Source organism: Ipomoea nil, unplaced genomic scaffold (genome assembly GCF_001879475.1).
Source record: "Ipomoea nil cultivar Tokyo-kokei standard unplaced genomic scaffold, Asagao_1.1 scaffold0188, whole genome shotgun sequence".
NCBI classification, from domain to species: Eukaryota; Viridiplantae; Streptophyta; class Magnoliopsida; order Solanales; family Convolvulaceae; genus Ipomoea; species Ipomoea nil.
Window position 1 is genome coordinate 1444803 of NW_017616616.1, and position 53065 is coordinate 1497867.

The 53065-nt window shown below is 34.8% G+C and overlaps 7 protein-coding genes across 9 annotated transcripts; 4 read left to right on the plus strand and 3 right to left on the minus strand.

The window, feature by feature from the left end:
- Positions 1–977: 977 nt before the first annotated feature.
- Positions 978–3293, minus strand: LOC109181294. The gene is made up of 6 exons (XM_019331047.1): positions 2895–3293; positions 2748–2809; positions 2355–2410; positions 1754–2257; positions 1464–1629; positions 978–1242 (listed from the first exon to the last, which is right to left on the minus strand). Exons 1-6 carry the CDS (start codon positions 3043–3045, stop codon positions 1081–1083), a joined length of 1101 nt encoding a protein of 366 aa, XP_019186592.1. The 5' UTR covers positions 3046–3293; the 3' UTR covers positions 978–1080.
- Positions 3294–9066: 5773 nt separating this feature from the next.
- Positions 9067–11192, plus strand: LOC109181307 (extensin-2). Of its 2 annotated transcripts, none has more exons than XM_019331065.1 (2): positions 9067–10660; positions 10691–11192. In XM_019331065.1, the coding sequence occupies exons 1-2, from the start codon at positions 9143–9145 to the stop codon at positions 10748–10750; spliced, it is 1578 nt and encodes a 525-aa protein (XP_019186610.1). In that variant the 5' UTR covers positions 9067–9142; the 3' UTR covers positions 10751–11192. The 2 variants fall into 2 exon arrangements, with proteins under 2 accessions (XP_019186610.1, XP_019186604.1); XM_019331059.1 differs by having other exon boundaries at positions 9072–9262; positions 9293–11192.
- Positions 11193–22877: 11685 nt separating this feature from the next.
- LOC109186025 (zinc finger protein WIP2-like) lies at positions 22878–27115 on the plus strand. The gene is made up of 2 exons (XM_019335943.1): positions 22878–23788; positions 26613–27115. Exons 1-2 carry the CDS (start codon positions 23129–23131, stop codon positions 27081–27083), a joined length of 1131 nt encoding a protein of 376 aa, XP_019191488.1. The 5' UTR covers positions 22878–23128; the 3' UTR covers positions 27084–27115.
- Positions 27116–35194: 8079 nt separating this feature from the next.
- LOC109181332 (thylakoid lumenal 19 kDa protein, chloroplastic) lies at positions 35195–36260 on the minus strand. The gene has a single exon (XM_019331086.1). It carries the CDS (start codon positions 36067–36069, stop codon positions 35347–35349), a length of 723 nt encoding a protein of 240 aa, XP_019186631.1. The 5' UTR covers positions 36070–36260; the 3' UTR covers positions 35195–35346.
- A 165-nt stretch (positions 36261–36425) lies between these two features.
- LOC109181320 (zinc finger CCCH domain-containing protein 69) lies at positions 36426–40407 on the plus strand. The gene is made up of 8 exons (XM_019331076.1): positions 36426–36523; positions 36845–36932; positions 37083–37876; positions 38479–38548; positions 39174–39262; positions 39368–39423; positions 39647–39712; positions 40065–40407. The coding sequence occupies exons 1-6, from the start codon at positions 36513–36515 to the stop codon at positions 39402–39404; spliced, it is 1089 nt and encodes a 362-aa protein (XP_019186621.1). The 5' UTR covers positions 36426–36512; the 3' UTR covers positions 39405–39423; positions 39647–39712; positions 40065–40407.
- Positions 40408–43974: 3567 nt separating this feature from the next.
- Positions 43975–44594, plus strand: LOC109186967 (arabinogalactan peptide 23-like). Its single transcript, XM_019337140.1, has one exon. It carries the CDS (start codon positions 44132–44134, stop codon positions 44363–44365), a length of 234 nt encoding a protein of 77 aa, XP_019192685.1. The 5' UTR covers positions 43975–44131; the 3' UTR covers positions 44366–44594.
- A 637-nt stretch (positions 44595–45231) lies between these two features.
- On the minus strand, positions 45232–51876 carry LOC109181344. 2 transcript variants are annotated; one of them, XM_019331096.1, is made up of 10 exons: positions 51777–51876; positions 51521–51689; positions 49466–49566; positions 49014–49374; positions 47228–48079; positions 47061–47118; positions 46892–46953; positions 46695–46801; positions 46539–46626; positions 45232–45870 (listed from the first exon to the last, which is right to left on the minus strand). In XM_019331096.1, the coding sequence occupies exons 2-10, from the start codon at positions 51644–51646 to the stop codon at positions 45559–45561; spliced, it is 2067 nt and encodes a 688-aa protein (XP_019186641.1). In that variant the 5' UTR covers positions 51647–51689; positions 51777–51876; the 3' UTR covers positions 45232–45558. The 2 variants fall into 2 exon arrangements, with proteins under 2 accessions (XP_019186641.1, XP_019186648.1); XM_019331103.1 differs by having other exon boundaries at positions 47228–48061; positions 51521–51867.
- Between the last annotated feature and the right edge of the window lie 1189 nt (positions 51877–53065).

Sequence of the window (53065 nt, forward strand, 5' to 3'; positions counted from 1 at the left end):
TGTATAGGGAAAGAGTTTTTTGCACTTTTAGTCCCACGACTATAGTGACACTGGCAGAATTGATCCACGACTTTTGAACCTTGCAATTTTAGTCCACGACTATTGTTTTTTTGCAAAAATGGTCCTTTCGGCCACTTTTCCGTCAAAATTTCACCGGAAAAAAAAAATTCTCTATTTTTAGCCGGGTTAAAATTGACATTTTACTTATCTAAAAAAATTAAAAGAAAAAAATTGATATTTGACTACATACAATATTACTGGGCTACATACTACTGCCCCAGGCGGCGAAGTTCCTGGAGTAGGTAGGGCTGTCAGTAAGCGGCTGAGCGGCCGTGGCATTCCCCGGGCTAGTTGGGTTATCCGGCAGCAGCATTGGAGTGGTACATGTACTCCGCTGCCTAGGGCAGTAGTATGTAGCCCAGTAATATTGTATGTAGTCAAATATCAATTTTTTTCTTTTAATTTTTTGAGATAAGTAAAATGTCAATTTTAACCCGACTAAAAATAGAGAATTTTTTTTTCCGGTGAAATTTTGACGGAAAAGTGGCTGGAAGGACCATTTTTGCAAAAAAACAATAGTCGTGGACTAAAATTGCAAGGTTCAAAAGTCGTGGATCAATTCTGCCAGTGTCACTATAGTCGTGGGACTAAAAGTGCAAAAAACTCTATAGGGAAATGGTTAAACGGGGGAGTAATGTACATGTTGGTCGAAGTACTAGTTGATAAGAGGAACGTCACCATTAGACATTTATGGGGTTGTCGTTATGGTCTACTTGTAGATATTTGTATGGTTGAAGTGGCAAAGTTAAATAAGACAAACAAAGCTGTCGCTGTCTTGTTGAGGTTGTTTTCTCTTTTTCCTTAACAAAAGAAACAAGGGTCAACAGAATCTTGATCGTCCGATTAAGAATTTTATTTCATAACAGAGATCTTGAGTACAAAATAATGTTCAAATTACAACTCATATGAGGATCTAATTGCCGACAATTTTAGTAACAGTTGTATAAAACAAGAATTGGGTATTTTTAATACAGAAAAGAATGAAAGAATGAAAAGAATAGATAATATTATTAACACATTTTAGCTTGAGAGTGTGCATGGCTTTAAGAACCAGAGGACATCTAGGCCTCTGCCTTCCCTTTCTGTGAGCATAGAAGAAACATGTCCTCCATGGTTGTTGCTCTTCTTCCCAGATCCATCTTTGCTGCTACCTTGTCTAAGCTCTTGCAGGATTCCTCTTTCCTACAATCATTTTATCGACAAAATTTACTCTGTTTATGTTAGGTAGCAACAACATTCATCTATCGTAGCATCGTAAAGCTTTCTTAAGTGTATACATGTTCATCGATTTATTGGAATCTTGGGAACTGAGGGGGGTGTAAGTTTTTAATTCTGGGTTGCTGCATTTAAGTCTACTTGACAAGTTGATGAAAGAAAGATTTTGATTTGAAATGAATGCATACTTGGGGTTTAGAACGAGGAGCGTTATGAGGAGTGCTGCCCTTGGTAGCTGAAAAACATTGAGGAGTTGGAGGAGAAGTCCGGATCTGCATCAAGCTCTCGTCTAAATTGCGTTTGATGTTCTTCACGTCTACTCTGATTGGGGTGTTTTCTGCATCGGCCTTTCTTCTGCTCAGATGATTAACGACACGTTAGACTTGTACTAAGACCAGAAAAAGTTCGATCATGGTAGCTTTTCAAGAATCAAACCAAAGATGAAACTATGCAGTGAAGAGAAGGGAAAAGAGTTTACAGCTTCTTTGTCTGCTTCTCTTTGCTCAACTCGAGCAATGGTTTCCTCTCCTTTTGTTTCTCATCCAAGCCTTCTATTTCATCACCAAAATGTGGTTTAACCTTCTGTTTATTCACCATTGTAGGAGTCCTTTCCACATTCTCGTTCTCAGCTCTCTCTTTCTCCCTAGCCCTCGAAGCCAATTTCTTCAACTCGTTGCAAAACTCCGAGACCTTGTTCATCAAACCACCACCGCCAAACAGATTTCTTGCAGATAGGGTACTCCTCAACCGCCGTGTTTGTTCCCTATACAAGGAGTTCTCTTCCACCGCCTCCCTCTCCATGCTCGATTTGATTGCCTCTTTGAGGACCTTAGCTTTTAACCGAGGAGGAGGGGTCATGAAGTTAGGGTTCTGATTCTCACTATCCCCAACCACAACCATCCTATTAGATTTCGCATCTTTGTTCAATGACATTACAGGTTGAAGAACTTGCCCTTTATTTTTCAAGCTGGCATCCCTGAAACTGCAAGTGAAATTGCATTTTAGATTCTCTAACTTTTTCTTCTGCTTAAATGTAATAAAATACCCTGCATAAAAATAGGGCATTTGCTATTTATTACCTTCTATTTCTCTCCCTGAGTGGAGGAATCTCAGAAACACTGGCTGTTCTTCGATGCTTTAAAACATAAAATTTGGAGAAAAATGTTAGAATTCATCTCTCAAAAGGGCCAAAAGAAAACAAGTTTGCCTGTATGTCAACATTATGATGAATTCTCTTATAATTGCTAATAAAAAGAAAAAAATGCAGAAAACTAGAGTTAATCTACCCCCAAACCCCAAACCCACACTCCTTGGCATCAAGATGTGATCTTTCACCAATTGAGAAGTGAAAGAGTTCAGATTCTTAAATCTTCTATGGAGTGAAATCAAAACAAGAAATCTAAGTTAAAGTTATTCATTTGGGCATTTCGTCGAAAACCAAAGAGGCAATGAACAGCAAGAAAAATATAAACCTCTAAGGTAGGCGTTACTGCTGCATTGTAAAAGTCTTCTACTGTCTTCGGGTGATTGCAATCTGCACAAGAAATTAAAAGGGGAAGTAAAGAATGAGTATATAATTGCTTAAACAAGTGTATAGAAGTGTTCGCCGGAGAGGTTACCGGGGCGGCAGAACCAAGCTTCGTCGTCGACGGCGGCGGCGTCGTCGGGGGCGGAGAAATCGACCCATTGAGGAGCATTGAAGTTTTCGAAGAGATCGTCTTTCACAAACCTGGAATCTAAGTTCTTCCAGTCGATTACAGCAACCTCCATTGTTGAAACTTTACAGATCAAAACTTCGTTATTTTGTGCAGATTACAGAGTAATATTGTTATATATCAGGGAAATGTTGGAGAGAGAGAGAGAGAGAGAGAGGCGAATCACGTGAGTGGCAACGTTGTATGTTATGGTCGTATGGAGGGAGCTGAGATGACCGTTACCTTCCGACTGGCTTTCTGACCGTTACACAAATTTGTTATTTAATGAATACAGTATTAAGGTTGCATTTTCTTCATATTATAACAATTTTTAATTTATAGGAAAAGTCAGTTACTACTCGATAATGTGTTGTCAGGAATCTAGTGACTACTCGAGAGTGCATTGTAAGGATTCTTATAGAAAATTAAATTTAAAACATTTTGATTACCAAATTAATGTCTGATCAATTTGACTGAAATTGTTCCCATATTATAACAATCTCATTTCACGTTTTTAGGATGTAGTATCACTTTTAATTGTTTGGAAGCAATAATGAGAAATTGAATTATAAAATCACATTATAACAATTTCACGTGTTTTCTTTGAAGAAATAATATCTTCCCTCATACCAAAAAGTTGATAAGAAGAAAAAAAAATATCTTTCTTTTAACTCTCCTTTTTGTTTTTGTTTTTTTTTTTTCTTTGTTTTTCATTGTCCATGTTTGATTGCTTGAAGGAGAATAAGTTTCTACATAAGGCTATTTGTATCTCTAATACTCTCTTACTTTTTTTAAACAGTATTACTATAATATTATTATACTATTTGTAATTCACTATTATTTTTTCTACATTTCTATAACCTCAACTTATTTTAAATTCATCATTGCTTCTGGGGATGAGGATGATAAGAAAAAGGTGATTGTTGTGCTTTAATTTGGGCGATTGGAAAGCCCGTAATGATAAAATATGAAACAACAAGCAATTCAGTGTGAATAATGATGTAAAAGCTTTAGCCTGCAATCTAGTGGAAGGCTAGAATTTGATGGGCGAGACCCTCCATCCCCGGCCCGACCCAACCATTGGAATCAGTCCATTAGGCATATGTTTTTTAGGATGTTGTGTCGGGTTGATGCTGATGTACTGTGTTCATAGACCAAAGGCATGCTTTCTTTGGTGTGGTTTTGCTTTTCTAGTAATGGTGATTTTTTGGCTATCAAAAATGGCCATTTGCAATGTCTTGATGATCCTCACATAGCGGAAGCATTAACAACTAAGGAAGCTTTATAATCGTTTAATGAGGATTACTGGCAACATATTTTGGTTGAAATGGATTGTCTTAACACGTTTGTCACCCTTGAATGCTCCATTCTTAAATTTTTCGTATGCGGGTTGTATTATTGAAATAGTGTCCTTTCAAATCTCTTTATATTTGTATTAAATTTCTGCAATATTAAGTTTTAATATTGCCATCTACCATATAGTGTGATGTCATCCTGATTACCATTTTAATTGGATGGTCATAGATTCAAACCCCGGTGGTGAAAATTTAGATTCTTTAAACTGAAAATGTTTGAGAAAATATAGAACAAATATAAAGAATCATGAATATTTCAAAAAAAGTTTCAATATTAAACTTTTACATTATTATATTTCTCTATTAAATTTCTGAATCTCTCTATTAATTTGGTTTTCGTTGCTCATGACAAATCTTAATTGATCTATAAACTATGAAAAAGACACATGTTGAAGATTATATTATGGCTTTTAGGCATCATGGCACCTTGATACATACATACATACATATATATATATATATATATATATATATATATATATATATATGAATATAGAACATGTTCTCTCTCAAATAATATGTCGTATTTAGGTCATGCTTTGACACAATAATTGAATGTTTTATTCATAGGATGCATGGTTAACCAATGACCCTTCGTTAGTTTGTTTAATTAGGGTGATTATGTCGAGGGTGCATAATATGGGGGTGGATACGATTCATGGAGTGATGTTCCGTAGCAGGGAAAACCGTGCTGGTGGAGTCCGACTTTAGGAAAAACGGTCTAGTGCATAGCAATTTTAAAAAGAATTATCATTACTGGTAGCATACGGTTTCTTTACATATTTTAAGAGTTAATTTAATGTGTATTGTGTATAATACAGTACCCATTCTTGTACAAAAGTAAACCCTAGATTTGACTCCTCCCTAACATTTAGAATATATTCATCTCCTTCCTCTTTCTACCCTATTTTTTTACCTTCAAATAGATTGTTCTATGGTCCCAGCCAAATATAAAAAATAGGAAAAAAATAGATTTGTGGTCTCAAAGCACAAAACAATAACCACCATTGTTGTTGTTTGGTTGTCGGTTACCAAAGCAGCCGGTGAAACCTCCAGGATCTTGCGGCGGCGAGAAATTTTTGCAACCATCTTTTGCACGCTAGTTTTTATTCAAAAACGAGGCAAGAAATCACGGTGGGGACATGCACCCCCACTCCCGACCTGTCCTATTTCATTGTCATCCTTAATTCTTTCTTGTATTTCATATTTCTTAAGTTAATAATATTATGTTTGAAGTTTCAACCAAAAAAAAAAAAAGCTTTAGATTAAATTTAATTTTTAAAAAAGTACAAAATTGTCAAAAAAAAGAGAGCCAAAAGTCTTGCAAACACAGTATAAGTAAAAATAAAACAAAGTATTATTTGGAGATTAGCAACTAAGTAGTTATTACTAGAACCTTATGGTAAAATTACAATTCTATTTTCAAAATTAATATAACAGCTATTCTGTGACTTGTTGTACAATTAAACACTAGAAAACGCCGCCGCCAGAACTTCATTTGATGTCTTCCATCTCCGGCAACAATAATAATGGGTCAATGGCAATAACCTAAACAAATAGTTAGACCATGGAAGACGGCCAATTGGCCACGCCATCGTCGCCGAGGAAGATGACGGGATGTGTATGACCTTTTCCCTCTTCTCTACAGTCTGCGATCATCGAGGATCAGAAGACGAAGTCTCATCGTCGCAAAAAAATAAATTCTGGAAATATGTGCGGCATCTTAAGGTACATCTTACGATGAATTTCCTTCGATTATATGTATTCTCCCTAAATTGGAATTTTTGCTTAGAGTTTGATGTGATTAGCCTGATCGACATTGAAGATGTTCGTCAGATTTCGTTGAGGCAATTCATCGAACACTTAAGGCTCAACAATGAATTTTTAGGCACTACAAGTTTATGATAGGTTAATTGCTTGAACTCAATTCATAGATTTAAGTGCTGATTGAATAAATCACTGCAATGACAAAGCATATATACTCACCAAAGAAATGCAGAAAAGGTCATAGGCTTCCCAGAGAAGAGGTAAAAGAAAGTGATGGTTATGCTGTTATTGCGTGCCGTAACACATCATTATATAAATATTTCCAAGTATTTTTAATGCACATTAAGACCATTTTAAGAAAAGTAAACAAAGATATATGTATGATCTGCACATTGCATTTTAGAAAAGGTCTATAATTAAGTGATGAAGACTTGTATAAACAACAAGGAGAGTTGTTTTAGGTCTTGACTTGGGTTAATCCATCCTCATAAGACCATTTCTTGGTTTTGCTAATGAGAAGGAAAATCAAGCCTGCTTAGTTTCGAGTCTTACTAAACTCTACCCTTTTGCGTACTAGAAGGGGAGTTCAACGTAACCCCAACTCTTACCCCATATCAAATTGATGAATCTCATTTCTAGATTGTTTGTGGTGGGGTACTTTTATGCACACCAGAAGGGTAGTCCAACCCCAACCCCATATCGAATTGGTGGAACTTATTTCTAAATTGTCTATGGTAATTAAGATTCAAATCCTTACCTTATTGTTGGAAGAAAATTTTAAATGCAACTGTTCATTCACTAGACCACTGTCATGTGGGCTACCATTTGCACCATTGAAAAGGATGCAAATGGCCATGTCAAATTATAATATGTATTTATTTATTATTTTATTAAAATAATGATTTATAAGGTTTGCGAATTTTACAAGCTTTGCAAACATTGTTTTTGGCAGCTTTTTATTGGTTTTTGTCAGCTTTGTCTTTTTTTTTTTTTTTTTATTGGTTTTTGTCAGCTTTGTCTTTTTTTTTTTTTTTTTTTTTTTTTTTTTTTTAAAAAAAAGTATTTTATTATTATTAGTTATATTATATTTTGAAAGTGAGTTAGAATTAAGGGATGTAGACACAATAGTGGTGAATTGCAAATAACAATAGGATTTGAAAATGAAAAAGTATGCTAGGAATGCATATAATCTAAGAACCTAACCTCCGAAAGCCATCTAAAGTTTCATTTATTTCAAATCTTAGATTTTTTATTTCTCCAATTTTCCATTCACTATTCTTTGCTTTCAAAAGAGAAATGCATTGTTAAAAACTTGGCATAAAAATGATAGGTGAGATCCATCAACAATTTAAGTTGGATCAAAGTGGATCCAATTCTCATAAGGAGATGGATTTTGCATATTTATGCACATAAAACAATAATGAGTGTGTGAATTGATTCTCAATAAATAAATAAATAAATAAATAAATAAATAAATAAATATATATATATATATATATATATATATATATATATATATATATATATATATATTAACCTCTTAGATTAATTAATTGATTGACATTTAAAAAAAAAAAAACTAAACATTTTCCTTAAAAATTTGGGTATAACTCAGAAAGTCAATGGCTTAGGTATGATAATTGTCAGTAATTTCCTTAGACGAATCAAGTCGAGTTTAAAACTTAAAACTAAGATAATAAATTGAGTTTAAACAATTTTAGGTAAGACACTTGAATCGAATCAATTTGAAAGAAATTTAAGAATAGTCTTGGTGAAAATTTCAATATTTTGTGATAAAAGGTGGAATAGTCCATCCCATGTGGGGTAAATTATGGTAACTTAACTGATCAAAAGAGGTTATATTTTTGCTTATTGTGCCTACGCACAAGGAGCCCCGCACATTTTGAGAGGTTGCTTCCACACTATTACTGACGAGACTTGATAATTGATCTCTTGTGACAAATTTTACCTCTGTACCCAGTTGAGCTACCAAGCAAGCAAAAAAATTTCAATATCTAATTTGGAAAGAAATTGTCTCCAAGCTAGGCTAACTGTAGAAAAAATGGCCTGAATAGAAAATGACACATTTAACATGGTTGTTGGGATATCAAATATGCTACTGTCAACAAGTAATTTTTATTGCAGCATGACAGTGTATGATTGAGCACCCCTAACAATATTTACCTTCTATAAATGATACTATATTGTCACCACTTGCAATTATCAAGTATACTTTATTTGGTAATTAAGTTGAAATTGCTATTAAAAAATTTAACAGCGGTGGAGCATTTGAAGATAGACAAGTGTTAAAACAAAATAATTAAAAAAAAAATGAAATACAATTAGACGTCCTCACATATCTCTAGAATCATGAACTTGGTAAACTTCTTCAAAAACAAAAATGTATTAACCTAACCAACTAAATGCCAAGACTTTATTGTAAACATGCCTCACCAACTACAACTTGTGGATTTGTGTCAAATGCGTTTGATTTGTCTTAAATACAAATCTTGTTGTTGAGCATAATATAATATAAAACATGAATGTGTACTCTAATTATTAGTTTAGTCTTTTTTAATTTAAGACGAAGTATATCATTCAATTTATATGAGTCACACACATGTAAAAAAATTGACTATCTTAAAAGGTAAAGTGTAATTCATGACTTTTAACACTTAACAGGCTCTTCCAACATTTTTTTTTTAAAAAAAAGATTGTCTATATATAATTACTAATTCCACGTATTTCATTGTCAATGCTATTTCATTATTAATGCTTCAGAATAATAAGCCAGTAGACTTTTAACATTCAAGGAATATACATCATCACAAAGAAAAATAAATATTTATATGATTATATTATTTATCACACGGCAAAAAGAGTTAAGAATAGATCAAATGCTGGCTGGCACTTGCATTTGTAAACCAATAGATGATGATGGCAAGTTGAACTCTTCAAAAATAAGTGGCGGTAACCATCTATATAAGGTTTAGAGTTTCTTGTTTTAGTTCCAAATCAAGAAAACCATAACTCATCTTGCCTTTGGTTGCCATGGCAAGGATCATGAAAGCACAGCCATGGGCTGTGATGGCTGCACTGGTTCTTTTGGCAGCTTTGAAAGTTAATGGTGATGAGACCTATTCGCCGCCTTACGAGTACAAGTCCCCCCCTCCGCCATATGTTTACAAATCACCTCCTCCGCCTCCTTACAAGTATGAGTCACCACCGCCGCCTCCTTATAAGTATGAGTCGCCACCACCGCCTCCTTATAAGTATGAGTCACCACCACCGCCGCCTTACAAGTATAAGTCACCACCACCTCCACCATACAAGTATGAGTCACCACCGCCCCCTCCTTACAAGTATGAGTCACCACCACCACCTCCTTACAAATATAAGTCACCACCACCTCCTCCATACAAGTATGAATCACCACCGCCTCCTCCTTACAAGTATGAGTCACCACCGCCTCCACCATACAAGTATGAATCACCACCGCCTCCTCCTTACAAGTATGAGTCACCACCGCCACCTCCTTACAAATATAAGTCACCACCACCTCCACCATACAAGTATGAATCACCACCCCCTCCTCCTTACAAGTATGAGTCACCACCACCTCCACCATACAAGTATAAGTCACCACCACCTCCGCCATACAAGTATGAGTCACCACCGCCACCTCCTTACAAATATGAGTCACCACCACCTCCACCATACAAGTATGAATCACCACCACCACCTCCTTACAAATATAAGTCACCACCACCTCCACCATACAAGTATGAGTCACCACCGCCACCTCCTTACAAATATAAGTCACCACCACCTCCGCCATACAAGTATGAATCACCACCGCCTCCTCCTTACAAGTATGAGTCACCACCACCTCCACCATACAAGTATGAGTCACCACCACCACCTCCTTACAAGTATGAGTCACCACCACCTCCACCATACAAATATGAATCACCACCACCGCCACCTTACAAGTATAAATCACCACCACCCCCTCCTTACAAGTATGAGTCACCACCCCCTCCACCATACAAGTATGAGTCACCACCACCACCTCCTTACAAATACAAGTCACCACCTCCTCCACCATACAAGTATGAGTCACCGCCACCACCTCCTTACAAGTATGAGTCGCCACCGCCACCACCTTATGTCTACAAGTCACCACCCCCTCCACCTTACAAATATGAGTCACCACCTCCACCTCCTTACCTCTACAAGTCACCACCACCTCCACCTTACAAATATGAGTCACCACCACCACCTCCTTACAAGTATGAGTCGCCACCGCCACCACCTTATGTCTACAAGTCACCACCCCCTCCACCTTACAAATACGAGTCACCACCTCCACCTCCTTACCTCTACAAGTCACCACCACCCCCACCTTACAAATATGAGTCACCACCACCACCACCTTACAAGTATGAGTCACCTCCACCTCCTCCTTATGTCTATAAATCACCACCGCCACCTCCTTACAAGTACGAGTCACCACCACCTCCTCCTTATGTCTACAAGTCACCCCCTCCCCCACCTTACAAGTATGAGTCACCACCACCCCCACCTTACGTTTACAAATCACCACCTCCGCCTCCTTACAAATATGAGTCACCACCACCTCCAACATACTACAAGTAAACCATCACATATCACCTCAAAGCAATGCACCATTTCTTGTCTGTGTAAGCCAACATCTTAGACCTCTCTCACCTGAAGAACTCGCATTCGTGCGACCATGCGAGGACGAAGATGGATGAATAAGTTAGAATTAGATGTTTTATTTTGTGATTTCAATCTTCATAAATAATTCCTCATTTCTATTATTGTACTTTAATTTGGATGTCTGTTAAAATAAGATGCTTCTCTTAATGGTGTTTCATACTATACATATCTCTGATCCAGCCTTTGTTGCCTGTAAATTAGAGCGAAATGAACCTATTTTGGTCTGTTGGAACAATCTAGGGAGAAGTAATTTGATTAATTAGTTCCTCTTTATAGGGGTTACTTAGTTCTTCATTGCTTCTGATTATGTTGTAATAAATTGTTTTACATGCTACATGGTACATGTATTGTCTGAATAGCATACATATCTTTCTTAATAAAATCCACACCTCAAAATTAAAGATAAGACTAATCTAATCGAGTTGTATACACATTGGTTTGAACCCTTAATGGCGTAACCACATACTTAAGTGATTCAAACTCTTTTTACTTGAGTTACTACCTTTTAATTAAATACCTCATATTTTACTCATAACTCATGATTAAAGTAAATTATATCGTGGACCATGATCTACATTGTACAGTGAACTATTGATATATGTTATACTGCATGTTCATTTTTAGTGTACTATAGGTGCATTTTGTTTTTACCTAAAAAAATGAATCTACAGTACACTAAAAATGAACTTATATCGAAGTGTAATGAATTGAAACTACTAAAAATGAACCCACAATATATTAAAAATGAACTTGTATGTCAGTGGTCCACCTTGCAATGTGGACCATGCTTGGTTCACGATATAACGTTTGCATGATTATATCAAAGGCCTCACTAGACAGGCCAAAACCATTAATTATATTATTTTCTTCTGCCCGGGCACAACTCAATTGGTTAACCAACTAAAAACAAATTCATAAATTTTGCTTTGCTAGCAGTCACAAAGTGCAAGGTTCGAGTCTTACCGATAATCAAAAAGAAAAGTATAGATTTGACATTGTTATAAGTACTACTTAGTACAAGCATTTGTGGATGGAAATGTTATTCCACCCCCCACCCTCCTCTCACATTGCCCACCTCCAAAGTTTCTCTTAATATTTTTTCTCTATGATATGACTTATATTTATTGGGTATTATGAATTTATTGATATAACATATTGTTAATTAAATACTAAATTAACCAATTAGCTACACCAAGAAAGAAAGTAAGAGGGAAATTTTAGAAAAGGTGAAAAATATCACTTTTTTTAGAATTTACTTTTTCTACCTCTCTCTAAGACAGAAGCGGTTGTAGATCTATTAAGGTACAAATTTATTATATTATTTTTCTAGATGATAAGGCTTGACAAATTGAATTTAATGTGAGAATGTGTGCATGGTTGTTGGTTGAAAGTGGAGTAATACCAATCAGAATACAGTGCAGCTAGAGTATCACTTTCATTGACTTATTCTTGAGTAGTAAAATATTAATTGTCAATAATGAGTCTAACATTAATTATTAATTAATTAATTAAGAAACATTAACGTGACGAGAAGCTTGATGGACCAACAACGAGAGATTCCCTCCTAATATAATGATGATATATGATATTAATTTTAAGAGTTTTACGACGCCTATTTTTATAAGCCTCCCTCCATCATGAAGTTTTAAATCTGGTTTATTAAGGAAATTGTCTATTGACCTTTTTGATTTGAACTAATCAGCTATGGATCCGGACAACTTAAAATGATTTACTTCATTGTAATCATTTGCCGAATGAGATCACAAGTGAATTTCACCTCAAACGCATCTTCAGATAGCAGTTGTGGACTTTCTTGTAAATTAAAAGATTCATGAGAAATTCAATTCTCTCATAATACAATGATGATATAATACTAATTATATATATAAGTTTAAACTCCAAATTTAAGGGTCATTTATTGCTCTTGCCCTAGAGACTGGTGAATGGGGTAAATATTGGAATGTGTCTCAACTAGTCAACATGCCTTTAAATGATTATACACTAGTGTCCACAACAAGACCAAATTCATACTTCTTTTTTTGGTCTTTCATAGAATTTAAACTATACACGTTGTAACTGCTAACAAAACAAAACTTATAACGTTATTTTGATTGATTGATGGATCATTTGAGTTGTCTGGGGCGTTAATACTAATTGTATGACATTTACGATATGAATTTTTCATTTTAATCATTATTTTTTATGTGATGATTTCCAACTAGTGTTAAGGGAAAGTTTATTATTCTTCTTCTTCTTCCCCTTTCACTGAATCAACGAAAGACATGTGATAGGACTATGTATTTTGTGGTAATATGTATTATATCACTTAATTCCATTTAATTATTTTTTAAAGAAAATTTTTATATTTAAAAAAATAAGTAAAATTAAAGACAAAAATTAACACCGTAAAACTAAATGTCCATTAAGACTGTTGGGATAATGGTATTGGGCAATTCCTAGAGGCCCAATCATTTATGAAAAGGCCGATAAGGAGATATCTATGTTTTGTTTGACTCGGCCCATTAATTTTTACCGACCGTGTTGGTTTAGCCCAGTTACGTAAACCCGATCATGTAAAGTTACGAAAATAACCTTGACAAAAATTTCATTAAAGAAAAGATCGTATTTTGACCCCTTAATTGTTCTACCTTGTGCAATTTAGTTTTTATTTTTTTTTATTTTTTATTTTTTTTTATTTTTAAGTGTCAATTTAATAATAATAATAATAATCTATCTATTGTTATAATAGTTGACATTTGGTTGGGAGGAATGAATTAAAGGGGAAATGAATTGTAATTTCGAAGAAAAAAATGAAAAAAAAATAGAAATTCAAATTCTATTGTTTATTAGGGACTAAGGAAGAATAGAATTACTGGGAATTAAAAGAGAAAAAGTGATATAAAGACTAAAATATCATTTTGTAATAATAATAATAACCAACAACAATTTTGTCAATTTACTCATTTTTCATTTCTCTGAATTACAATTCATTAGAGGGGGAATGGAGGGGAGCTATGAATTTCAATTCAATAGTTTGAGGGATTGGAATTGCAATTCCTTCAAACAAAACAATGTAATTTTGTACGAGCTTAAATGTGCCTTCTATAGTTATGGTCTGTTCAGGATACTTCGTGGTCCGACAAATAAAGAATGCAGTTTTGTATGTCAAAGAATTACAATTATGTTCTACTAAACAAGCTGTTGGTCTTTCTACTAACGGAAGTCACAAAAAAACATCTAATACTAAATTAAAGTTTTTAAAGGATTATTTTGAAATTTCACTCATTTTCTATCTAACAATCCCTATAAGCAAGCATTAGCAACTTGGCCTTACAAAAACCTATTACTGAATGCTTTCCGTGACTTAATTCCTTAGCTTCATTTAGCATATGAATCATATTTGCAACTCTATGATGAACAATGTGGAACTATTTTGAGACTTTGTCAATGTATTAGAACGTCACGAGTTCGATTTGATCTTTTTGACACCCTGATGATCAAGCGCGTTGCACAAGTCAAATCTTCATAGTACAATTTACTTCTTCTGTGTAGTTTATGGACGGTTACAAATGAGTAAAGTTTATCCCGTGTACACCATCGAATAATGACAGCGGGTCTCCTTCTTTACCCAAAAACAAAAAAAAAAAAAAAAAACAAAAAAACAAAAAAGAGGTAGGAAAATTACAAAAATGCCCCTGAAAGATCTCTCTCTCTCTCTTAATTAAAGAGATTAAAAATAGTTGTTTAAGATTCAGATGAGAGCAGCTGACACTATTCACACGTACTGTTGATCCGGGTATGTATAGTATATCAGATCAGAGAGCTGCAGCTTAATTACTGCTTAATCTGCTCCTTTATGACTACTTTCTCAACATTAAAGATGATGACAACTTAACTTTGTTGTTCCCACTTTATAGTCCCACCGCCTGCTATCTTAATCTCACACCTACTGTTTAATGCTCTGTATACACAACATAATTATCATTAATCTTCTTACAAAAACAGTACTATACGTACGTACAGCACCTTATATATATATGTGTATGTATATACAAGTTCATGGTTCAGTGGATATGGATAGCAGTGGGATCTTCCCAGGGGCTGCAAACATTTGAAGTTACACATAAATGTGGGTGTAGGCCCGGGAGATTGCTTGGTGGGCATCCAAGGTGCAGCAGGAGATGGAGGTGACATCGCTTTCATGCAGGTTAGATGTATGTATAGGTTTAAACCCTAAATTTGCGGGCCCCTCACTCCCTGTTTCGATGATTCTGAGAGGATGTAAATCATGTAATGTGTCTCAGTGATTCTGAATTTGAGTGTTTGTTTATTGTAATTTGTTTAGGGCTGAAAATCTTTTGAAAGTATTTATTGGGTGGTTATATTCACGCTCAACCTTTCGATCATTGAATTATGTCCCGAGCAGTTTGTAGGGGGAGCAGAGATGGATTGGAGGGGGAAATATGGGTGATAATAAAGATTGGGTGACATCAAGATTATACATGAACAGTGATTCCCAATCATTTGTTGTTAACAAATTTTTTTAACTTTCACATTTAACATCATCATTAACCCTCCATTGTCATGTCCCTTTCATCCCTCCCTGCTTGCCTGCTCCCATACTCAAAGCTTGCCCTACTCTCTCTCTCTCTCTCTCTCACCCCCCCCCCCCACCCCCCTCTCTCTCTCTCTCTCTCTCTCTCTCTTTCTATGGATATCCAGGCAGCAACTCAAGCGAATCTAGCAATTATGAATTATAGCCGACTCGAGACAGCCTTATCTAAGTTGGTGCGTGCATGGTAACTACAAAGTTCAAAGTTCAAAGTTCGAACAGCTCTGATGAGAGTTGTTAATTGATCATCTTAGTTTAAGCTAATTAGCTATAAACAACTTATATGTTGTTTTACCTCTTTGTAGTGGCTTACTTAAATCGCACTTTAAATAGTCGCCGTTGCAAGGTTTTTTTTAAACTAAAAATTATAGCGGACATTAAATTTAGAAAATCGAGGCGAGATATCTAGAGTCAATTTTCATAAGTGATGCTAGATGTCTTTAAAAGTGTTTTCCATCCACCAATTCCTGTTAGCTTCACACAAGTAATACTTACTTTTAAATATGGAAAATTGATATATTTAGTCCTTTAAGTAATAATTATACAAAAACATAGCAAACTTTTTCCTTAAATTATTGTTACATACAATCACTTTTAGTCATTAAGTTATTCTTAAAGTAGCGAAATTGTTCCAAACTTTAATAGAAATATCTTTATAATTTTGTCATGGCAGATTTTTTACAAGACATAATAAAAGGTAACATCTTTGTTATAAATGTTATGGGACAAAATCGTCATTTTAAAAATGACCCTGTAATTAGAATTGCAAGAATAATTTAAAAGTGGAATTCACAATTTGTTTAAGTGACCAAAAAAATTTAGAACCATTACCTAAAGATGTAAATTAGATAAATTCTGCTCCTATCTAACTGTAAACTTGATTAAAAGACTATTAATAAGAATTAAACTTGTAATTTTTATAGTAAAAATGGTAAAAGAGAAACACCCTATTAGCATAGATTGAAGAAGTAGTGGGATTTGGTGTTCCTAGGATTTCCAAAAGGGGAGGCATGTGAAATGGGGTTTTGAGACCACCGGTTGCATGAACACACATAAATAATTATTAAACAAAGAAAGTGGGAAAGAAACTAAGGTTGTCTTGAGCATAGGGGGGGTGATTATTGGAAACCCAAAAATGGCTCAATTCCATATACAAGTACCAACCACTATATATACTATATATACATCACACTCGTGCGTTCTTGAATGAATCAAAAGGCACGAATGAAACTAAACCTGGTCAAAAACAACGACTTCTCCTACCAATTTTTGTTTGATTATTTCGAGTTTAATCGAATCTGAATTCACTTGGGAAATGAGATTATTGCTTATTTTATTATTATAACCAATACAATATTTGAACCGCTCAATTGACTAATTGAGTTATATTTTGTGATTTATCTTTTCTACTAATGCTCAAGATAGAAGTGGTGATATGCCTTTAAGTTAGGGTTCAAACTTATACAAATAATTCCGGCTAACCAAGTTGGTCAGACTGTTTGTTTGGTAACTACAAAGTTACAAGTTCTACTCCTAATGAGAACAGTTTATTGGCCTTCTTGATTTGAGCCGGTCAACTATGAGCAACTTAGGCTGATTTTTCTCCTTATAGTTCTTTGACGGTTAAGGTCACAAGATGAGGTTTACTCAAGTGTGCACCTGAATAATGATTGTGAATTTCTCTTCGAATGTACAGGCCAATTATTAGTTTAGATATTTAATAGAAAGTTAAAGAAAGAACTAACTCATCATCAGGTGAATTTTTATGTAAGTGGTGCCAAACTATATTTCACTAGTACGTGTACATAATAATGATAGTATGGAGCTTGCAAGCTGGGATTTGTGGTGAGGGATGAAAGGAGAATATCTGCAAGGTGGGGTTGGAAATGTCATAATTATATAATTGGAGTAAGTTCTAAATCAGTGTAAGACACACTTTTTCATATTATTAGGATTAGTAATTGAAACCCGCACGGACTTAGATCAATTGTTTAGTGGGCAGTATTTGAGAAAAGAGACTAATGTTCAAATTTTGGTAGTAACAGTGTGGGAATTATGTCTAAAGTGGACAAATTCTTTGTGCCCCTATTAGGGAGAAGGATTAGTAATTGATAGCCGCCCTAAAATTTGGTCATGCTAACACACTGCCTCTTAAAAATGTCTTTCTTTGTGAACTATAACTTTTAGTGTAGTGGTAAGAACTTGATCCTAATAAATGATGGGTACTATCTAGGCCGACATACACTCAAAATTTATTCTTAAGATAGTTATAAATGAAGTTTATAATTGAATTCTTTGTTACCCTAGTTAAGTTGGGGGTCCATCCACTTGAGCAAATGACCCAAAACGTACACTGTTTAGAACACATACAACTACAGTTTGTCACATGTGACCTAAATCTTTAGGATCCAAGTTGTCTCCATAGTTAGCTAGCTTGCAAACCTCCATCTCTTGGCTCATAATAAATCACTCAAACCATGACACTGATTTCACAGCAAACTCCAATCTTCTACCCTACCCTCCACTCCCCTTCCGGGACATTGATAGAAATAGGTGTTTTACAATAAGTCACGATTAAAATAAGAAGCTAAGATTATATTTTACACATTTAAAGGCAAATAAATTTGGTTTGAAAAATGGGTTTGAGTCCAACTTTTCAAAATGCATTTTATTTCATGTTATTTTTAAAATCTCATTTCTGACTTAAAAAAAAAAAAAAAAATGTCAAACGGAAATACGTTTGGTTTAAATTAAATATGAGTTCATCAATGGGAGTATCTCAATTGTTAGAATTAAATAATTACCACTGTGCGAAAAGTTATAATGGGTAGTAAAAGTGTTTCTTAATTTTCTTATATTTGCGATGCTAAACTTGACCCTCCAAAGCTCTCCCAATATACATGATGTCATCCTCTTAGCTTCATACAATAGGCAAAAATGTATTTTTCAAATTAGTTTTGTCTAAAAATATCTCAATTTCTGTATGGAACTATTGAAAAATGTCTACTTCACTTTCTACTATGCAAGTTGTTGGGCAGGGGCCGGTAAAGGGCCACGTTCATCTATTGGTGGTTAGGGGGATTGTTAGGCGGAGGCCAACGAATGACCAAGTCCAGCACCCTACCTTTCGAAAATGTGATGATGGTGTATAAGGAAATAAAGTAGCGACTTCGCTACTAGCTATAGTTTTTGGCGTAATGGTAAGCACTTAATCCTAAAAAGTGGTATCAAAGCAAAGTCACATGAGGTGCTGGGAGGGGGAATTGTTGAGTGGAGATCAGTAAAGGGTCAAGTTCATCAATTGATGACTAAGGGGATTGTTGGGCGGAAGTCGGTGAATGGCCAAGTCTAGCACCATGCCTCTCAAAACTGTGATGGCAGCCTATAAGAAAATAAAATTCTGCCCAACCCTTGCATATAGGAGTCAGCGTCACATTCCAATAAGGGTACAACTGTCAGGCTCACATTGCATGTTGTCATCCTCAACTTCTCAACATCTACGCATTTCTTATACTTGCATAGCAGTTCAGTCATCACCATGTTTTGATGGCAGGATATTAGATTCGACTCTCCATATAGTTACCCATCATACTATTAGTTATAAATTTTGGTATAATGATAAACACTTATATTTATAATTATCTTGTTCACTTTATTTGATCTGAGATGCAGACCGGACATGTGCATGAAAGGTTAGAGGATGGAGAAAACTAGTTTTGTTGCGCCGCTTGCCATCGCTGTCGTTGCAGGCTTCATGGCCTGCATTCATCACATCTACACCATATGTATGTGTATATATATAATTTAGCTTCATCATCCCTTTCCTCTCCTTTTCAAGCTTTACTTTTCAGGTCGCTCCAAGCCTCGAAAGGGTGCTTTGGACCATCCATTAACCACTCTCTTTCTCTCTCTATCCATCCATCTATAATATTATCCAAATATAATGCTAGCATAGCATATATGTATGCTCACAAATAGGCCTAGCTAGCTAGAATCTTCATGAATTCCATCAAGTTGATAGGAAGGATAACTCATTATTGGCTAAAATATCAATTTAGTCATCAAGTTGATAGGAAGGATAACTCATTTTTTGTTAAAATATCAATTTAGCCATTGTTCCGATGGGAGGTCTGAATGGTCAAATTTAACATTTTGTCCCTCAAAATGTAGCCATGCTTGATATTACATAAGTATAAAGAAATAACATTACTTTCTCGTCCCATTTTATTTGTCAACGAGACTTAATATAATTGAAGCTATTTTTTATTTAATTTTTTAAAATATTAAGTTTAGTATTTGATAGGGATTATTCCCGACGGTATCATACTGTAAACATGCTTAGTATAAGACGTACCACCGAGTAGAGCCATCGCCGAGCATTATCGACCTTAGAGTGCGTTGACCCGACCCCGTTCACAAGACCGAGTAAAGGTGCGCTCGGCATGGAGCAATGCCGGGCTCTTATCATTTCACCCCGACCATATTAGGTCGGGACCAACCACCTGACCTACACTACTTAGAGCCTTAGGCTATGCTCATTCAGTGAAACCCAGTAATAGTGGGTCCGAAAGAGTCCAAGAGTTTCGAGGCACGTGGAGGGATAAGCGAAGCCTCAGACCTTCCCATGTGCATGCGTTTCACGTGCCACACATGCTGAGAGACTGGCATGTGTTCCCTCACACCTCCTACAAATACTGAATTAAATGCGTGAAAGGGGACTTTGGACACTTCTAGTTTAGTCTTATTTAGCTTAGAACCCTCTAACCTCACGCCATTACCCGGGCTTATGACTTAAACTAGACTAGAGAAGAATCCACCCGCGATTTGACATTAGTACTTGTACAGTTGTACATATTCATGGGAACCACGTATTTACCACATCAGTATTAGTATATAAAATTTATATATATTTAGAAATTACATTAAAAGTACTATTAAACACAAAAAATCAAATTTAAAAATAATTAAAAATTACTAACGAAAATAAGCAATGAAGATGATGAGTTTGTTTGACCAATAAATAGTAAATAGACAGACAAAATGAGACAGACGGAGTACATTTTTATTACTAGATATGACTTTTGGAGTATTAGTAAGTGCTTGAGCCTAGATCCATGAGAATTGGTATCAGAACCAATCTATCCAAATAGTTGAAATATAGAAAATATAGGTGTGAAGTTGACAAAAAAAAAAAAAAGACAATATAATATTGATCCCCTAATAATAATATAGGTGTTACATTTGACTCATAGCTCTTATCCGAAAGTATACATAGAGATAAATCGCATTAAAAATACATTCAAATACGTATTATGTGTGACGAATTCGATTAAAATAGTGTTGGTAAAAATTAAACATATGATCTTTTAGGACGAAAATGATATTGATTTTAATATTAGTGCTTAATTAAAGCACTTGAACAAATTAACAACGTGGCTAGACATTATAGATTTATATTTTATAGTATCATATACTTCTTATTAGTCTACACTATTGTCACTTAACAACTGAACAAGCACTTAAACTAGTACTTGCAAATTAATTAAAGTTTAATTTTCGATCCTTCCCATGAATACTTTAACAAATTAAATGCGGTGGGCGATGTGAATCTAACCCGATTTGTTGTTTCATTCGACGACATTTTTGTTTTATTTTTACATGGAGATTTGATGGGTTGAGTTTGAAATGTGGCGCGAACAGTTACATAAGTATATGAAAATAAAGTTACGATTTTACTAATAGCTATATCGTTTGGCATAATGGTAAATTTTTTATCCTGACAATGAGTATATGAAGTTATAGTTAGTAATGAAAATGTAATTTTATTTCTTTATACTTACGTAGCAGTCAAACATCATATTTTAATGAGATGATGTTGGACTTGCCCAACAATAGTTTAACTATTATTAGTTATTACTAGTAGTAACACTACGTAGAACAAGGACCACAACATGCATGAAATTACAAAGTTATTTTCCTTAAACATTTTAGATGATTTACCAAATGGGCTAGCTAGCTTAAGTAATTAAGGGAAAGAGAATGTAAAATATTCCTTTGTAAATATTTAAATGTGCTGTTTTGATCGTATATTTTAATTGCAATCAAAAGGTTAAGCTAGTATTCAACAAAAAAAAAAAAAAAAAAAAAAAAAAAAGGTTAATCTACATTATCGGGTGGAAGCTAGCTTGGAAGACCAAGTCTAGTACCATGTCATCAAAACATGGCGCTAACTGTTAAACAAGTATAATAAAATTGAGTCTTCGCTATTAGCTATAACTTTTGGCATAATAGTAAGGACTAAATCTGACCATTGATTTCAAAGCAAGTCACATGTTCAAATCTGGCTAACATGTTGTGCAATTGAGGCTAGCGAGTTCAATCACAAACAGTTATTGTTGGGCGAACATTTAAAGAGTTGAGTCTAGCATCCTACCATATATCAAAATGTGACACAATAAAGTTACGCATTTGTTACTAGTTATAACTTTTAGTGTAGTGGTAAAGTTTGATGATCCTGAGTTAGTTATAAGTATTAATTTAATTTAAAGAAGCCTATAGTGCCAACCAAAATCAAATATACACACGTACAATTTTTTTGCTACACGGGATACTATCAATAAACGTACCAATAATATCCCGTACAATTATATATATTATATCAAATTAAATCCGACATTATTAATACCAATACTGATCAGTACCGTAAAAAAAAAATTCATTAGTCTATATATATGTACTATATTATATATTTATGTATTATTTTAATGGAGTATGTCAAACTAAGAGAGGGGATTGGGGAAATGCACAGTTGCTAGGTTAAATGTGCAAGAGTGCATACAAAAAAGAAACAGTGCACATGCACACTCTTCAAAGCAAATGCTGAGATAGTAGTTCAAACCTTGAAGACTATATTGAATGATTTTTGAGAAAAATTAAAAATATTATTGTATATACTAACAAGCTATTATAACAATGCAGAATTTTCAGTCTCTCTTGGCCTTTGGGGGGAGACAACCAACTGCTATACATATGTGTAGTATCTGACTTTGTTCTTGGCCTTTCTTCTTACCTATACATACATTTTTTTCTTTCCCCTCTGCAGCCTTTAATCCCACAGGTCGTGGTGTTGGTGGTAGTGGTGGTGAATTGCTCTATCAGCTATACATACATACACCCTCTGAAATAGCCTCGAAATGTGGAGTCGATTTCAATAATTGAATAGTGTACAGTATGACAGTTACGTGTCGGTAATACAATAAAGTTAAATGAAATTCTTGACCTACAGTGTCCGACAGAATTCTAATTTTTCGCTTTCACTTCGCTATCATGGGCATTTAACCTACCCTACCTTAACCCACTCCCCGAAACTTTCTTTTTAGAACTTCCCCCCTACCACTATTCTCTTATATACTTTACTTTACACATTATTGCTGATTCATATATGCTAATTATGAAGAGAATATGGAGTTGAGGGAAACTCTCGAACGACTCGAAGAGTGTAGAAAAACTTGAATTTTTCACTTTCAGTTTGACGAAAACCCACCATTAAACCATCCCGCTCGATCCACTCCACCACCACTACCCATCTCCCTCCCCAAACTTCTTTTTAGTTCCATCAATGTATAGCCCTAATAGAAAGAATTGAGAGAGGGAGAAAGATTGTTTTTTTTTTGGTTTCAAGAATGACAGAACCCTACCACAATTTCTTCAATGGATGGCTCAATTTCAGCCCTCTCCATCAATATGAACAAGAAATCTCAACAATTTCTTCCTCCCCACACCTGCAACCCTCCAATAACACATTGTACTACTACCACCACCACCACCACAATACGGCGGCACCACCACCACCACCGCCACCGCCGCCAAGAGAACCCCGCCCTATCCTCCCCAACCTAAACCTCAGGGAAGAAGAAGAAGGAGGAGGAGGAGAAGAAGAGGTGGAAGAAGATGAAGAGGAGACTACCAATACTGAAACCTCACCCCCACCATGCAATGCAGAAACCAGCAAGAAGTCATCATCCTCCATTAAAGAGGAGAGTCTGAGGAGCTTCTCCGCGAGTAGCACTGATGAAGAAGATGTGAGCGTTGCCCTACATATTGGCCTCCCATCTTCTTCATCTTCTTCTTCTTCAATCAGACATGGCAGCACCTCTGATTTCACCACTTATGCTGCGGCAGCTTCTTCTGCTAGTGCCGATAATGTCCTCTCAGGTTTGCCATTGAACAGACTCAACAATGGACAGTATTGGATCCCCACCCCTTCCCAGATTCTCATTGGCCCTACCCAGTTCTCTTGCCATCTTTGCTTCAAAACCTTCAACAGATACAACAATCTCCAGGTATTCTTAATTGCTTCAATCCTCCAACCCCTCAATTTTTCTTCCCATTTCTAATTTTTTGTCTCCAACCATTTTGGGAAAGACAAAATCTAAAATTTGTTAGAATTTCATAAGTATTAACAAACAATTTATTCCTGATTAGTATTATATTTTCCAGCATAAGTATTATATTTCCATCTTGACCCGACCCGTATTAAGGGAGACTTATCCATGGAGAAAAGGGTATGTGAGAATTGAACCCAGAAACTAAGATATGATGATTTGGGAACTCAATGCAATCAATTTCTTAGTCCATTTGGTTGATAATATATAAGTTTAGTTCACTTAGAACTTGAAAATTCACTTACCCTTTTGTTTAATGTGAATCTTTAAGGTAGATAGCTGCAACTAGGTATTTTATACCTCATTCCTCAAATAAAGACCCAAAAAAGAATCATTTTGGAGATTTCTTGCACGAGAACGATGTTAATCTGATCTTCTTTGTATTGTTTCAATTTTTGTAAGATAATGTCTCACTATTGATGACTCTCACCCGGTCACAGAATATTGATGGTTTATTACCATGATATATATGCACAAGTAAGCACAATATTTAGCCATCAAAAGATTAGTCATTGTTAACAGGAAAGCACACATTTTTCCAAGAATTGAACTCCAATGATGTTTGGCTTTCCTCCTAAAACCCCAAAAGAAGTTAGCAATCAAACTGGTTTTAATTTCAAGATTCCTCAATTTTAAATCTCTGCAAGCATTTTATGATGTTTTCTGGTCTGTTAAGTTATCATGTGTTTATCATACACATTGGCTATTAGCCTTTTTGGGAAGGGTAGGGGGCAAGATAGGTTTCTAAATTTCGAATTTTGTGCATGTTTTTAATCTCTCAAAGTATTATTGAATGTAAAAGTGAACAAATTTTCCAGCATTGAACTGACAAAACTCCAGACAAAAGCAAAAAAAGAAAGTGGAATAGTGTTACTTCCAGGAGAATCAGGCCAGATGATATTTTTCATCCCTTCAGAGTCCAGTGTCAGTTAAAACATCATTCAATATGTCTGTCTAGCAGCCTACTTTAATACAAAAACTTCGATTTAATAAAAAAAATTCCACATTTCATACCTAAATATGCGAGATAATAAATTCGCCTAAATTATTTATAGTTGATCTTCTCAAATTGATAAAGTTAATATAGGCACCTCCCACAAAATGTCGAACTTGAAACCTTGTGATTTCTCAAGCAACTGCTAATTAGCCTAATTTAATACTGAGACTTTGAACTATATACGGAGTATTATATTAAATACTTTTTAATAAATCCAAATTAGCTTATAAGTATATACTTGTGTTGTCAATTAGCTATTAGGAAAATGGTATCTCTTTTAAAATGTTCTATTGTTATGTTAGCACTCTAAGTATACTTTGATACAAAGTAAAAGTAGTATTCTTTATTGATTAGAAAATGGAAAAAGATATGTGTACTCTTATAGAGTAAACTTTTTTGTGATTTTATTTTAAAGTTGTGGCTTACTCTTTTTTCTAGATGAATCAGAACATATCACTTAAGTATGAAGTAAAAAATGGAGCATAAATTAAGAATACATACGTGCAATATTAATTACTTTTAGAAAATAGACATTTTTTTCAATGTAGATTGTCACTGGTACTTATAGTATCAGGTACAATTATATATACTATTTTTTATTGTATCATATATTATTAGGACTATGTACAAAGTACATTGCACCACATTGATATTACCCATATTAGGGGTGTAAATGAGTTGTTTGGATACAATTCTACGGGTATTCCAATTTGATTCAATTATTTTTGTACCGATCTTGATCTCAAATAGTTTGAGTAATGAATTCAGTTCAAGTCAAACTTGAGCATTCAGTTTGCATAGCTCACAAGCCTGGCCAATTGAGTTTATATATATATATATATATATATATATATATATATACTATTATAAATGTATTTACTCCCTAATATATGTATATCTTATAAAATGACCATAATCAAGATATAATATTGAATTTTGTGATGATATTTAGTTATAAAATTATATTATTATTGTTGTGGTTATTAGTATTATATAAGAAGTACAAAATTTGAGATTGCTCAAATCAAACTCAAAATATTATTAGAGTTCAATCAGCTCCGACTTTAATTTGCTTTAAGTTTAAACTGGGTCAAAGCTTTGACTGTTCATGGCGGCTTAGTTTGGATTGGTTACACATACACCTATTGCTACAAGCCTACAACCAAGTATATTACATATGATTATATCTAAAGTTGGTAGATTATTCCCGGCATTTGGCCATGTTGCGTCATTGAGTCACTGTGATTTATATCTTTCCAAATACTCTGACGGGTTAAGGTGTGGGGCCTTGGGGTTGAGAATTCAACCTTTTACGAGGAGAATATATCACATATGATTATATCTTACCATTATACCTTATTATACTATTGACACGGAGACAAATGAGAGATGATTGGAAAATAATGTTATATCTAAATAATTTAACGATACTGAATAATAATCTATCAGAAACCTGACCTTGTAGTAGCAAAAACAGAAGCAGTATGTTGATCTCCCGCCATAGTTGACATCTTGTGTGTTGCCTCTTGAACGGGTTAACCATTTTGTGTTCCATACTTAACTCAGAACCACATATGGTGTATTGGTGTCTACTGAGCAGTATGAGTACCATAACTGAATGTGCTATATATATATATATATATATATATATATATATATATATATATATATATATAATGCATGTTTAAGTATAGTTTGTTTGCATTCACCAACAAATTAATGCAGATGCATATGTGGGGGCATGGATCACAATACAGAAAAGGCCCAGAATCACTAAGAGGAACCCAGCCAACCGCCATGCTAAGGCTGCCGTGTTTCTGCTGCGCCCCGGGCTGCAAGCACAACATCGACCACCCCAGCGCCCGCCCATTGAAGGACTTCAGAACTCTCCAAACCCACTACAAGCGGAAGCACGGAGCCAAGCCCTTCATGTGCCGGAAATGCGGCAAGCCCTTCGCCGTCAAGGGCGACTGGCGCACCCACGAGAAGAACTGCGGCAAGATCTGGTTCTGCGTCTGCGGCTCCGACTTCAAGCACAAGAGGTCCCTCAAGGACCACGTCAAGGCCTTCGGCCACGGCCACGCCCACGCCGCCCTGCCGGACGACGCGCCGCCCAACCACCTCGCCGGGGAAGAGGATAATGAATCCACGTCCGACGTGGAGCAAGACTACTACGTGTACACAGGGGATTTTTAATTTATTTCTTGAATGCATGCATATACATACATATATATATATATATATATATATATATATATATATATATGCATGCATGGTTTCGATCTCATCAGCGTTTATAGTAATCAAGGGTTTTGTATCTTCCGATCCCTCTGCAGTTAATTGGCTAGCTTCTTTAATTTCCGATTACTACAGGTTTTCTGTTGGTCGGAAAATGCCAGATTTTTAGCGGTGGTGGTGGCATGGGCTAGAACTTGGAAGAAGCTAGCTAGCAATTAAAGGTGTAACTTGTCAAGGATTGCATGATTATATATATATATATATATATATATGATGCCCTAAAGCTATTTGAAATTGGTGTTGAGAAGGTTTAAAGTTTAAACTTTGCCCAAATTTTATGTGTAATTTCCTATATATGGTTATCCAACCAAAACCTTTGTAATTAATAGAATCTAATAATCACAATTTATTATTTTAAAAAATTGTTGTCATTGATTTAATTAATATTCTTTATTCCTTTCCAGATGATGACCAAAAAAATTCACAATAATTATCTAAGGGTATGATGCATTGGAGTAAACCCCGCTTGTAATAGTCCGTAAATTACACTTGGTCACCCATTTCAATATATAATGTTGCGAAATAATGTATTCATATAAGTATCATTTAATATAAACTTCCGATGCACGAACAAACCAACTTGTAAGGGTGCGCTATATTAAATACGGAATATAACTTTTAGCTAAACCTTTTCTTCTGGAGTAAGAATCAAACTCCACGGGAACAAGTTGGGTGTTACAATCCTACTTTATATGCAAAGGTAGGCATTCATAGTGTGATGAGTGAATTAGGGTTCTCACCAACGGCAGTTTGAGAGCAACCTCTCAAATTGAGGGAGTTTCTTGTGCGCAATAAGCAAAGGTCTAGCCTCTGTGGTTTATGTTCAGTTGAGTTACCATGATTTACATCCTTCCAAATGCTCCGTCGAGACAGAGTGTGGGAGACCCTTAGGGTTGGGGTTCAACCTTTTGGAAAGAATGAGTAAATTAGGGTTTGCAATGGATCGGTCAATTGCAAGAAGAGAATGAAGTTTAGTGTGTAAGTTAATTAATGATAGTTCAAGGCAGAACTTTTGTGTATATTTATTTATATGTTATAAATGAATGAGTTTGAACAAAATTTTAATGCTCGTTGAGTAAACAAGTGATGAGGTGCTAGTGGGACATGAAGGCCCTACATGTATATAGATAGAGAGTATAATTGAATTTTTTTATTTTTGCACAAAAATCCATCGTCCAATTTGAGAGAGGTTTATGATTGGTTGATAGCCCGCCTTAGACTAGATTCTTATAGAAGATATTATTAGTATCCTCGAAATATAGATTTTTTTTAATGGGATTTTCCATTACACCGAATTTATTTTTATTAAAAAAAAAAAAAAAAAAAAAAAAAAAAAAGGGCCTTTGTCCCTTTTGTTTGGCTTGTCCGCTAATTTGCTTGTATACGTTCATTAGAGCATCCCTGAGAGTTATTTCTGAGTATTTAATTTAGGCCAAAATGTTGACATGGAAGAGGGGGGGAGGGGATCAAACCATTTAGGTTTCCTCTTAAAGAAGCTTGTTTAAATCCTCTTGTAATATTTATCAGTGTTGTAAAAATCACGCATAGGCAGTCGGCCTCTTAGGCGTCTTAGGCGCCCGCCTAGGCGCTCTAGGCGGTCCCTAGGCGCCTAGAGGGTGCCTAGCGATTTTTTCAACATTGAAATTTATAGCTAATTATTTATGCTATTACAATTTTATAAAGGGAAAATGGCAGTTTTAGTCGATTAGTTATATTTAAATTGTAGACTCAGTCCATGAACTATTACCCTATACAAATCTTTCCTTTTAATTATGTTGAAAGTGACATTTTCAATCAATTACTTGTAGATCTTGTTACCATTATTAACAACTAATAATTCACCCGCGCGATGCACGAAAAAAATTATGTTATTATAAATATAAATAAAAAAACTAAAATATTTTAAATTATTTAATACAATAATATTTTTGAGCTTGCTTCCATTGGTCAAGTATTTATTATTTTTATAGAATACAAAATTATAATTAAAATTAAAATTAAAATTAAATTTTTATATGGTTAATATAATCTCTAATTATGTGCATATTCAAATAAACTTATAGAGATAATTTACATAATTACATTGATTTATTCTTAATTGTATTTCATCTATATTATAATTTTCACAATACAAATAATAACTAAGATAATTACATTTGGAAAGCAAATTTTAAATTTTGTATGTGTAAATTTAAACTCTAATTGAACACATTTTTTATATGATTATATAATATATAACTATTTTATTTTTCAAAAGTATATTTTTTATATAATTATATAATATATAGCTATTTTATTTTTTAAATGTTGTGCTTTTTTTTTTTTATATAATAAAGGATGTTGTGGCATTAATTGTAACATTAATTATTTCTCAAACCATATAGCTTTATTATATAAAGGATTTATTTTGAATTTTCAAATTATTAAAGGAGACATTGGTTATTTTGTAAAATTTTCTCAAATTTCCTCCCCCCATGAACCTTCATATATACTCGACTCTTACGGCAAAACCATTTTTTTTTTTTTGGGTACATTTGAAGCCCTCAAAAGAGAGCATTATCTAACCCTTATGTAGGGTGTATTACGAGCGTCGGCATTAAGAAGATCGTTTAGCTCAGCTGGGACCAATGTTGAAAAAATCGTTAGGCGCTTGGGGACCGCTTAGGGCGCCTAGGAGGTCGACCGCCTAGGCACGATTTTTGCAACACTGGCTGGGGCATTGTCCAGAAAGAGCATTCCCCAATCAATATTCTGACCCAAATTCGCCAGCCACTCTGCGCACTTATTTCCCTCTCACTCAATGTGAGTGACCTGGAGATTCCTAAACTTTTTTGTCAGGTCTAAGCAATCTTTAACCAAAGTCACAACAGTGCATCCCCCATTCGCAAAACTATTTCTAAATACTTGTTTGTTTTGATTGAGGAGGAATCTGAGAAACAAAAATGACAAGTATGAGATTACTTATGATTAAAGATACATCAATTATTAGCCAGTACACCCTCAAGAAGATTTAGTGCAATCTCCAACATTTGTTTTTAGTCAGGCACCTCAAAAAATGATACTAACAAAAAAACAGCAAATCATTCTAAATTTAATAAGCAAAAATGCAAAATAATTGAAAGTATGTGTCATATATTTAGATAATAAACATTGTTTTTTGCATGTTAAATCATGTAACTCAGGTTATCATTTTATTGTTTTGGTGTCTATTAAACTATTTGCAAATTAGATTGTACTTTGTGCATCACATGGATATTTTTAGTTGTTTTTGTGTCTGTTAAACAAGTGCAACTTATACTATTATTTGTGTAACGTATGATATTATTTTGCAGTAAAGGTAGCATATATATAAAGATTCATGGAGGGAATTTGAGAAAATTTTACAAAATAATCAATATGTCATTTAATAATTTAAAAATTCAAAATAAATTAATAATATTAACAAAATCTATAAATAATGGATTGGAGCTGTCACTTTCAACATAATTAAAAGTGAAAATTTGTATACAATTTTAGTATAATTATGGACTAAACTCGTCATTTTTCGTTTTATAAATTATTATTTAAAAGTATTCTCTCGACTACTTCATTATTTCTACTTTTAATTATCGATTAAAAAAGATATTTTTAGTCGTCCTAAATGTCTTCAAATATAGTATGATGCAATTTTGTAATCCTTTCAGATACAAATTAAGGGCACATTTAACAAAAATAAAACATTTTTTTAAAGTTGAAAACTAAAAATAAAATATATCAAAATTATAATCAAAATAAAAAATGTTATTATAGTTTATGAACTAAAAGTGAAATAAATTCTTATAATTTTAAATTTTGAAATAAAATTATATCTATTTTCTATATATATAAAAATCATTTGTCTTGAAATAGTTACACCACACGTTTCAAAATTATATTGGTTTGATCTTTAGTATGCATATCAACAATTATTGGTTATTAACTTCTAAAGGGGTGACCGAGTAGGTGGATCATAATTCTCGTATTAGAAAATTATGAGTTTGATTCACCACCTTAATTGAACTTGTTTTTGCTAATATAATATTTACCTGGTTATTATACAAGAGCGAATTTATTTTTTTTTCCTCCACCCAACCAGTGTGAAGAGTTGTGAGGTAAAAATATTTTTTATTTTATTTTATATTTCTTAGCATTTTTCACCTTAAAAATGATTATAGTTTTTATATATTGTTATTTCTACTTTTGGGCTTAGTCTCCAATCAATATGAACAAATAATTATGGGGTATCTCCTTTCACCTTTTCCTTTTCATGGGAAGCCCAAACCCCACTAATTCAATAGTTATGCTGTGCAACCGATGAACCGAATGTACCATGCACATGATGCATACGATGCAAAACGATGTCGTTTTGACTAAAAACACGCGTCTCACTTAAAAAAAAAATCAGGTTTGATTCTCGGCAATAGCATTATTGTGGATATATAGTTATGAATTTCTGGATATATAGTTATAAATTTGTGGATATATAGTTATGAATTTATGGATATTTAGTTCATTCATTGTGGATATTTAGTTCATTCATTGTAGATATTTACTTCATTCATTCACTGTGAATATATAGTTATGAATTTATGGATATATAGTTATGAATTTCTGGATATATAGTTATGAATTTATGGATATTTAGTTCATTCATTGTGGATATTTAGTTCAATCATTGTGGATATTTAGTTCATTCATTCATTCATTGTGGACTTTTACTTCATTCATTCATTGTGAATTTTTACTTCATTCATTCACTGTGGATATATAGTTATGAATTTGTGGATATATAGTTATGAATTTCTGGATATATAAAAATGCTATTGCCGGGAATCGAACCTGATTTCTTCTTTAAGTGGGACGCGCGTTTTTTTAACCAAAACGGCACCGTTTTGCAACCGTATGCACCTTGCAAGGTGCATTCGGTTGCACAGCATAATTTGCGCCACTAATTGATAAATTATTGTGTGAACTATGGTCTATATAGTTTTGTGGGTCATGAATAGAATATACATTGTTAATATACTAAAAGTATATTATTTACCAGGACTATGTGGTCTAATGGTACCCGGGTTGGACTTACACTTGGAAGGTTGTGAGTTCGAGCCTCAGTGGAGGCGTTACTAGCTCTTTGTGTTTTAGTAGGTTGAGAAAGTATATGAACAGATACTACAATGTAATAGAGCTAGTAGCATTCAAAAAAAAATTATGTATTTTCACATAATATACTTTATGTATACAAATAATGTACTTTTAGTATATTAAAAATGTATTTTTATGTATATTTCGTGCAAATGTGTGGACCATGGCCCATGGAATAATGATTGTGGCTTATTGCCAATCGTTATATCCTACACCACGGCGCACATAGCACTGTGCGCCGCGCACCTCCCAAAACGACGTCGTTTTGGGGTAGTGTTGGGAGGCGCGGTAGGAAGTTGCTGAGACTATGTGTATTTGTTCACAACGTTATGTGTATTTGTTCACAACGTTATGTGTATTGGTTCATACAGTTATGTGTATTTTTTATACAATTATGTACATTCTTTTTATACAATTATGTACATCCGAATCAGAAAATTTGTGTGTATTATGTTAAGAGTTGATGTGTATTATGTTAAAAGTTTATGTTTATTATGTATTATGTTAGATTATGTGTATTATCTTTTAAAAAGAGTATGTATATTTTGTTATATAATTATGTACATTCATGTATAACATTATGTGTATTCTAGTATAACATTATGTACATTCTTGAACATCGGGTTTTTTAAAAAAAAAAAAAAACTACTGCCATTCACTGGGGCGGAAAATTTAAAAAAAAAAAAAGGGAAAAGGGTCAAATAGACCCTTAAACTATAGGCAAAAGAGCAATTAGGCCCTTCAACTTTGACAAGGTGCAATTAGGCCCTTCAACTTGTTATTTTGAGTCAAATAAACCCAATAGCAGGTTTTTCACCTGGAATAACCGGTTAAAAAATTCCGACGAAATTCCCGACCTTGTTTCCGGCGACCAAAAAAAAAAAAAAACTTGCCGGAGAAGACAACCGTTCGGTTGTCTTCTCCGGTGGAGAAGGCGACCAGATCAGGTCGCCTTCTCCACTTGAGAGGGCGGCCAGATCTGGTCGTCCTCTCCACAGTCCTCTCCCTTGGAAAGGAGTGGAGAGGACGACCAGATCTGGCCGCCTTCTCCAGTGGAGAAGGCGACCGGACTGGTCGTCCTCTCCACTGGAGAGGGCGGCCAGATCTGGTCGCCTTCTCCACCGGAGAAGACAACCGACGGTTGTCTTCTCCGGCAAGTTGTTTTTTTTTTTTTTTTTTTTTTTTTAAAATTTGTTGTCGCCGGAAATATGGTCGGAAATATCGCCGGAATTTCTTGACCGATTATTCCAGGTGAAAAGCCTGCTATTGGGTTTATTTGACTCAAAACAACAAGTTGAAGTGCCTAATTGCACCTTTTCAAAGTTGAAGGGCCTAATTGCTCTTTTACCTATAGTTTAAGGGTCTATTTGACTCTTTTCCCAAAAAAAAAATAATTAAAACGACGTCGTTTTGCATCTGGACGCATAGTGCAACGCGCGCCGTGGTGTAGGATATAAATTGCCGCTTATTGCAAGTAATTTGTGAGTTATTCAAATTTGATTTATGTATTGTAAAGTTGTAAACAAAGTTTAAACCCAAATAATTTGAATAACGAATTAAGCTAAATTTAAACATATTAATACTCGATTTAAATAGTTTGCAAGGCTATTTTATATAAAAAGCAGGTATTATTCTAGTTCCAAAATGAGGTTCCACTCGTTTACACCTGGTCACCTGTATCATATTCCTAGCGAATAAGGGTCAAATAGGTCATTCAACTGCACACTAATTTGTAATTAGGCCATTGAACTAAAAAAGAATGCAATTTAACCATTGAACAATACAAAAACATGTAATTTAGCCCAAAATGACTTGTTTACATGATGTTACAAGTTACCAATTTTAAAATTAATTTTTTAAAATAATTTTTAGTAAATAAATAATTAAAATATTAAAAAAAAAAAAAAAAAAAAACAGAAACTGCCCGCCGGAGACAAATTGTCCCCGGCCGGCTTCGTCTCCATGGCTATGGAGACGAAGATCTTTGTCTCCAGCCATGGAGATGAAGGTTCGTCTCCATGGGATGGAGACAAAGCTGGCCGGAGACGATTCGTCTCCGGGCGGCAGTTTCTGTTTTTTTTTTTTTTATATATATATTTTAATTATTTATTTATTAAAAATTATTTAAAAAAATTAATTTTAAAATCGATAACTTGCTACATCAAGTAAACAAGTCATTTGGGCTAAATTGTATATTTTTGTGTTGTTTAATGCCTCAATTGCATTCTTTTTTAGTTCAATGGCCTAATTACAATTTAGTGCGTAGATGAGTGGCCTATTTGACCCTTATTCCTATTCCTAATTAAGACACTTTAATGAATTGGATTTAATTTAATTAAAAATGAAGGCAATTTATCCATGACTTGATATTTTCTATTGAGTTTTTGACTATAAGAAAAAAAAGTGAAAAGAATGGGAAACTTTTAAAAGTTGTATAAAATAGAGAAAAATTTGTTTCCGACTTGAGTCGCCATTTGTGCCTATGTATCGTATCTCTACCGTTGCGTTTCTCGTATTATCCAAAAAATGCAATTGCCACTTGCGTTTCTTGTTGATCACCCTTTTTTTTTTTTTTTTTTTTTTTTTGAAATTTTAAGAAACTCGACTTACGTTTCTGTCAAGAAATTCAAATCACAAACAAGTTTTTTCTTATTTTGTACAACTTTTAAAAGCTTCCCATTCTTGTTATTTTTTTCTTGAAAGTTGACCATTTCAGTCAAAAAAAAAAAAAAAAAAAAAAAAAAAAAACTATCCTCTATTCTTCTTGCAGCCAAATGAGCTTTCCCTATATTTTTGTTGACCCAAACTGAGTCGTTGGAATGTGACAATATGAACAAACACTAGCTTAATTAGACACAATATAGTGATCACAGAGACTTTATTAGCCAAAATTACACAAATTTATCAAACACCTTCAACAATAATCCTTAAGGATCATCATCATCATCGTCATACATTCATTAATCTCTGCTAATTGACCTCTGTACAAGCAAAAAAATTCTCACCCAACTGTTTTGAAAGACTGGTGAATGTGCCTCAACGTGTCTTGATCGCGGTTCCATTCCGGCAACGGAGCGTTCACGAAATGCGCATACAACTTGTTCTTCGCACAAGTAACGGAGATCAAGCTATGCGCGGCGGCCCCATCAATCTCGTACTCATAGTACACCTGCCCCTTCTCGTCTTTCCTCTCCTCCGATTTCACGCCGTCGGCGCTAGCGATGAGGTCCTGCAGCTCCACGTCTGACAGCGCCAGGTTGTTCAGCACGGCGTCTTTCGGCGCCAGCTGCCGGAACCCGGCGAGGAAGGTCAGGTACTCTTTCTCCTTCTTCTTCTTCGGGTTGTAGAACTCGGAGTCGGTGCCGTTGGTCCCTTTCTCCACTTTGGACACCAGCCGCTCCTTCCACCCGTCCGGCACGTCGTAGATGTACTCCGCCGTGGCTTTCTTGTCGGAATTCCCTCCGTATCCGCCGTAATTGGCGGCGCTGGCGGCGGTTCCGTAGTACACGGAGAAGGCCGGGGATTCCGCTAGGGAAGGCGGCGCGGCGGTCAGTATCGCCGTGGCTAACGCCGTCGCGGTTATCGCGGTTGTTATGTTCGCTAGTGGCGGTTTGGACGGCGGCGGTATCGACACCTGAGGCGACTTGGCTTGCTGCTGCTGCTGCGGCGGCGGTTTCGCGGTGGCGCCGGAGAACACGGCGGAGGGAGAGAAAATGGTCGCCATGGGATCTGTACTGCAATCTCAGATTAATGGATGTGGCTAATTTGTTATCCATTTCAGATTTTCAGTTATCTATTTTGGCTAATCTCACTGTGACCCAAAACTCTTTTAAATTCCGAAATCGCCCCATTTTTTACTAATCACACTGTGACCCATAACTCTTTTAAATCCCGAAACCACCCCAACATTTTAACATCTTTTCTAAAAGTGGCAAGCGATTATTAACTCACGATTGAGACCCATTGTGACCTCAGCAGTGGAACCGCCAGAAGCCTCTGATACGCGCACCTCTCACCTGCACGTTTCTAGTTGTTTTTCTGTGAGCGAGAGGTACACAGCGGTGCGAAGGCTATTTCACTGCTCGTTGAAAAAGGCCAGAATATTCATTATTAATCCCCCAGCGCAAATTATTTGCAGGCTCCGATTCTTCGCCGGAGATCGAAGCCATGTCGAAAAGGTAGGCGGTTTCCGTTTTGAATTTTTGCGATTGAAATATCGGCGAAGATTTTCGAATTTGAATGTGTGTGTGGATTAATTTCTCTAATTGTATATTGAGCTAGCTGATTGTTAAGGTTTAATTTCTTATATGCGCTGCCATCGAAGAGGAATTTGGGAGATGCTGTGGTAATTGAGGTGGGGGGATTTTTAGGTTTTTAGGTTTTTAGGTCGTGGATGTGTGCTTTTCTGGATTTTCCTTATTTTGTTCTTATGTGAAAAGGTGCAAAATGGATTCTCTTCATATGATTGATGGATTTTGAGCTGTTTATAATTCGTGCAGGGTGCTTTGCAAGTTTTTTGCTCATGGGGCCTGTCTGAAAGGGGAGCATTGTGAGTTTTCGCATGATTGGAAAGCCCCTCCTAACAATGTAACATTCTTGACTATATGCTTTGGTAATCAAGGCATTGATGAATTTTGTCAATATATGATTGTTAGTAATTAGCTTCGTTCCAGAACTGCATGATGTGCACTTGGTGTAAGCTTTTGGAACTGTTAGTAATTGGATTAATTGTTACAGATATGCACCTACTACCAAAAAGGGATTTGTGCTTACGGAAGCAGGTGCAGATATGAGCATGTTAAGGTTTCGCGATTGCAGTCTTCTGCACCATCTTCTTCCATACCTTCTCATCAGAATTTACTCTCGAGCTCGGGTTCTTTGACTGTTGCTTCTGCAACTGTAGTGAATGGTTCAGGTCCTGTTCCAAGTATCGCCACAGAGCATTTTGTTTTGGAGGGACTTATTCACACTCCCGACACACCAGCATGGGAGCAAAAGTCAGGACCTCATGACTTGTTAGAGATTGATGATATAGTGGAGTTGAATAGTCTGAATCCAGCCGATCAACCAATCTGCTCTTTTGCTGCTGCCGGTAGTTGTCCGCGTGGGGATAATTGTCCTTATATACATGGAGATGTATGTCCCACCTGTGGTAAACATTGCTTGCATCCTTTTAGGCCTCAGGAGAGGGAGGAGCATATGAAAACATGTGAGAAAAGGCAAAATCATCTCGAAGCATTAAAACATAGTCAAGAAATAGAGTGCAGTGTGTGTCTCGAGCGTGTTCTCTCAAAGCCAACAGCAGCTGAACGTAAATTTGGAATCTTGTCAGAGTGTGATCATCCATTCTGCATATCATGCATCAGGAATTGGCGTAGTAGTTCACCAACATCTGGACTGGATGTAAATTCTGCATTGAGGGCGTGCCCTATATGCCGAAAGCTTTCATATTTCGTCATTCCTAGTGTGATTTGGTACTGCTCAAAAGAAGAAAAAAATGAAATCGTTGACAACTATAAAGCAAAACTTAGGTATCTCTTTTTCTAAAACTTAATTTGTTATTATTATTGTTGTTGTTATTATTATTTGTGTGTGTCTTTGTTTCTTTAAGGAGAGGGGTAGGATGTGGGCTTCTGGGTTCCCTGGTATTGCCTGCCAAACTCATTCTCTGATTAGGATCATTTTTATGGGATGCATTATCATATGCATTGATCTTCACTTTACATCAAGTTTGAGAATTATGAGCTTGATGATGACTTGTCAATTGTCATCATTGTTGTTTCATTGAATTGTAGAAGGAGACAATTCTCCTATTGGATCCTTCATTGCTTGTGTGTGAGGCTGACATTTATGCTTAGTGGCCACATGACCTCAATGTGATTTCTACAAGTAAACTGATATTTTTTTGATCACATGAAAACTTTTCAGATATGAGATTTTGAATGGATTAATAAGTTTATATGAGTTGCAATTGTGAATTATGTGGTAGAAAGAGAAAGTAGGTACCCCCTCCTCCACTTCTTGACACAGCAAAAGGCCCCATAATGTGCTCTTTCTATGCTCTCTTTCCAGCTTTAATCAGTGATCTTGTTGTATGTTATATTTTCTTATCTCTAATTCGTTTCTTTTCCAGTTCTATTGATTGCAAGCACTTTGACTTTGGGAATGGAACTTGCCCATTCGGGACTAGTTGTTTCTACAAGGTATGAAATGTTAAGATTCTCACTGGTTTTTGTTAATACATTTAATATTTGTTTGTGTTTTGGCATAAGGATTGTAGTTGTGTTATTTGGAATATGCTCCATGCTTCTGAACATAGCCAGATGCATAGAAGTGCTTATGTGATGTCTGCCTGTCTGTCCCTGCCTTCACTCTCTACAACCCATAACTGTCAGGACTCAGGAATAGGGCAACTTTGCAGTCACTCTTCCCTAGCTTGTCTATGCTTGAAGGATGTTTGCCCTTCTTTGATTCAATAGAATCTATGCTAGGCATTATGTTGGGATATGCATTGATTCTATTGAGTTATTTAGTAATTACAGTATTGGAATTTAGTAGACCATGTGGAAGCCACAATGATCTTTTATTAACTTCAATGTCTGTACATGACCAACTGTACGTGCATTGTGGTGAGTTGACAACAAGCAAATATGTTATTGTTAAACACTCCTAGCGTTTTTAAAGGGTATCTGAATGGGTTTATTTGATACTAGTCTTGTTAAAATTATGTCCCACTTTTGTTTTTTTGGGATAGGTTGTGGTGTTGTTTGTAAAGTCAGTATTCTTTGGAATACCCCATATTAAGGCCTTATTGCTTTTGTTTTACAGCATGCCTACCGTGATGGTCGTTTGGAGGAAGTGGTTTTACGGCATCTTGATTCTGAAGATGGAAGTACAGTGATTGCCAAAAATATAAGGTTTCTTCATTTTGCAACCAATTCCCTCTTTTTCACAAGATCTTGTGATACATCTCTTCTGGTCTCTCTCACCTTTTGATTCGATCCACTTCATACTTTATTCAGGCTCTCAGACTTCCTCAGTAATTTGCAAATAAGGTGAAAACTGCTCTAATAATAAGGTATTTTCAGATTTTCAATTTGCTTCACTGCTTTTGACCAACTTCCATGCATACCCTCTCGGAAAAACTTATGGTTAATATTTTGAATGACTATCCCATTGGTCTGGTATCCACAATTTTCAATTGCTATGTTCAGTTCACATCTTCACAAAAATAAAATCAGTTTCTATTAACTTAAAAATAAAGCCACAAGCTTTGTAATTAATGGGTTGTTTGGTAACAGGATGCACGTCTCAAGCAAGTAAAATTTCACCCAGACAGCATGGATATATAACTGGGTTTTTGTAAGGTGTGATTATTCTCTTTCCTTAATTACAATTATCAACAAGCAAAGCGAGTGCTGTTCTTGCAATTGAAATATAATCATGATCTTTAATTGTATTGCTTCTTGTTGCCATATATTTGAAATTGCAATCATTATACTAAAGATTCAAGGTGGACCACTGATACACATATTCATTTTTAGTATATTGAATGTTCATTTTTAATGTACTAAAGATTCAATGAACCTTCAGTATATTAAAAATAAACATTTATCAGTGGTCCAACCATGGAAATTGTGGTGCAAAATCGTATAAAGTTGGGATTGGTTTTTGCAGGAGGTATGGCTGACATAGTCGATCTTGTTTTGAGTGTAACAGATTAAGATATGTTGGATTGGGCATTGGATATGAAGATTGGAAGGTGCATTGCAGTGGGAGTGGGCAATATTTTGTTTCTGAACTCTATTTTACTTGTGATTGGATGCATACACACAACAAATATATATATAATATATGAAATTAGATTTATAGGAGGAGGAGGAGGAGGAGAGGGTTGCTCACTCTGCCAAATAATTCCATGTTAAGTATTGCCCACTGCCTTCCCTGTTGGACTTGTGGGAGGTCAACTCAAGAGTGTTACATGTAACATTGTGATTTTACAAAAAAAAATTCTCTTAAATTTTGGTTAATAACATGAAAAGCTCATAAAGAAATTGGTATATTGCACTGGATCCTCATTTGGTTTTCTGCTCATCTGGAAAATTCAGTCGCTTTATTACTTCAATTTTTTAAAAATCTTTTTGGGGGTTTTCATTGTTTTCGGGTTTCTTCCTGATGTATAAAAAAAAAAAAATAGAGAATTTCTTTATGTGATAAATACTTTTTTTTTTTTTTTTTGTATTTTGTTTCTCTAAAAAATAGAGAACTTTTCTAGTTAATAAATATTCTTACTATTTTTCTTTTTCATGTTCTGTGGGATGTGGTAGATAGCTAATTGTTAATAAATCGAATTGGTTCACCAAAGCGAACCCTAATTGGAAAGATATGATTACGTATACAAAATTTGAAAGTTATTTTTGAATTTTTGAATTAGGATTTACAATGTAAGATGAATTTTGGTTCATGGTATAATTTGCCATAAATACCATTCATAGATGAAAATATTGAATGGATTGTATTCTTTCGCAATTTGAACTGGTCAATTATGATAATCTAGTTTATTTTATTTCCTTGTAACTCTTTGCCGGTTAGGATCACAATGCGTGTTTCACTCCGTGCATTTTCAAGTAATGGATGTGATTTTTTTCAAAAATCAAAAAATGTAAGTCATATTATAAACATAGTGCACTTTCATTTCCTAAATAAAAAAATGTAAGTCACGTTACAAAATACTCCGTAACACAGATTTTACAATGTCTATGTCTTTACTTACAATGCTTTTTTTTTTGTAAAAAAGCAAAATAATAATAATAATAATAATAATAATTATTATTATTATTATTATTATTATTATTAACAAAAATCTTTACTTCTTTTCATTTTTGGAAAGGGGCATGGTAGGCAAAGACATAACTTTTTCTACAATATCAGCTTGACTATCACCCATATTATCCTCATTTCATATTAAATAATAAAATTTTAAAATGTTGCCAATAATAATTGAACTCACGTTTTTTTTTTAAACACTCATGGTTTGCTGTGTCATCACACTATATGATAATTGGCAAAAAAACTCATGTTATTTAGAAGATACTCCGTAATAAACTACAGTTTTAAGCATTCTGCTACATATTGACTAGCAAACTCATAAAGAAAAAAAAATATCAATATAATAGTAATTTTGTATGCTTATGTACCTAAATTAACTCACAAAAATTTCCATTTGAAATTAATTTTAAAGGATAATATATCTAAATTGACAACCAAAATTATATATATAGGGATGCGATCCCATGATAATCAATATCATCCATTAGAAAATAGATTTATGAATGAGATTAATTGAGGAATGGTTTTCCCTTATTGTTCCAAACCACTGAAAATACAAACGCTGCAATTTACAATATTTTCACTTAACGTTTTGGGAATGATTTTTCCAAAACACCCTTGTATTAAAAAAAAAAAAAAAACGTTTAATGTAGAGTCGTTTCGACTTCTTGAATAACAATAGCCAGTTTAGTTGGTTCACTCCAAGCTTAATTTTTTAAATTTGAGCATTGAGCCTCCTTTTATAGGAGTCAAGGTTCCCATGCCACTTTTCCCAACGATGTGGGAAAAGTGGCAAAACTAAGGGGTGTCGAACATTCGGCTCTCCATATGTTTTTTTTTTTTTTTAAATTTATTTCTTTTCGTAAATTATTATTATTATTATTATTATTATTATTATTATTATTATTATTGTTATTATTATTATTATTATTATTATTATTATTATTATTATTATTATTATACACTTTAAGTCATTTTACATGCTAATCTAAACAACTAATTTTTTTTCAAATATCTTTTTACCAATTGCTGATATAATTCGCTGGTCAAATCCGCTAATATAATCCGCTATTTGCTAACTGCTAACACAATCTGCTAACGGTTGATTGCCAAACAAATACATTGCGAGATAGTTTCTCAGTTCAATTTGTTGTGTGATTTGAATTCTCTCTTTGTCAACAAATCCCCCACGTAGTTAATATGATTGACTTAATTATATTTTTTTTTAAAATTTTTTTATGGTATTAATAAAATACTTGGTAAATAAATATATAGCATTATTTTGTATTATAACTTTGATATTTAATTAAAAATAGTGTACAAAAAAAGATAATAGACAATGTAGCGAATATATATAATCAATTGATGAATTTGAATGTAAAGAATGTTTACATTGAAGAACAATAAAGACAATATAACTAATGAAATTATTTCTCTTAATTAATTTATTGATAATGAATAATTTTTTTTGAATAAAGACATTGTAGGGACAATGTAGTGAATATAATCAATTGAATTTGAACGTAACGAATTTTTATATTGGAGAAAAATATAGACAATATAACTAATGAAATTATTTCTCTTATTTAATTTATTGGTAATGAATATATATTTTTTTGAATAAAGACATTGTAGACACATAATTCTAAATTAAAGAAATGCATATGTATTATTTTTTGTTGTAGCCACTAAATTATTTAATTTAATATGAGTGAAATAGAGTATTAATTATGTCAAATTTGATTGGGATGAGGTTCGAACCTAATACATTTCTTATTGAAATCAATGAGTAAGTTAAAATCTGAACCCCAAGTCCCGACAGAGCAGTTACTGGCTTACTGCGCACAAGGATCACACAGTCATCATCATTCTTTCCAACTTTCACCTCTATGACCAGTTGAGCTGCCCATGCGAGTTTCTTTTGGCTCTTATTAGTAAAGTAGATAGTAGATTTAAAGTTTTATCTTTTTTTTTTTTTTAATAAGAGTATATGATGTGAGTAAGTGACATTGGTGAAATGAAAAATCCAAAATAAATATACAAATATTTTTTTGAGTAATATTGACTCTATTACAATGTATAGTAGTAATTATGTTCTATACTTTTTCTATCTGTTGCAGCCCAAAAGGTCACCGAGGTTCGATTTTAAGACTTTCCCTCAAAGAGAATCACAAAAGTGTCATCTAAGCACAAGCTAGATGCTTGGTATTTTACAAATATCTTAGTTTGGTGTTTGGTAAATAAAATTTTAAAATATTCTATTTATGGAAAATAATCCCACAATTTAATGATTTTGTATAATCTTACTAAATAGAATTTCATAGATTATTATGATTCTAATAAATAAATTAAGAGATCGTGAAGTTGGACCTGTCAATTTAATAATATTCAATGAATGAAATATCATAATAATCGATATATGTGTGTTATGAAAATATTCAATGAATGAAATATCATAATAATCGATATATATGTGTTATGAAAATTAAAAATTCAAGACTCAATTGCATTATTTAGCCTGATTCGAGAACTTATTTTAACCATTATCTTAGTAAAAAATAACTTTTTATATAAGAAAATAACAATTTTCTACACAAAATAAATTGATATATGCTTTATTTGTTATCCGTTATCCATTGATTAGCATAATACTCTCTCAAAATCTCACCTAACTACCCTAAATTCACTCCCTCCCCCATAATTTACCACAAAATTTTCTACCATAAATAAATATATGTGGTGGGAAATAATTAATAAATTTCCAAAAATACCCCAACCTCCCCATATATAAACCCTCTTCCCCAGTCATACCACAGGGCAGCAATAAAACACAACAAGAAATAAACACAGAAATAAAACCAAAAAAAAAAAAAAAATCGATTTGCGATCGAAGGTTTTCGGTGATTAATCCAATTTCTCGAGGTTGTTGCCGATCAAGCCTTCACGTACCTACTACAATGGAGATGAAGAAGATCGCCGCCGCCGCCCTTGTCGCCGCCGCCGCCTCCATGAGCGTGGCCATGGCTTCTGAGGCTGCCGCTGCCGCTGCCACCCCTGCTGCCGGCGCCGCCCCTGCTGCCGGTGCACCAGGCCCTGCTGCGGCAGCAAGCGATGCCTTTGCTGCCTTGCCTGCCGTCGGATCCTTGCTCGGGGCTTCTCTCTTCTCCTTCTTCGCCGCCTACATGCACTGAGCTCATCCGCCCGGACGACGCTTTCGAATCAACGAACAAATATTTGACAATGAAAATGGCGGGAAGGGGATTATTACTATAGTATTTTAATTTTAATTTTAATTATTATTTAGTAGTGGACAAAAAAAATCAAAGAAAAATAGAATAAAGGAGCTTGGATTTGATGGAATGTATCTTTTATTTTCTATCATTTTTCTTTGATAATTATTAATTAAAATTATTTACTTTATATTCCAATGTCATTTCAGTGAACTAATTATACTATTGCTTGGTTTTATTTTTATTTTTTTTAACAAATAATTATCACATGCAAAATTAAATGAACAAATTAACATGAGTGAATATTTTACCTTTATTTTTTTTAAATACTGACTCCGTTGCGTTCTAGGATTATGTTATGGGAAAAAAGAGTAATAATCTTCATGAAACTATTTCTTTTGGAAGCTTTTATTTATTTTATTTATATTATTAATTAATTTTGATAATAATTTAAAAAAAAAAAAACAATAATATATGCTTAAGAAGAAAATTCACTGTAAACTTGAAGCTTTGGAAGCTTTCATTCCTTGATCACTTTGAGTCATTCAACTCTTTGTAAAATTTACTTAAATATCTTGATGAGGACAATAATTCTGGAAATCATGATTATTTATGTTGTTACATACAAGTCTCATCAGCTAAAATGGTAATACCTAAAAGGCTAAAATACAGAGGCTAATATCAAGAACATTATTTAAAGACAATTTTTGTTGTTTTGTTTTTTCATTTCATATAAAAACAACGAAGTGATTGAAAGACAATTTGGCATCAAACAGAAATTGGATTTAGACCCCCCAAAAAAAAAAAAAAAAAAAAAAAAAAAATTGGAACAAGCTCTACCTTTCTCCTCTTAGTTTTTTTGAATTAAAATATAAAGCGATTAGACATATTGTGTCCCCTAGTCTCCTCCTATTCACATATATTGCGAAAATAACTACATTAATAACGTACGCTACCTCAGCTGTATACCACATGCCCATATTCCCAACAACTATCATCAAAGCTCATGCCTGCATGCTATGCCCTTCATTCAACATATTTTTCTCCAATCTCACTGACCAAGCAAAACATAATCCGAGGTGCCAAGCGCGTTTATTGGGATTTGGATCCTTCCGTGTTGTCAGAGGGGCGCAAAAGAATGGGGTGGTGAAGAACTAGGCAGCGTTGGAGGTTCCATTTGTTTTCTGTTCTGTCCGAACGTAGGTCATGCTTCGAGGGGTGGTGGAAGGTGGAACTGCATTGTTCGAGGCAGAAGCTTGACTTGGACTTGACTGAGCATCGCGCTTCCATTGCAAGCTCCTTGCACCCGGTTTGATTGTGAGGCCCCGTGCCCTATATGCATTGGGCATGCCTCTGGGGAAAGGGCTCCGGCCAAACCTAGAAGCGGCAAAAGGTACACCTCTCACGATTCGAGGCCATGAGATGGTAGGTGTAGCTTCAGGAGGTGCGGAGCCTTTCCTCACAACCTGCATTTACGGATAAATCAAATCATGAATTTCATTCCTAAGAAAAACAGAGATTTGCTCAAGCAAGACACATAAAATGAAATAATTATTCCAAAGGAAAATTACATTTTTCGTCCCTAAGTTATAGGGTAATTGTAGAATTGATCCCTAAGCTATAATTGACGTTGCAAATTTCGTCCCTTTACTAACAAAACATTAGGTACGAAATTTGCAATGTTGGTATAGCTTAGGGACGAGAAGTGAGCACAACCTGTTATTAAAAGGACGAAATTTGCAACGTCAATTATAGCCTAGGGACGAAAAGTGAGTGAGCACGACCAACAATTAGTGACGAATTCTACAATTATCCTATAACTAAGAGACGAAAAGTGAAATTTTCCCTTGTTCCAAGGCATAGAGTTAATTACACTTGAATAAAGCAGTTCAATGTAACTCCGTCACAAAAATGAAGTTCAACCTAAAAATGACAGTATGGAATAAAAACGCTTGATTTATGTTACTCCACCACAATATGTAGGGGGTCATCAATGCAGACATCATCCAATTATAGGCTAATTTAATTTGTTAAGGCTACATTTTTGAACTCCAAAAATTGTAAATAAAAATAAGGACTAAAAACCAACATCACTCTACCGGTACAACAAGAAACAAGTCATTAGAAAACACACCTTAAGAATACGGGACATGAATGAGGTTCCATCAAGCGATAAAGCATGCTCTGCTGATTCCTTTCTCATGAACTCTACATAAGCTGACCTGTTTCCACTACAAGTTTAGACAACAGTATTTAAAGATGTTAAGAATGTGGTTGAAAAGCACCTCACCCTTTAGGTTGTCCTGTTGCGGCATCAGTTAAAATAACCACTTTAAGCACCTCTCCAAACTTATTGAAATGTCGTGAAAGACTGTCCTTTGTAGCAGCAAAATGGACCTGATATCAAATCAGGGAGAAATTTCATATTAGTAGTGACTAGTGAAGGAAGACAGATGCAAAGCTCATTACTAAAGTTTGAGTAATTACATTGTTGACAAAGATTGTCCGGGAATCAGAATCCTCTGTAGGTGTTCCAGTGGAGTATAAGCCTGCACAAAATACCCAAATAGAAGTAACAGATAAATATACACCTAACAGGGTTATAAGGACAACAATGAACTCAAAACTCACATACACGCTAGACAGCCAGACTCACCAGGAACAGCAGACTGTATCTTTTGGGATTCCACTTTCGTGTCTGAACTGGATTTGACCTGAAACACAATGAGATATATGAACATGTAAAATGTCTGAATCAAAAGCACACAAATCTTATGCTGATCAATAATCATATGCATATATGAAATCACACAAATATCCTACATTTCCATTATCAACAGCTATAGTAGTACTATTCTCTTTCATCAGTTGCATGCCAGACTTGGCTCCCATTGTCTCACTGCTTTGTGTAGATTTATTATAGCCTATCTCCACTGCCTTCCTCGCCTCCTGATATTGAGGTGATTTCCAAGTATTCACATTTAGAGGTCCAGTCATTATTTTACGAGAAGCATAGGGTGTAGATGTAGGCTGATCCTGATCCTTCACTGACTTTAGCATTATTCCATCAGACCTGTTACCCACACTGTGCTCAACCAACGGTGGGTTCACACTGTTATTTCCAACATAAGAATGTTTCTGGAAGGCATCCATAGCACTTCGATCCACAACATTGATGTCACCATAAACCCCATCTTCTAATGCAGGGTCAGAAGCCATCACAGTGTCACTTTGCAATTTTGAAGAATATCGTCCACTATAATCACTTCTCTGATGATAAGTCAAGGGAACTTCTGTTACATCAACAAATTTTTCATCTTCGACATCTTCAGAAATATCTTCCCTCAACTCAAGTTGGCCTTTAGTGTCTAATGTTTCAGTGACACTACCAAGTCTATCAAACACATTAGCTGATGATCTAATTTTTTTCACATCTTTGGCAGCTTCAGCAACAGCTTTAATAGCAGTGGTCATGGCATTTGGCAATCTTGCAACGGACCGTAATCTGTGTGGGCGTTCTTCTGTTAATGATTCCTCCATAGATGTAGAAACCACAGAACGAAGGCGTTTCAGTGATGGTTCAGCAGATGGCCTTGAAGTAGCCACTGCATCACGCACTGCAAATTGCAGCAATCTTCGTGGAGCAGCAATTGTTGCCTGAGAAATTGATTCTCTCTATCAAAAAGAAAGAGACATATATCAAATTAGCAGAGTAAATGGGCAACAAGTCAATCTTTTTTATAACAAAAGAATATTTGCTTGTATGTTTTGTACAGATCGAATGAACAGTAGCATAGTGGCACTACAACAGCAGATCAAAAAATTAAAGCAATAAGGCATTCAAAATAGCATAATGAGTAAAACAGGCAAAATACATGCAGAAGTTAGGTGGTAATACTTAATATCAAAGATATTCATCCTGTCCCTATTACCAAAGAAATCTAGCCCTAAGTGGGCAGATCAGATTGTATTGAATGATAGGAATTATTCAACAGAGAATCCAACTAGTACACCTTAGAGTGTGAAGAAACAGAACACATTTTATGGACATTGTATGGATCCAAATAACAATCCACTCTGGCACACAACATGAAATTCAACAATCCTCCCTATAGCAGAACGGTTGCTCTTTTCCCTCACACATATCAAGGATAGATGTTGCAATTTAAGTACACCCAAATATAAGGTACTTTGGACCATGTACCATAGTACTAAAATAATGTGATAATGCTCATTTTATGAAGGAAAAAAATTAATTTTGAAAGAATTGCCACAATATTAAAAAAAAATAGAAAAGCAATTAAATTTGCGTGAAGAATATGATTCTAACAGAAGCTAACTGAGCTTAAACTCCAATCAGTTTTTTTTTTCAGTAGAGTTCACATATTTGAATTGAAAAAAAAAAAAATAAGGTAGATATGAATAGACAAAATAAAGTTTTAAAAAATAATAAATAAATAAATATTAAACTCAAAGCCCAGATACATCAGTTGGCTGACTTCTTACTCTACTGTATATACTAACGTAGCAATAAGGCCATAATATGCCATATTATGATTTGGGAAGTAGTTTCTAAACTGAGAATTGATCTACATCTCCATAAATATACCTTCTTTGTTGGCCCATCTACAGGTCTACTTCTTTTCCTGTGAGCTTCTGGCTTGGGAGATATAGACTGTGTTGTCCGAGCAAGTTTATGCTGACTTTCCACCTGTGGGCGAGTAGTATCCACCACAACACCCTGCAGAGTTGGGTGTTCATCTGCATCTCTCAGCAGGCCTTTCCATTCCCTTTTATGGCGGGATCTTGGTCTGTCAGATTTCACTTGGTCAGATTCAGACTTCACATGGTGGATTTCATTCTTCACAGTATGCTCCACACTGGCAGGTCTTTCTTTGACCACTCCATCAAGAGGGGCTTCTTGTTGTTGCATGTACAGGTTTAAATTTGAACTAAGATGATCCCACAGCCTTTAACAAGATAATAAAACCAGCAATGAGAATATAGTATTCAATAAGCAAGCACTGAAAATTACAATCTAAAAAATGTAAATCAAATTACCAAGAGACAAAGGAGTCGCTGTCATCACCAAGGAAAACATCCAATTCACTCTTTGCTTCTTCTTTATTCCTCCCATTTTTGAGCAAGACTATGACATATTCCTGCAAATGCATAAAATCATTACAAGGCCTCCACAACTAATGCCACCCTCGTCTGGAAGTCTGGAACATATCTAATATCCTACATGCAAAAACTTTCTCAAAATTGACCTTCTGAAGTTCCACAATGATAGCACTTCTCGATTCAAACCAGCCAAGTAGATAAATGGGTAATGTCATATCAAGTCAAGTTTCTATGTAATCAAATATCTCAAATTTTGTAACTATAAATTGGTTATTTGGTCTATATTGTGCAATAAACAGGTTGGCATGTAATCCAAGTGGAGTTCAACTCAGCAACAGATCATCTTCAACCTATTACTATTTACAATTTCCTGACCATGTGCTTAGATTCAATAGAAGTTTTAGATCTAAATGACTTGGATACACACACACATAATACACATAGAGACAGGATTCAGTGTGAGTATCCTACTTCCAATATAAGGATTACTAAACCTTATACCAATTTAGTAAGACACCCATGACCCATCAACTTTTGAGCAATATCCTTTTCCTTCTCCAAACGTGTATTCATATATTCCTTATATCTGATTCAAGTTCTTCATTCTTTCCATTTTCATCACAGTACTAGATATTTCAATAGTTAAGGTTCACACTTGTGAGGTGTAGATATCATGTGTTACAGCTTTACTATTACTTCATTGATATCTTAGGTTGAAAAGGATAAAAATAGTTTCTGGCAGGCTTTAGTCAGTAACATCAAATGGTCAATGTCATAAAATAACCTAGGTAACTATCAAGCCAATGTACTTGATGCGTTAATCACAATTCTTCTCCCCAGTCCATGCCAGGAAAAATTCATTCACTAATTACTAAATGTCAGTAACATCAAATGGTCAATGTCATAAAATAACCTAGGTAACTATCAAGCCAATGTACTTGATGCGTTAATCACAATTCTTATCCCAAAGTGCATGCCAGGAACAAATTCATTCACTAATTACTAAATGTCAGTAACATCAAATGGTCAAAGTCATAAGGGGATAAAAGGAAGCTCAAACAGCAAAGAGCAGACTATTGTTTGCTTTCTTCTAATCTTTCCAAGTTTCCAGAAGTAACATTCAGATCAGGCAATAGCATCTAGACCACATTCCAACTTAAGAATTAATATAAGATTAGAAAGTTCACTCACTCAGGCCTCACTTAGGTTCTAATTTCAAATTAAATTAAGTTGTGTATTCAGACAACCTGGTAGACAAAATTGCCTCTGATAAAATCAGGGAATTCATGAGAAGACAAATTATTCACATGGTTAGAAGAGTTCACTTGATTGTTATGCCATTAATAAAGAAAAAAATCTTATTAGCTCTCTATGATTTTAGAAATCCCAAAATTAGAACAGTTCATCGCATGAAAAAAAGAGAATCCAGCATCATTACTGTGAGGCCCACATAGTTCCATATGGAACCCCCAATACAAATTATATATTTCCCATTGTAGTGGAAGTCCGAACCTGTTACTACAGTTGCATGATTCAAGTACAAGCAGATTTTACCAATCAAATAGAACTACAAATAGCAGTATGGTGCAACAATATAGCACAATGTTGAAGCTACCAGTTGATAAAGAAAAGAGATAAACTCATTCTATCTTATGCTGCCTCCAGTGATGTGGCACTAAAGAGAAACTAAATGCATCTAGACTGAACCCCATGCATTTACAGAACACATATTAAATTCAATAAACTGAAACTGATAAAAACAGCAAAGAAATGAAACTGGGTAAAAGGTTCCAGTTTGACTCAGATTCCAGGCAATGTCACATTCCACATTAAAATGCTGCAAAATACAATCTCCAACAGACTCAACTAAACCCCAATACTAAATAATTACAGGCGTGACAGCACTCTCCACTCCCACGATTCTCCCAACTTTCAAATTTCTGCAAAAATTGTCAAACAAACCCTAGAGAAAATCATTCATCGATAGCGTACCACGAGTGTATCGTCGGTGTAGTCCCCCATGAACTCCTTAAGCTTCTCCTGCACTTGCCCCCGCAGCTTTGCCAATCCTTCGCCGGTGAAGCTCACCCTAAACGTCCGATCATCTCCGCTCCCCATCCGTCCCCCCTAATCCCAAACCTAATTTTACCTCAAACGCTTCCTGCACTTGTGTTCAATCAAAATCAAATTGGTCCACCAAAGCGAACCCTAATTGGAAAGATATGAATACGTATACAGAATTATATACTTGGCCAGTGACGAGTAACTATGAGATTTTCTCTGATGCGTAAACTTCAATAATATGAATACTGCCTTCTTTTCTATCCCCGCAGCAAGAATTATAAAAACTCACCAATTTTAAAAATAGAAATGAAAATATGAAAAGACTCATAAACCCCCCATGACAATCCTAATTTGAAATTAAAATACTATTATATTCGGATGGGGCATTGATGAAATGACGTTAGTTCTTTATGCTTAACTAGATGTCTTATGTTCGAGTTCTTGGAATGCAACTATAATAAAATTTATGATAGGGTGTTTTGCCACCCTTTATGTCATACCTAACACGAATATGATTCATATCGGTATGATTGATAGTTGACTAATTGAGAACACTTGTTATTAGACCAAAAGTGATAGGGTTATAGGGCAATTCACTTGCCCTGTGGAGCTCACTAGTGTATTTTCTGACTTCACTAGTGTATTTTCCGACCTCACTAGTTCATTTCCCGACCTTAAAATTACATGTCTACCTCCCGGTCTCATTATTAGTAGACTTTTCAGTCTCAAAGCACCCCTCACGTGTTAAATTTCTAATGACACTTGTCAAGCATAACCTCACAATTGAATCCACCTAGGACACATGGATGGTATGCGGAGGCACCCGACATGTGTCCCCTCTTCCCCTCCATATATAGGACACTTATTGCACATTTAAGGCGGACTTTTAGCTCCCAACTTACACCACTCCACTCAGAGCCTCCCAGCCTTATATGGTTGGACCTCTAATTAATTTTCCGAGCACATTTATCATTTCAGTTAGCTTCCGCCTGACCATATCAATTTACTTTCTAATTTTATAGTTACATGCAATTCAACCTGAAATAATTTAATTACCTATCAAAAAGTAATAATATTACATTATGATAAAGTTAAACTTCTAGACTAAATTTATGTGTTGTTATATTTTCTTAATTTAAAACTTTTTTTATCAATAAAGATGGAGAGACTCGAAAATGACAACAATTAAATGTCACAGTTAGACACAAATATCTATTCAATGAGTCCCATGATATATTCCCACAATTTTGGATGAAGAGGCCAATTGAAAAAACAAGCAACTTCATAGAATAAATTCAGTGGCTTTGCCCCGAAAGATGTGACGGGGTGGTGAAGCATGATTTTCATATTAGAAAAGTTGTAAACTTGATTATATTAATCTCTTCTCACTCTAGTAGATGGAGCATGATTTGTACATCATGTACAACTTAGAGAGTGTGATTGAGTGGAATGGACTCATCTATCTTTAACCAA

What these genes read in the sequence shown, in the direction of transcription:
- LOC109181294 (XM_019331047.1), bottom strand. Translation starts at nt 3,045, where the DNA reads ATGGAGGTTGCTGTAATCGACTGGAAGAACTTAGATTCCAGGTTTGTG. An exon ending in CTCAGGGAGAGAAATAGAAG is followed by an intron (nt 2,258 to 2,354) that starts GTAATAAATAGC and finishes TTTCACTTGCAG; the next exon opens with TTTCAGGGATGCCAGCTTGA. An exon ending in GAGAAGCAGACAAAGAAGCT is followed by an intron (nt 1,630 to 1,753) that starts GTAAACTCTTTT and finishes TCATCTGAGCAG; the next exon opens with AAGAAAGGCCGATGCAGAAA.
- LOC109181307 (XM_019331065.1), top strand. Translation starts at nt 9,143, where the DNA reads ATGGCAAGGATCATGAAAGCACAGCCATGGGCTGTGATGGCTGCACTG. An exon ending in CCCCACCTTACAAGTATGAG is followed by an intron (nt 10,661 to 10,690) that starts TCACCACCACCC and finishes TACGTTTACAAA; the next exon opens with TCACCACCTCCGCCTCCTTA.
- LOC109186025 (XM_019335943.1), top strand. Translation starts at nt 23,129, where the DNA reads ATGACAGAACCCTACCACAATTTCTTCAATGGATGGCTCAATTTCAGC. An exon ending in ACAGATACAACAATCTCCAG is followed by an intron (nt 23,789 to 26,612) that starts GTATTCTTAATT and finishes AAATTAATGCAG; the next exon opens with ATGCATATGTGGGGGCATGG.
- LOC109181332 (XM_019331086.1), bottom strand. Translation starts at nt 36,069, where the DNA reads ATGGCGACCATTTTCTCTCCCTCCGCCGTGTTCTCCGGCGCCACCGCG.
- LOC109181320 (XM_019331076.1), top strand. An exon ending in GGAAAGCCCCTCCTAACAAT is followed by an intron (nt 36,933 to 37,082) that starts GTAACATTCTTG and finishes TAATTGTTACAG; the next exon opens with ATATGCACCTACTACCAAAA. An exon ending in GTGATTGCCAAAAATATAAG is followed by an intron (nt 39,263 to 39,367) that starts GTTTCTTCATTT and finishes TACTTTATTCAG; the next exon opens with GCTCTCAGACTTCCTCAGTA.
- LOC109186967 (XM_019337140.1), top strand. Translation starts at nt 44,132, where the DNA reads ATGGAGATGAAGAAGATCGCCGCCGCCGCCCTTGTCGCCGCCGCCGCC.
- LOC109181344 (XM_019331096.1), bottom strand. Translation starts at nt 51,646, where the DNA reads ATGGGGAGCGGAGATGATCGGACGTTTAGGGTGAGCTTCACCGGCGAA. An exon ending in ACACCGACGATACACTCGTG is followed by an intron (nt 49,567 to 51,520) that starts GTACGCTATCGA and finishes ATGCATTTGCAG; the next exon opens with GAATATGTCATAGTCTTGCT. An exon ending in TAGATGGGCCAACAAAGAAG is followed by an intron (nt 48,080 to 49,013) that starts GTATATTTATGG and finishes TCTTTTTGATAG; the next exon opens with AGAGAATCAATTTCTCAGGC.